At 40.4% G+C, this 72,089-nt stretch overlaps 1 protein-coding gene and 1 pseudogene across 1 annotated transcript; one reads left to right on the top strand and one right to left on the bottom strand.

Annotated features, from left to right (window-relative positions):
- Window positions 1–19,813: 19,813 nt before the first annotated feature.
- LOC103994838 (E3 ubiquitin-protein ligase IPI1) lies at window positions 19,814–52,185 on the bottom strand. Its single transcript, XM_009415278.3, has 6 exons — window positions 51,801–52,185; window positions 39,388–39,554; window positions 27,880–27,938; window positions 21,238–21,263; window positions 20,764–21,154; window positions 19,814–20,662 (listed from the first exon to the last, which is right to left on the bottom strand). The coding sequence occupies exons 1-6, from the start codon at window positions 51,958–51,960 to the stop codon at window positions 20,155–20,157; spliced, it is 1,311 nt and encodes a 436-aa protein (XP_009413553.2). The 5' UTR covers window positions 51,961–52,185; the 3' UTR covers window positions 19,814–20,154.
- Window positions 52,186–53,344: 1,159 nt separating this feature from the next.
- Window positions 53,345–54,480, top strand: LOC135620375 (annexin-like protein RJ4; annotated as a pseudogene).
- The last annotated feature ends 17,609 nt before the right edge of the window (window positions 54,481–72,089 follow it).

Here is a 72,089-nt window from a genome sequence, read left to right as displayed (position 1 = left end):
TGATAAGGGGAGTTAAGGTTAACTCCATCATCAATTGGTAGTCATCATCAAAAAGAGGGAGATTATTGAATCTCATATTTTGATGATGAAACCAATTGATACTATTTATGATTTAATCTGTGTTTTGAGTGACATAGAAAATTTCAATCAGGAAGAGACAATTAAAGCAGGAAGAATCACATTGGGCCGGAGTGAACATGTCAGAAGATTGGACGTCGAGCCGAAGGATCGATCAACGTGTCGGTAGAAGGCTTCATGTTGTGAATTCGGGCATTGGGCTGAAGGATCGGACATTGTGCTAAGGAGATTGAAAGTTACGGGAGTCAACATGCCGATTAGGCAATACGCCGAAGGAGAAGATGATGTGCCGAAGGATTGGACAAGCGTCGGATGAACTAATGACATGCCGGACAAAAGATTTATACTTTGTCTAAGATCAAAGTAGTTTAAGGGAGTAATTGAGTTATCTTTTGGTGTAATAATGCTAACTCAATTAGGAACCACTTGGGCCTTAGTTGGGACTAATTTGGATTTATTGGGAGACTCATTCAGTGACCCAAAAGTTGGGTCAGGCGGTGGCACCGCCAGAACAAGCGGTAGAACTACTTGTGAGTTGGAAAACTCAAAAAACTCGATCTTTGAGGCTGTCAAGCATTGGTACCGCCGAGTGTTAGGCTGTAGGCGGTGGTACTGCTTGTACCCTGAAATCTCGGGGATTTGAATTTTGGCTCCAAGTTTCGAAGCTATTTGGGGTCTATAAATACTCCAGCTATTCCTGCATAGAGTAACAAGAAAGGTGAACAAAAACTATATGTTTCTAAAGTTGAAAACCCTTGTAAAGTGTAGAGTCCCTCCTTCTAAAGTTTAGATATCATTCTAAGGGAGACTGTAAGGGAAGCTTTGTAAAAAGGGGTTGTAAAGGTTCTCTCCTGAACCTATCAAAAGGAGAATCGAGTTGTAAGGATAGTTAATCTTTGCCCATTGAAGGAAGATCATTAGTGGATACTGGTAGCCTTGACGGAGAAGGAATCGGTGGAGTGGATATAGGTTACGACGACCGAACCACTATAAAACGGTTTGCATTTCTATTTGTACAATTTACCCTTACTGCAAATTGAATCTTTACTTGCCTACTGCTTTCACTACATATACAAACAAGATTTCAAGTTATCTTTCCGATCCGATTTTCAACGAATGAAGAGATTTTTCGAAACCGATGATTTTATCCATGGCACTTATTCACCCCCCCCCCCCCCCCCCCCCTCTTAGTGCCGACTCATTCCTAATAGTGGTACCACCAGTACTTTGGAAACCTAGGATGAGACCTTTTTTAGCTCTATTTTTTAAGCTATTTAAAACCTATAAATACCCCCCCCCCTCTTTTTTGCTTGAGAAACCATAAAAAGTTGTTGAATCTCGGATTTTGATGATGAAGTCAATTGTCATTTGTTATCTAATCCATATATTGAGATAAGTGTGCAGGATTAACTATGATGAAAGTAAGACATGCAGTAGGAGTTGAGCCGGAGTCAAGACTATGATCACGTTGGGAGTTCGAGAGTTCGACGGAAGTCCGGACGGTCGTCGGAGGTTTTGCGGGAACAAATCTGAGAAGTCTAGGAGCTTGCCAAAAGAAGCTCGTCGGAACTCGCCAAGTAGATCGTTGCAAGTCCAGGAGTTTGCCGGAAGTCCATCGGAGCATCGCTGAAGGTTCATCGGATGTTTGTTGGAAGTTCACCGAAAGCTCGCCGGAAGAAGCGATTGACGCATTGGAGCAAGTTGTAGTAAATGTCTTAAGAAATGTCATAGTTAGCATATAGATTAAGTTAGGAATGGGAGGTGATCCCATTAACTTAATCTGGGGGCAATTGGGCCCTTGACAGACCCAAATTGGGTTGAATGGATCAACCCATTCGGACCAGAATTCTTGCTAGGCGATGGCATCGCTAGGGTCGGCAGTGGCACTGCCCAAGAGAGGGTCTCCCAGGAAAGCTAGGTGGTGCAACCGCCCTAGGTAGGTGATGGCACCGCCTGGGCTCAATCTCCGAGCGAGACTAGGCGGTGCAACCGTCCCTGACAAGCGATGGAACCGCCTGAGCTCGGTCTCCGAGCTCTGCCAAGCGGTGGCACTGCCAGAGCTCAATCTCCGAGCGAGACTGGGTGGTGCAACCGCCCCTGTCAGGCTGTGGCACCACCCAGAGGCTCAGTCTCCGAGCTGCCAGGCGGTTGTACCGCCCCAATCAGGAGGTGGTACCGCCAGGACCCTAGAAATCCGGGAAAAGATATTTGTGAGCTCCAAATTCAAACTAGTTTGGCGCCCATATATACCCCACCCTTTCCTGCATGAAAGGGCACCGAAAATCCAATCTTACTCTATGAATTTTAGAGCTCAAAAGTGTTGTAAAGGCTAGAAGTTCTTCTCCCTCTTTTTCCAAGTTTTGATCTTTCAAGAGAAGAGAGAAAAGTTTGTAAGGATTGTCTCCTAAGCCCGTCAAAAGGAGTAAAATTGTAAAAGAGTGGTTGGCCTTCGCCTATTGAAGGAAGGCCTTTAGTGGACGTCGGTGACATCGTTGGTGGAGGAAGCCAAAAGTGGATGTAGGTCAAGATTGACCGAACCACCCTAAATCTTGGTTTGCATTTACTTTGAGCATCTTATCTTTACTGCAAACCTCCTCAATAGCTGACTACCTTATGCTCATTTACGAATATCTTTCATAGTTAAGTATTTTCCGAATTGGCGTTAAGACGGAAATCGGTTTTATCGTACGAACATCATATTTCAGTTTACGCTTACATTCTGATTTCTATCTTAACTGCAAACTGTCTTCCTTACTTTACTTCATATACATTTCCATAAGCTTTCAAAGTTATTATATGCATGAAACGACTTTTACGTCGAAATCAGATTTCAACGTACGAACGCAGTTTTAATCGTCGAAAGTTTTTCGCTGCACTAATTCACCCGCCCCCACCCCCCCCCCCCCCCTCTTAGTGCTCTTGATCCTAACAATTAGTATCAGAGCAGGGTTAACTCTCAAACGGATTAAAACCTAAGAGAGATGGCATATGCCAGAAACCAAGAGGGCCACTCTATTATACGTCCACCCATGTTCAATGCGATGAACTACACCTATTGGAAGACCCGAATGAGGATCTTCCTTGTTTCAATGGATTTTGAACTTTGGAATCCTGTCGAAAATGGATTTTCAAAGTCTTCTCTTCTAATGATCGTTTGGAATGAATTGGAGAAGAAGACTTTTGCTCTTAATGCAAAGGCTATGAATGCCTTATTTTGTGCGCTTGATAAAAATGAGTTTAATCGTGTTTCGGTTTGTGAAACCGCGTTTGATATTTGGCATATACTCGAAGTGTCTCACGAAGGCAAAGTAGAGTGAAAGAGTCAAAAACCAATCTTTTGATACATTCTTTTGAACTTTTTCGAAGGAATCAAGCGAGACTATTGGCGACATGTACACCCATTTCATGGATTTCGTCAATGGTCTAAAAGGACTCGGCAAAAGTTTTTCGAACTTTGAGCTTGTAAATAAGATTCTAAGATTTCTTCCTAAGAGTTGGGACCCTAAAGTCACTGCTACTCAAGAGGCTAAAGATTTAAATAACTTCCCTCTTGAAGAACTAATCGGGTCATTAATGACCTATGAAATAACTTGCAAGGCTCATGAAGATCAAGAAGACATCCTTCCAAAGAACAGGAAGGATATGACACTTAGAACTTTAGATGACCACTTGAGAGAAAACTCAAGTGATGAGGACTATGACGATGACTTGGCACTTCTAACAAGAAAATTCAAAAAATTCATTAAGAGAAACAAGTTTAAAAGTGACAAAAAATAAACTTGAACCCAAAAAGGACCAAGTTATTTGCTACGAGTGCAAAAAGTCAGGACACTACAAAAGTGATTGTCTCCAAGCCAAGAAGAGAAGATCAAAGAAGAAGACGCTCAAAGCAACGTGGGATGACTCAAGCACGTTTGAAGAAGAGGAGTCCAACACCGAGTAAGTTGCTCATTATGCCTTAATGGTCATCGGAGAAGAGGTAACAAATTTAATTGATGTAGATTTATCATTTGATGAATTATTAAATGCCTTCCATGACTTATTTGATGAATGTAAAATAATTAGTAGAAAATATAAATTATTGAAAAATAAGCATGATAATCTTGTTAGCAATTTTGATAAATTAAAAACTGAATATCATGATAGTTTAGCTCAATGTGAAAAATGCCATGATCTAGAAACCCTCCAAAAGGAAAACTTACTATTTAAGGATACCTTGAAGAAATTCAAGATTGGTAGCAAGTCTTTGAACATGAACCTTGCATACAAGGGTCACGTTCCCAAAAGAAGTGGAATCGGATTTGTGAGAAGTCCTCACCAAAATCTAACCACTTCATAAAATTCCCCATCTTACATGTTCGACACCAAAGCAAATGCAACTTTTGTTATAAATATGGACACAAAAGGCATCAGTATCCATTCAAGAAAATAAGTCCGAACAAATTAATTTGGGTTCCTAAAGGAACCATGATAAACTCTATACAACATGATAAACAATATAGATCAGTTTTTGAGGCACCCAAAAGTAAATGGGTACCTAAAAATCACCCCTTCTTGTAGAAACATACACCATCAAAAGCTAGGAGCAAGAGATAATATCTTGCTTTTTGGGTACTCGATATTCATGACTCGAGATCCAAAAGAACACGTAATGCTCTCTAGCCTAAATAGTAAAAAGAGGATTAGAAAATTAATATTGCAGAGTGATACTAATACAATCCTATTTAATCCCTCAGATTTTGAAACTCATATTTCTCCCTTCACATACCCTCCGGATTTCTAAACTCATCGAATTGATTTCTTCTTTACCTTCGGATCCAACTATATCATGAACTTACGTCTTGTAAGCAAAGTTTGTCATAAACTTGCGAAGCTTACGAACTTGGATAATAAGTCATGAACATGTCTAAAATTGTGTACGACATTTAAAGTAGAATATGTGCGTCACAAGATCTATCTTGAACATACGAAATTTCTCATCTTGAAATGGAAACTCTTACGTAATTACGAAAGTAAAGTTGATTGCTCCACAAATGAAAACTCTCCTCAAGTTGGAAAACATCCAAATCAGCCCATACAGCCCCCAAACAAGTGCTCACCACCTGTAGGTGGTGGCACTGCCCAACTAGCGATAGCACAACCGGCTGTCACGGGTTGCAAGCGGTTGCACCGCCCCAGCCAGCGGTGCAACCACCCGCAATCTTGCCCCCTTTTAAACCGAGCTAGGGCCAACAGTGGAACTGACCCCAACTCACTCCCTTCCTCTCTTTACACCACCAAAGCTTCTCCACCTCCTTTTCTACCATCTTAGCATCCCAAATACTCCTCGTTTCAAAGTAAAAGATCAGCAATCTCTCCTTCTCTTAAGGATCTCACTTAAGGTATTTTCTAAGAAGCCTTTTGAGTTATGGGCTCTAAGAAGCCTCTTAAGGATCCTCTAGGGACAAAGGGAAGAGGAGATTAGAAGAAGACTTTGATCTTACCCTTTTCGATTCAAAATATCATGCTGAAAATTTTTCTTCCTTCGAATTTAGAAGTGTCAATAAGGGAAAACATGTAGATCTAGATGAACTAAGAGACTTAGAGACAATCCAATGGTTTACAAACTTAGATCTACTCTCAATTTTACAAATTAGTGAACTCATCTATCCAAGACTTGTTAGATTATTTTACAACAATCTACAAGTAGATGAAGAAGAATGAGTGTCTACCTATCTCTTAGGACAACACATCTCCATTATGGATAGATTCATTTGCGACATGATAGGCATTCCCGTAAAAAATAGAGGTCTTTATTTTAGAGGATCGTGGGATAATGAAACAGTTGGGACAACATATGTTGAAGCCTTAGGAATAATTTTTGGTAATCCCAACTTAGTGATAGTTCCTAAAAGCTATGAACATCTACTACCACTAAACACTAAAGTACTTCATCATATCATAACTAGCATCATTCTCCCTAAACAATACCATCATGATGAAGTAAGTCAAATGGAATTAGGAACCATGTATTGGATCATGAAAGGACATAACATCTGTTTTGGTTATCTTATCCAACTAAACATGATAGAACTATCTAAGAAAGACATGATGCTTCCATATGGTGGTATAATCACTAGAATACTTAAAGCCTATGATATTCCAATATCACCCGACGAAGAAGTGATGAAAGTAGACAGGTTTAGCATAATAAATAAAAATCTACTTCACCGATTGAGATGTTTTTATAGAAATGGTAATTGGGTTAAAATGCCTAGAAGAACCGATCCTCCTCAACCTGAACCAGAACCTGAAACGCCAGTCTTTAGGGGTACTCAATCTCCTCTGATCTGTTCCTTTGAGGAAACACATCCATTTGAGCAAGCTCCTGCATTATCTATCGAAGACATTGGGATTCGGATGGACCGATTTGAACAAAGATAAGATTGGCTTGAACATCGACAAGATCAAATCCTATCTATGCTATAGAAAATTTATCAACAATTTGACTCTTTATTTAGGCATTTTAATTTTTCACCTCCTGAATAAGCTTGTATATGTGGACACAATCACCTCTTGTTGTAACCATTACGTTGTTGTAAACTCTTTATGTTACTCACCTTGATCACAATGCCTTGATGACTACTAATCTTTAATATGGTTACTTGATGTATTAATTGGTGAGAATATGTAGGGTTACGTTGCTTAATCTCGTTACTCATTGTCGGATTTCACGTTGAAATTAAATGTTTCTATAATGCCTACTATGAAAACCTGGTGTCTTGGTTTCCATGATAAATATGATTTGAGAAAGTAATATAGCCATGAAATTGATGTGTCATTTCCATGATGTTAATGTGTCATGATATTACCATGATGTCGATGTATTGCCATGATGTTAATGTGTTATTATATTGCCATAATACTAAACATCAACTAGCTGATATTTTTATAAAACCTCTAAGTGAAAAACAATTTGATTTCATAAGAAGAGAATTAGGAATGTTGATGTGTCCGAATACATAAACTTGTTAAAATCATTTTTCAGACTTTACGATTGAATTATCAAATCACTTGATTGTCATTACATGCCTAAAATTACATGTTGGAAATTATGTGTTTTGGATACAAAAATTTCCACAACAATAAGCATGTTTTGTCTTCATGATTATATTTGAAAATCTATAGTATAGTCTTGTCCGAATGCATGAAAGTATTAATTTCATTTTCGGATTCTCTTAACTAGTGGTATCCTAACAATCAGATTTTCTCGGTACATTATCCTCTTCCGAACTTAATAAGCATATGTTATATCGAGTTTGATTCTCATCATTGATTTTTGACATATGGAATCAACTAGCAAATACATCTCTCATAAACTTATCATGTGAAAAATATTTTTTTTTGAGAAATGGATTTGATGAAATGATTCCTGCATGTAAATTCCTTCTTGAAATATGGATGATAGTGTTTTTACTTGCAAGGATTTGTTTCACATACATATCTTGATCCTTATAAAAATGGAGTATAATTTAATCTCTCATCGATTGTAACTTCATTCAAAGTAAACTCACAAATAGCTGGTATCACAAATAGTTTTCCTCCTTCATGCAAAAAGATAATAACAAATAAAAAGGAAGAAGTATTCAAAGCTATCTCCATGTCATGTTTTCCTTGAGATGTTTGCACAATTGGTATCCTATCACTCACTGTTGGAAAATGACATGAACCTAGTTATGGTATGAATAAATACCGCACTAATGCTTAAAATTTGCTTATATCGTTCTCCTTTTTGTTGATGACAAAGGGGGAGAGATATATGAATTGATGCTATGAGTATTGATGCGATGATTATGCCATCGAAAATATATGAATTGATGATAACTATGATTGCCATATTTGCTTTATGTCATGTTTGCATCATGTTAAGATATCAAGAACGTTGCATCGTAATTTTACGTGTTGAGATCTTAACATATGATGAAATGCTACGATTGCTAAACACTTGAAATGTTTGCTTTACGTTAAGATATCAAAAGCTTAAATTGTAAATTTACATGTTGATATCTTATGTTGAACTGCTACCATCATTCATATTTGAAATGTAAAACTTGAGAATGGATGTCAAGTCTTGACATCATTTTTAGTAAAATACATCATGATAGGAATCATGATGGGAGTAATTGATAAGGTTAAGAGTTCTTAACTTATCAATAAGTCTATTGAATTCAAAGGCCTTGAATTCAAGAATGACTTATCTCAAGTATGGCATATAGATAGGGGGAGTAAAGGTTAACTCCGTTATCAATTGATTGTCATCATCAAAAAGGGAGAGATTGATGAATCTCAGATTTTAATAATGAAGTCAATTATCATTTGTTAACTAATCCATATATTGAGATAAGTGTGCGGAATTAACTACGTTGAAAGTAAGAGATGCAACAGGAGTTGCGCCGGAGTCAAGACTATAATCACGTTGGGAGTTCGAGAGTTCGACGGAAGTCCGAACGGTCGCTGGAGGTTCTACGAGAACAAATCCAAGAAGTCCAAGAGCATGCCAAAAAAAGCTTGTCGGAACTCACCAAGTGGATCATTGCAAGTCCAGGAGTTTGCCGGAAGTCCGTCGGAGCATCGCCAAAGGTTCATCGGATGTTCACCGGAAGTTCGCCGAAAGCTCACCGGAAGAAGCGATTGATGCACCGGAGCAAGTTGTAGTAAATGTCTTAAGAAATGTCATATTTAGCATATAGATTAAGTTAGGAATGGGAGGTAATCCCATTAACTTAATCTGGGGGCAATTGGGCCCTTGACAGACCCAAATTGGGCCGAATGGATCAACCCATTCGGACCAGAATTCCTACTAGGCGATGGCACCGCCGGGGTCGGCGGTGGCACCGCCCAAGAGAGGGTCTCCCAGGAAAGCTGGGCGGTGCAACCGCCCTTGACAAGTAGTGGAACCACTTGAGCTCAGTCTCCGAGCTCTGCCAAGCGGTGCAACCGCCCCAGTCAGGTGGTGGCACCGCCAGGGCTCAGTCTATTGAATCTCGGATTTTGATGATAAAATCAATTGATGAGTTATTTGATCTAATCCATATTATTGAGTTAAGTATGCAGGATTAACTACGATAACCAGAAAACACAAAGCAAGAATACCGGAGTCAAGTTCGATGAACGTTTAAGAGTCCGAAGAATCGTCGGAGATGCTGATGGAACCAACCGAGAAGAAATCGGGAACCTATTGGAAGTTCGCCGAAGAGATCGTCGGAGGTTCGCAGAGATCACCGAGAAGTCTCGGCTACTCATTAAAGTCATCACAAGTTCAGGAGCGTGCTTGGACCCCGTCGGAAGAAGTTCGTCGGAAAGCTCGCCGGAACAAGACTTGACGTTTGCGGTTGATAAAATTGCTTAGGATGTGTTTTGTTATGTAGTTCACTTGTAATTAGGATTAGGATTAAGAAGATAATCCTATATCCTGGTTAGGGGCCAATTGGGCCCGAGTTCGGACTAGTTTAGGCCAAGATTGAAGCCCAACTAGTGGCTGAAAACACTGTAGTCGGGCTGAAAACACTGTAGGCGGTGGCACCGCCTGGCTTGGCGGTGGCACCGCCCAGCACCCGAGAGCTGGGCGGTGACACCTCCTGGGCTGGGCGGTTGCACCGCCCAGCACCCGAGCGCTGGGCGGTGGCACCGCCAGCATCGGGAAACCAAAGAGAATTTAAATTTGGAGCCCAAATTTGAATCCTCTTGAGGCCTATAAATACCCCTCAAAACTCAGCTGAGAAAACAACTTTTTGTGTAGCAAAAGTTTGAGAGAAAGGTCTTAGAAAAGTGTTAGCTTGTCTTCTTTTCAATTTGCTAGTGTTCACCTCATCTCTTCTCGAAAATCTGTAAGAGAGTGAACCGCTTGTAAAGAGTTGTAAGAGGGGTATTTACCCTTCCATTTCAAGAGACTTGCTAGTGGAAGGTGGGAGCCTCATCGAAGAGGGGCCTCGCAAGTGGAGTAGGTCATTTGACCGATCCACTCTAAAATTGGCGTGATTCTTGGTTTGCATTTCATTATTGCTATTTACATTATTGCAAACCTTCTTATATGCTTTAAGTTCCTTATTACTTTTGCTGCACATATTTAAGAATACGCTTTCAAGATTAAGCTTCTCAAGTTCCGTTCTTATCGTACGAAAGATTTTCTAAAACCGAAGTTTTAATCCGCTGCACTAATTCACCCCCCCCTCTTAGTGCCGCTCCGATCCTAACACAGTCTTCGAGCGAGACTGGGCGGTGCAACCGCCCCTGTCAGGTGGTGGCACCACCCAGAGGCTCAGTCTCCAAGCTACCATGTGGTTATACCACCCCAATCAGGAGGTGGTACCGTCAGGACCCCGGAAATCCGAAAAAAGATATTTTTGAGCTCCAAATTCAAACTAGTTTGGGGCCCATATATACCCCACCCTTTCCTGCATGAAAGGGCACCGAAAATCCAATCTTACTTTGTAAATTTTAGAGTTCAAAAGTGTTGTAAAGGCTAGAAGTTCTCCTCCCTCTTTTTCCAAGTTTTGATCTTTCAAGAGAGGAGAGAAAAGTTTGTAAGGGTTGTCTCCTAAGCCCATCAAAAGGAGTAAAACTATAAAAGGGTAGTTGGCCTTCACCTATTGAAGGAAGGCCTCTAGTGAACGTCGGTGACCTCGTTGGTGGAGGAAGCCAAAAGTGGATGTATGTCAAGATTGATTGAACTACTCTAAATCTCGGTTTGCATTTACTTTAAGCATCTTATCTTTACTGCAAACCTCCTCAATAGCTTACTACCTTCTGCTCATTTACAAACGTGTTTCATAGTTAAGTATTTTTCGAATCGGCATTAAGACGGAAATCGGTTTTATCGTACGAACATCATATTTCAGTTTGCGCTTACATTCTGATTTCTATCTTAACTACAAACTGCCTTCCTTACTTTACTTCAAATACATTTCCGTAAGCTTTCAAAGTTATTTTCTACATAAAACGACTTTTACGTCGGAATCGGATTTTAACGTACGAATGCAGTTTTAATCGTCGAAAGTTTTTCGCTGCACTAATTCACCCCCACTAATTCACAACCCCCCCCCCCCCCCCCCCCCCCTCTTAGTGCTCTTGATCCTAACAAAAGCATGTATTGTAAAGTTTTGAAAAGTACTAAGTGTCTCCCTCCTTCTCTTAAAGTTTTAGGCTTATTCTAAGAGATGTGTGAGACTTATAAAGGTTATCTCCTAAACTTGTGAAAAGGAGAAAGAGTTGTAAGAGGGTAGTTGGTCTTTGCTCATTGAAAGAAGATCATTATTGAATACCGGTGGATTTGACGAAAGAGCAATCGAGAGTGGACATAGGTCACGACGATCGAATCATTATAAAATTGGTTTATATTTACTTTCTACTCCTCATTATTATTACTTGGTGATTTAATTGTCTACTACTCTTACTTGCCCACTATGCTTACCAACGCTTTTAAATTAAACATATTTTCGATACGGTTACAAAGTTTTAAACCAACATTTTTTCAAATGCACTAACCCAAAAATCTTTATTTATTTTTAACTTATCAAACTTCTTAATTTATGATAGTTTAAACCAATATTTTTACAAATGCACTAACCCAAAAATCAATGTGTTATTCTAATCATTTCATTATTTTTTTATTAATAGTGATTAAAATAGTTTATCTTACTTCAAGAACGATCCATCTTATTTCAATTGGTTAGAGGGTGATAATTTATATTTTATATGTACCATAGCCCTTTAGGTATTGAAGTGTATGGTTGCTAAGTTAATGATTTTCATCACTCACAAAATTCATCAATAACAAATAAATATGAATAACATGAAGAGACTAACTTAATTAGTCTTTAATTGATAGCTAAATTGATTCAATTAATTTAAACTAAACTCAATTGAACTAAAACATAGATGAATCAACACAAAATTCTTATACAACTAGTCTAAAATTAACCTAAACTTATATAATTTTATATTAGTTGAGCTAGTTAAAATTAGTTCAGAATCACACTTAGCCATCCTAAATCACTTAAACCAGTTTGGTTTTAAAATCAATTTGGCGATGGCAACCTCTGCACAGTGTTGGGTTAGGCCACAGTGGATCTTATGTTAAGATCACGTGCATTACATGTGTCTAGTAATGGGAAGAGGGCAATGGTAGGGTCTCGATTACACTCAGCACATGTGTCAGCATCGGGCCAAGCTATAATCCGACCGACATAACTAATCACATATTGGACACATGACAGAAAAGACTATAGGTTGAGCTTTAGCATAGTTCTAGGTTAGCTCTAGACTTAGGCACTACCGAGTCACATGCACCACGTGTTCACTACAAGGGAGAGGGCCGCGAGTTAGGCCTCAATGTCGAGTCACGCATGGGCGACAAGCATTGGGTTGCATCGGCCTACGGGACAAAGGCATCAGCCAAGCTTAGCCACGAGCTAGTCTAGATGGACCTAGAGGCTCAAATGCATGGGCTAGTGGCTCTCCTCTCGTTCCATTCCCAAGTTGAGCCTTGGTCTTATGCAAGATGTTCCTGATTCGACCGATTAGATTAATTCAAACCCAAACCCATCCGATTCCTAAATGAAATCAGTTTTTTTTTTTATATATATAATTTTAAAATTATAAAAATAATAATTATATTTATTCAAAAATATCATAATGAAATTGTAAAATTATGCAATCAAAACAGATTTTCTAAGAAATTAAATTCAAAAACTGTTTCTCATGAAATAAAATATCAGTAAACTGGTATTTTTTTAATTTAAAATTTTAAGAAATCATGAATTAGATAAAATTGTATTAAGTAATTGAAATTCAAAGAACATATAGTATGTTAAAAATCTTAATCTAAAATTGGGTTTTGAAATAATCATTAACCCATAGATTGCATAAATTTCAATCAAAATTTAAAATAATTTATCAAAATTACATAAAATTCACAATTAATTCTAAACAAAATTTTCTAACTTTTAAATACTAAAGAAGTTGAATTACGATAATAATGGAACCGAAAAGAGTCAAAAAACCTAACTTTCTTATGGACCAAAACCCTATTCCTCTGTTAACAAACAAGGAGGGGTCTCCATCTTTCTTAAATAGAAGAGGAAAGAGGATAGGATTTGGAGTCCTTCTTGAATTTAATATTTAAAAATTAATCTTATTTGTTTTCTACTTTATATAGTTAGATTAATATTCAATCTCCTATTCAAAAACTTTTTAACATCAAAATCTACTCAAAAAGAAATAAAATACCCTAATCGAAATCAAAATATATCCTTTTCTATTCATAATCAAATTTGTTTTGAATTTAATTATTAAGAAATTATAACTATCGTTCAATGTCATTCAATAGACACGACTCAAGAACTTCGTTCGATGCAATTTGATGCTATCTGATTTTTCTCGATGCCACTCTATCATTCAATGTCACTTCGATGACTCTCGGATGATAGGAAGAATAATAATAACGAAAAAAAGTGTATTTATATCCATTTGTAAAATAGTATCTTAGGGATGCTAACGAGAAGTTTAATATTCATAATTTCTTTTTTACTATTGACAATCCCTTGTTATTGATAATCCTTTAAAAATTAATAATATATTATTTTATTATTTACAACCCTTGTATTATTAATTTATTTTTTTCTTTTTTTCTTCCTCAACATCCCTTATTTCATTCTTGTTGTTGACCCTCACGGTAGCCATAAGCATCGTCTAACCTCACCTGTCGCTCTCCTATTACTTTCCTTTAAGGAAGAAGAAAAATAAGATGTTGAAGAAAAAGAATAATAAGAAGAGAAGAAAGAAGGAAAAAAAAATAAAAAGAGGTACGTGGAGGACAAAGTAAAAGATAAAGAGAATGGTAAAAGGAAAGAAGAAGATGGTATTTATATTCATTTATAAGGAGATAATATAAAAATTTTAAAATTTTTAAAATAAATTATAAATAATAAATATAGGGATTGCAATTAGTAATTTCTTATTAATAATTCTTAACATCAAATAGTAAATAGAAAAAGAGATTATCTCCTATCATTTAACTTGTCATACAGAACCTACAGAACCGCGTGCCAGCTTTTCGATAGATCGATTGGAATTGAGATGATGACATGCCGACAGAGGCGGCAGGAAAAGAAAGATATGTTCATTCTTCTTTTCTTTTTTTTTCTTTTTTTTTTTTTTTTTTTACTTTTTTTCATATTCTTGCTGGTGATCCAATCTGCTTAGAGTCTTCCTGGATTAAAGTTTATTGTGATGAAAATAATAGAAGATAAGAATAATTATTGAAGAAATTTTATTGAAGAAGTTTGAATTTAAATATATTAACATGTTTCTCTCCTATTTAGATAAAAGATTTTTCTCAACAGACTAGAGAGATTTCCTATCACATTGATTTTACGGTACACGCTCTCGGTATAAAAAAATATAGTATTTTTAAAGTAATTAAATCTTTAACTTTAAGAAGCGATGCAGGAAAAAAAAAGTTTTCCTTCCTTTGTTTCTACTGTGATTTGTGATCTTGGTGGTAAAGTTCATGATGGGTATTCCATCTCTATACTTCGTTGTCATGGTGGAAAAGGAGTAACGTGAAAGTGTTTTCAGTCCTGAGATTTGAGATTCACTTGTACAAACGTGTGTGCATGTGTTCTGTGTTCCCCTTCTTCGAAATATATTTGTTTCATTCAGTTTCATATATGGATGCTCGCACTAACTAAGAGAGGACTGAAGCAGAAAGATTATTTGCGTCCGAAGAAGCAGCAGAAGAGGTAAGTAGCAGCAAATCCAGATGCTTCAAAAGTTGCCCCCACTTCGAAGCAGATTACTGCCATTGGGTAATTCTTTGCCTAAAAAGTGTTGCCTACTATAAGAAAATAAATATAAAAAGAACTCAAGGAAACGAATGTTCTTTTCTTGTTGTTGATTCATCATACATAGAATCTGCTAAAGTTTATACCTTTATTATTCTACTTAGCAATATATTGGTAATGTGATTTGGTTTTAACCATTCATTGTTGGTTGTAAAAAGAGCAGTGTGCGAATGACAATCTATTTGATAATATTTCCAGTTGTTGATTTAATAATCTGTCATGTGCTCAAGCTGCGATTGTGAATTCTCGAACTCTTGCGAAGTGGAAAGGTGCTTTCATCAGCATAAGGAGGCTTTTATTTTGCTATCATGCATTCTTGGAACCTTTTCCTTTCTTTAAGTAGGCCAAATTCCCGAGGAGTTTCTCGAGGAGTTTATGAATTTGACTAATGAGATAGTAGTACACTCATCAGACCCTTATAAGTCAATCTTAATCCTGCCCACTTTCGATGTGGGACTAATCAGGGGTGTTACAATCACCCCCACTCAAAGGCTTGACGTCCTCGTCAAGCCCCAATATAACCCAGATCAAACCCTAGCATAGTGCATGTGAGGCGTAGCCATTGGTGGCTCCAACGAGTCCTCTGACTCCGTCTACGGGTAGCCCTTTTCTAATCGAGCCCCATCACCCTGCTCAAATGCTAGGTCGGCTCTGATACCAAATATTATGACCCGAGCCTGATGGGTTAACTGGCCTATCGACTTCGTTTAGTCTAAACCACTGATCAAAATGCTTAAGTTGAAGTTGATAGTAATACACTCATCAGACCCTTATAAGTCAATCGTAATCCTGCCCACTTTCGATGTGGGACTAATCAGGGGTGTTACAGTTAAATTATCCTCTCCTGCGGTCTTTATTGCCATCAAGGACTTCCGTTTCTTGTGGAAGAATCAGTTGTGATACTTTTCCTTTTTTTTTCTCTCTTTCGGGACTAGCAGCTGATGCTATCTATCATTAAGTGATTAGATGGTTCATCCAGCAATCTTCTGCGTTTTATGGATCCATGCATGTTTGGAGCTTCCTGTGGTTTCTTTTTTATTCTGTCAGCAAATCAATGTACCGCAACTTATGCCTTCGCAATAGAATTAGGAGACAACATCCAGATGATAAACGGATGCAACTTTATCAGGGCAATGCAAGGAGGAGTTAGGATTGAAGATAACATGGTTACTTTTTATAAAAACCTAACAACTATCAACACCCTACCTTACATCCCAACAGCCACAGCAATAGAAGAATTGGACCTAGAGGAAGACGATTATATCCATATCCAAGAGGCAATATTTTATTCAGCAGAAGCTCAGCAAAGTGACAAATATATAACGACCAAGTTCGGAGGCCTATTGGACCAGCTGAAAGCCCAAGGATACATAGGGGAGGATCCCCTAAAACATTGGGGAAAGAATAAAATAACTTACAAACTGGAGATCAAAAACCAAGATTTTGTGGTAGAAGACAAACCACTGAAACACCTAACACCACAGGCAAAAGAGGCTTTCTCCAGGCATGTGAAAGCATTATTGGACATCGGGGTCATCAGGCCAAGCAAAAGTAAGCACCGAACTACTGCCATAATTGTCAATTCTGGAACTACTATTGACCCCATAACAGGAATTGAAAAGAAAGGAAAAGAGAGGATGGTTTTCAACTACAGGAGGCTTAATGACATCACAGAAAAAGATCAATACAGCCTTCCCGGCATCAACACCATCCTTAAGAAGGTCAGCAATAGTAAAATTTACTCAAAATTTGATTTAAAATCTGGCTTTCACCAGGTTGCTATGCACCCGGATTCTATAGAATGGACCGCATTCTGGGTCCCCGAAGGACTATATGAATGGCTGGCAATGCCCTTTGGTCTCAAAAACGCCCCAGCCATATTCCAAAGGAAAATGGACACCTGCTTCAAGGGCACAAGACATTTCATTGCAATATATATTGACGATATTCTGGTCTTCTCAGAGAATGAAAAAGACCATGCACAGCACCTAGCTCGAATGTTGGAGATATGCTAGGAGAACGGCTTAGTCTTAAGCCCTTCAAAAATGAAAATTGCGGTAAGAGAAATTGAATTTCTCGGGGCAGTTTTGGGAAATTCTAGAATCAAGCTACAACCCCATATTATCAAAAGGATCATTGGCTATCAAGAAGAAGATCTCACTACAAAGAAAGGCCTCAGATCGTGGTTAGGAATCCTAAACTATGCAAGAAACTATATACCCAACCTGGGCAGGCTTTTAGGCCCGTTATATTCAAAAACAAGCCCAACCGGAGAGAAAAGGCTAAACGAACAGGATTGGAAATTAATTAGAGACATCAAAAACCTGGTACAAAATCTCCTAGATCTAGAGGTACCCCCAGAAGACTGTTTCATAATACTTGAAACAGACGGATGCATGGAAGGATGGGGAGGAATCTGTAAATGGAAAAAACAGAAATATGACCCCAGAAATACGAAAAAAATATGTGCCTACGCTAGTGGAAAATATAGTCCAATCAAGTCCACCATAGACGCTGAAATGCAAGCAGTCATGAAAACTCTAGAGGCATTAAAAATTTATTTTCTTGATAAAAAGGAGATCATCATCAGAACGGACTATCAAACAATAATAAGCTTCTTCAACAAGTCTGCCCAAAACAAACCCTCAAGGGTCAGGTGGATGGCCTTTGTGGACTACATTACCGGAAGCGACGTGGAAGTCAAATTTGAGCACATCGAAGGGACCAGTAATATTCTAGCCGACTCTTTATCCCGACTAATAAATATTTTGATTTCAGGATGGCCGAACGAACAGATACTCCTACTAACATAAGCCACCCAAGAGGTTCAAGCCCAGCCGAATCCAAGGGCAGCAATGCACCTGAGTCAACTAATAAACCAGGTGACCTCCTCACACAATACCAACAAGAACTGGATAAGCTCAAATCCAGAATGCAAAGGCCAGGAGGACTCCCACTCAATGAGATGGGACTCGCGGAAAGAAGACTTGGAGCAATTCAAAAAGAAGCCGCTCGACAAGCATGTGAGGCACTTCAGCAATTCAGGGACATCCACTCAATGAAGACAAGAGAGTATCAAAAAAGGAGTGGAGGAAAAGACAACCGGTACAAAGACTGGCTACCAGTTGTCCTCCAACAACAACAACAGCCGGAAAGAGCTTTGGCGTTAACAAAAGATGTTTCACAAAGGACAACCGGCTTCAGCCTTTAGGAGCATGGCGGACCCCTACAATAGCTGGAGCGCATCTACTTTTCTTCGCCGCTAAGAAAAGATGAGTTGAGCCTCGGGGAGCCACTCGTAGTGTCACTAATAATGGTATGAAGGAATCTGCTTTCCTTCGCCACCAAGTAAAGACGAGTTGAGCCTGGGGGAGCCACTCGTAGTAATGGTACAAAGGAATCTGCTTTCCTTTGCCACTAAGAAGAGTTAGAAATATATCAGGTGAAAGGATAAGAATGTGATGGGGCCCAATAAGTACTCAGTTCTCACCTCTCCCTCTATATATTTTCTAGTTCAGTCTCTTGCATAACACGGTCGAGAAACTAAGAGTCTCTATCCGGTCTTTTGTTACTGGGATTTATTTTCACCGAAACATCAACCCTTTGTGCTATGATTGTGAACAAATTCATGTACCTGTTTAGGTAGTTTTTCTTTCTATTTCTAGCTATGATCGTAAAGGTGGAAGTGACTTTCATTGTGTACAATCTGGGCATGCTAATATTAGTGGATGACGATGCTTCATCACCTGACATCCACATCCTCGACGGTCTCCAAGTTTGAACTGTTCAAACCATGTCGTCGCTGGGACTTCAATCTCAGTAGGAAATCGTACCCGCTTGATTGAAACCATATATAAAAAATCTCATCTCAATTATGGGGTTGGTCATTGTCCTTGAGCACACTAGGAAAATTAAAAGGCCATTATGTTCGCTTTTATGCACTGACTTTGGCATAATGAGTTTTTCTAGTGTCAGTAGGTGAATTAGAACCATTTTCTAATGTCATTCTGCAGACAATGAAGTTTTCATTATCCTCCTGAGGTTATTTCTAATAATCCTTTCTAATGCACCAATATGACTTGGAACCTTTTCTAATGTCATTCTGCAGACAATGAAGTTTTCATTATCATCCTAAGGCTATTTCTAATGTCATAATCCTTTCTATTGCACGAATCTCCCACCAATACGAGGCCTAAGGTGTGAGAACATAAAAAAAAAAAAAAAAGTTATTTTCATGACTCCATCCTAAAATCAAGATCAATCTGACCGTTGATCGAAAGCTAACTGCTGCATGAAAATTTTGGACACTTGGTCAGATAAACTGTTACAGCAATGTAATTTTGGGTATTTATTCATCTCCACTACATGCATGGTTTTTCACTTCTTGTCTAGACCAAAAACAGGACCGCAACTCAGACAAGGAACCAAAAGTGACAGCCTTTTTATTATACCGTTCTAGCATCCGTAAATCTAATACTCAGTGATAATTGTAACCAACGAATTCAATGGAACAAAAAGCAATACAGTTACCTCTTAACTATTGCCTTGGAGATACTTGTGTCTATGCTAGACAACACAAACTAAAGAAAGCTGGCAGGCAGTAACAATAGCAGATGTACCGCCGTTACTTGTGTCGTCTACATTAGACACCACAAACTAAAGAAAGAAGACAGGCGGTAACGCATACTTGTGTCTTTATTTCCACCTTTCAGTTGAAAGGATGAAACACAGGTCACGTCTGGTTTAGCTTGAGGTTCTTCATTATCGAAAAAAGACCTACCTGAACTGCTACTGCTCTCTCATAAGTTCATCAAATATGTTCGATGGCAGAGAACAAAAAGAGAACCAGATCCTTGCCAATACCATTTTCATAATCGCAGAATACTTAATTACATTATGGAACAAGTATTTCAGATGAATACCAGCACCAGGCTTAAGGGTAGGGATTTATGTTTAACAAAAGTGAAGCAACACCCTAAGATCTTGTTTTCAGCATTGTTTTGGCAACTTATATATATCATTCAAGAGCAAAACCAACAGAACGAACAGCCCAACACCAGGTAAAAGGGCCATGCAGGAGGAAACCTCAGAAGCACCAGTGTCTCCTTTGTTCAAAACAGAGTTTTGTGCAATATGGGGAATGTACAAAACCACGGCACAGCTTGTCTTCAAGTATGTTATGCAGTGATGCCTCTCACATGTACGGCGGCAACCTTGGAGGAGGCCTGTGCTGGTATCCATTTTCTGGACAGTTTGGTGTAGACCTCTCCGCTGTAGCTCTTTGAGTATAGTTTCCTGACTGAGGGTTCTGGTTTGGGTTGAAAGGGTTCCACCAATGTGATTCACCCTCAATAGGAATCCATGGGAGTGGGCTGATGCCCTCTCTACCCCATCCATAAAATCGATCGACATGTCTGCCTATGCTCTCACCTTCTTGGTGGTTTCTGTTTACAGATCCCGAGACTGAGAAGCCATAGAAACCCCCTACTTCAGCTGAGGAAGGAGCTGCAATGGAGGAAACAAGAGTTAATCCCCTTGGTCTCATCCTCCTGATGGGAGCAAAAGGGGAGCTCCGGAGTGATGAGGAATACAAGGATGGATGATACATGTGACTGCCAAGACCACCATTGTGACCCCTAATCTCTCCTGTAACTGGTGGGCCTAGTGACCCGACTAAATTGCTTCCATTGCGTGCAACAGACCTGAAATTTATAGGACAATGATGACCACCATCAAGACATTCACAATAAAGACCCTGCATCATTTTTTTTCTAATAAAATTAAAAAAAAAAGTGGCACTTACCCATGGATGAGATGATGGGGATGCACAAAGGAGCCTAATCTATGCTGGCTGCTGGTATCATTTCTGGCCATCCTTACACCATATTGAGATGCAGACTGATCCACATTTCCTGACAAAGGAAAGGAAGGAGAGTGCTGCTGCTGCCAATTGTGGCTTTGTGGTTCAGTTGAAGGAAAACTGTGGGAGTTCATCATATCAGAAGATGACTGTCCTCCTAAGCTACTCGGATGTTGATGAAATAGGCCGTTTTCAGGAATGGAATCAGCAGAACTCAATGGTGCAGCACGCATAGCATTAGGAAAGCCATGTAGGGCCAAGTATGGGCAGATATGTGAGCTACTTGAAGAATTCGAATGGTCTCGGAACATTGAATTACTCATGAACTCATGATCTTTAATGAAAAGGGGAAAGAGTTAGAAGGAATAACAATTACAAAAATCTGATTAAACAAGCTGATGAAGGTAAACCGCTTACACGAACTCGGCATTGATTCAGCCTCCCTGCAGGATGAACACATTTTTAATTGATACACTGAATTGTAACCAAAATCAGGTGAAAACATAAAAAAATAAAAAGGATGCAACATTCTTCTCTATATAACCAATCAGGCAACCAGGAGCTACACCTTTGTGAAACTACTTAAATTAGATATTTGTGGGCCCAAAAACATCTCAATAAGCTTGATGTAACGATGATCGAGAGACAACTCCTATGGGGTCAAAAAAGAAAATTAATCTTGTTTTACACTTTTAGTTATCTGTTCATGCAACTTAAGGGCTATCTGCTGTTTTGTGCTGGAATAATCTTTAAAAGGAAAAAGAAAAGAGCATGGATATTGGTATTATGTTGAAATTTCTTGATAAAATTAAACAACCAGTAGAATACATCACATGCGGTATAGCTCAAGAGTTCAGATCTGAACTGAAACAAGTATTTTCTAATCTTTGAATTCGAGAATTATTTTCCGATGCACATCTTTTAGATAAGTATTTGAGGATTTTTAAGCTTAATACCGTCAGACAGAGGCTGGTCATTATCAGCTCAAATGGCAGTAGACTGCAGACAATCAGATTGAGATGCAAATGTTAGATATTTAGTCTGAGAAAAAGCTACAACTAACACAATCAACAATCAAGGAGTTGCATCACTGGTTTGAGCATCCATATCAGAGAAGCTCTAAAAGTTTGGCATGATCATGAGGTCAACCAATATAAACTACTTGATCTAATCAGATCTGAGCCCAATGACAACAAGATCCTAGGTGTGATAGATCATCAATTTGTCCAGCAAAGAAGAGGGTGTGATGAGATTTTATACCCGTAAAATGATGTAATATGCATAACAAAGTGAATCAGATACCTCATAGTCTAATTTGAGTGGTTTAAATTTAGCTTGTGAATGTTCAACGTGATAGAAGCATGTTCTGGTAGATACTTCTCAATATACATTTTATAATAGTTTGAAATGTTCTCAAATTTTGTTTTTGATAAAAGATGGTTGGTAATCACCACCCTTGAATCATCAATTCACCCTATACAAAATGCACGTAACAAAAGAAATACAATTTTAAGAGCTAATATAGCAGTAAGTTTTTTAACAATATACATTCTACACATCAAGACCTTATTCGCTACCAATTTCAAATCCTAAATAAACCTACATTTCCAGCCATCTAACTTATTCAAATTTAAAGTTACCATTCCTGAATTATTTATGTTTAATCATGTGAGATAATATGTAAAAGAATGAAACAGATTTTTTGATTTCAAAATGAAGCATTCCTGTTTTACAGAATGAAACATTTTCTGTATCTAAAAATCTGAAAAAAAATTTCTTATTTATGTTTCATGGAGAAAAGAAATAGCATGGGACATGAAAAATGAAAGAAAAATCCTTTTGTGGGCCATGGGATCAAGAGGTTATTAAACTGAGAAGATGACTCGATGCTTATTAGCCATGGATCTTCAAATTTGTTCGCATAACTTTACATGAAAGAAACTCCTTCCCTTCAAAAGTCTCCACCAAACAGCAGTTAGAAACAGTAGATAAGCTCATACATGGTTGGACAAATCCTTAATGGAAAAATTAAGCTCATGCAATTGAGTAGGTACTTATGAAAGTTCCAATAGATTAGGAAAAATCCAAAGAGAAAAAAATGGAAAACCTTAACTTCTATGTGGGGACTTGTTCCAATCCTTAAAGGCATAACCAAGCCAAAAGTCATGTACCAGGCCATGTGCAGCAAAAGTATCTGAATTTGTAGAATAGGAGCACGGGCTAAGAAAATGCTGCACTACAATTAACTGGACTTTCAGGTTGCTGCTTCAAATATTTTCTGAACCAAACTGGATTATGGAAAGAATGGTGTAAAATAGTAGCAAAAATTAGGGTAATTGCTAAAGATGCAAATAATGTAAAATTGATGTTTAATTTTAATAAAAATTGCTGGTTCTGGAGGTGAAACATGAACTGAAAGAACATAAGAATTAAATCAGTAGCAGATTAATTATGGTAAGTGAAATACAAATGAAAATCTTAGCACATGTGTGCAGGTAAAGTAGTGTTTTATGAAGTTTAGGAAGATTAGTATACAACAAAAAGAAAATAATACAAGATGTAGAAAAAATATTGATAAGAACAATTATACAAACTAATCGATGTATATAAATAAAATATATCTCAACATAAGAAATTATTAGAAAGAAACAAAATAAATAAATTATTAGCTAATATGCCAATGTCGTGTCCCACATTCCTGAGAGGCTGAGATTGGTCATAGAAAGCATGTATCATTGCATGTTAATGTTCATTCTTCATAACCAAATATAATCTATAGCTCGGTGATTTAAAAAGCGCTAGGCGCCAAAAGGCGCCAAGGTCCAAAAACGCCCGAGGTGCTAGACGCTCACCCGAGTGAAGCGAGATATTAAAATATAAAAATATATAATATAATTAATAAATATAATTATTTAAATAAAAATATGATATTAAATTAAGAAAATACTGTTGCTAGTATACAATTAGTAGTATATTGTTAATATACTGTTAACAGTATAGAAAGTGAGAAGAGCATGAGTAAGAGGAAGATCAAGGCTGCCGACTGAGTGCAGCGGCAACGATAGCAGCGAGCAACGACAGCGGGAGCGACAGTAGTGAGCAATGATAGTAATAGCAATGAGCAGCGGGAGCGGCGAGCGACGACAGTGGCAGCGACAGTGGTAGCAGCAGCGAATGCGAGAGCGGCTAGTGACGATAGTGGCAGCAGTAATAGGAGTGGGAGTGGCGAGCGAAGACAGTGGCAGCGGCAGCGGTAGCAGTGAGCAGCGGCAGCGGGAGCGGCGACAGTGGTAGTGGCAGCGGTAGAAGCGAGCAGGGGAAGTGGCAATGGTAGCAGTGAGCAACGACAACGGGAGCAGGAGTGAGAGCAGTGAGCGACGATAGTGGCAGCGGTAGCAACGAGCAGCGAGAGCAGGAGCGGTGAGTAGGGTTAGGGTTGGGAAGTCGCGAGAGGAAGGCTGATATCAATGCTTTAGTTGGTTCGATTAAACCAACTAAAAGCACCGGAGACCGAACCAAACCTAAACGCTGGTTCGGTCACCTGATTTAACCCGGGCGCTCCCCGAAGCGCCCGACGCCTGGGCTCGAGCGAGCGCCCAAGCGACGCCTCTTTGAAGCGCGCTGCCTGGAAATGAAGCGACGCGCTCGGGCCTCGCCTCGCCTCGCCCGAGCGCCTAGACGAGGGCCCAAGCGCCTATTGAAATCACTGCTACTATAGCTTACCATGAAAACAATCATATTGTGTTATATTTAGACTTACTAAAAGGTATTGAAGCCTCTTTTCTGATCACTTTAAATATTTAAAATCCTCATCAATATTATATTTTTGCAAGTTCAACCAATTTTCCCTTCTTTGAAGAACAACATTGCATCTTGTTATTGTTTAGCTGGATTAGTAACGAAGTTCTAGTAATATAAATTCCATATTTCTTTCAAGTTTCATATCCTTCCCTTTTCCAATCTATTAAAAATTTAAATCATATTCACCATTTAAATTCCACCATCTAGTTCTAGGATATCTAATTGTCTTTCCTTTTCTCTTCTATTTTTTATAGATGTCTCCAACATCATTAAATTAAGGTGGCTAAAAATTAAATCAGGACTCACGTTTAATCCTTCACACCGGCTAAAAATTATTTTTTTTATTCCAATACAACGAAGTCCTACATGCAATATAAACAAAATTTATGTGTATGAAATCTTACACCGATAACTCGAGTAAAGTTTAAACTCAGATCAGGCCATATGGAATTTAGAATCAACTTAGGAATTGTCAATAGAGACATCATATATTAGGGGTAATTATATATTACCCCCTATAGTTACCTAGGATTAGCATTCCGATCCTTACACTTTAAAAAGTAGCATTGAGATCCATACATTTACAAAAGTGAAACATTTAACCCCAATTATCCTCACGTCATCAAATTCGACGGGAACAAAAAGGATAAAAAAGTTAATTTCATAGACGGTAGACCATCGGCTTGCAAGGCCGACGATGTCGGTGGCGAGCGAGGCCGGTACCTGAATCCCCTTTGGAACACCACCCTCGCGCACCGGCCTCGCGTCGTCTTCTTCCCATACCACGTCCCGCATCGCAACAAGCAAAGGCCCCAACTTGGTGTGCCTCTTGCTAATTCCGTCGCTAGCCCCATTGGTAAAATCCACACCGCAGTGCAGAGCGCGGCCACCTCCTCCACCTCCACCTCTCCTTCCGCCAATGTTGGGGTCTGTTAGGATCCCTTAAAATTTTGAGTTTCTGAGTCCTAAACTGATGTAATGTTCTCTTGAGTTTTCTAGTTCCAGTAGGAGTTGGCTAGGCCTTCTAATCAGCTAGGGGTCTTATTTGAGATTTATTATTTTGATTAGGAGTCCAAGTCTTAATGGACTCAAGAGTAGAACTCTATAAAAAGATATGTATCTACTTCTTTTCTTCATCAAGAAAATAACATTTCAGCCTTTGGCAAACCCTAGGAGGCTGATCCCCTCGAAGTGATCTTATCCCGTTCTTTCTCTTCTTCTATGATAAAACCCTAGGGGTCTTATCAGGGTCCAGGTTGACAGCAACAAGCATGAGGCGGGTGCCGGAGGTGGTGGAATTCTACCACTCCCTTTTATGGTAGGACTCCAGGAGGGAGACTTGTGGCGGAGTGCAACAGGCATCTACCACCGCCGCATTCGTCTCCAACGCGCGCGACATGATCGACGAGATCAAGAACCGCTCCGTGCACCTCCTCGCCGTAAGTCTTGTTCCCCTTTCCCCTCGCACGCTGCCAGCCTCGCGTGCCACCGGCGTCGCCTGCCTTGTGTGCCACTAACCTGCGACGGAGTGCAGGAGGTGCCTCCCGCTGTCGCATTCGTCTCCAACACGCGCGACATAATCGGCGATATCAAGAACTGCTCTATGCACCTCCTCGCCTTAAGCGTTGTTCCACTTTCCCCTCGCACATCGTCGGCCTCGCGTGCCACTGGCGGCGCCGGCCTTGTGCGCCACTAACATCGCCGATGGTCTACCATCCACAAGGGAGGAAAACATAAGTTTCTATAATATTACTTTTTTATCCTTTTTATTCACGACAAAATTGACGACGTTAGAAGAATTAGGATTAAATGTTTCACTTTCATAAGTGTAGGGATCCCAATGCTACTTTTTAAAGTATGGGGACCGAGATACTAATCCTAAGTAACTACAGGGGGTAATCTGTAATTACCCTCATATATTAATTAGAATTGTGACATGGAAAGCAATAAAAGGTTATTGATCATCTTCATAGGCAACCAGATTGTCACAACTCAAGCCCAAAAAACCATATATGCTAAGTCCACATCCAATGTAGGGCTAATCAGGTCAAAGTATTAACACAAATATAACCATCATGTTAGCTCATAAAGTACAAAGGCAACATCTGGAAGTGTATATATTAGGCCCCTATATAGCTGAAAGATTGCAAGTTCAACCACAAAAGCAAGCTTCTTTGGTGTATGCATCAGATCAAACAATACTTTGGGTGAGCCAACCTTCACACTCAGTCACTCACACAATCTTCAACTTGACCATTGTTCAATGATTTCACAGTAGCAACTCAGGATTATAGGACCTTCATCATGGTCAACATGAGATACAAGTATGACCAGTCATGTGATAGAAGTAAAGGACAAAGATATGCAACTTGATGATTAACCAATTGAAAATTTCATCATCAAACTATTCCATGTCAGATCAGACTAGGGATCTACTATATCTACTCTGACCTCGAAACACCATGGGCGGTGAATTGGGAGTTCCTGACTGATTTATTCAAAATATGGTTGAAAGAGACAAATATGTAATGGAACATATAGCAGAAAGAATGTATCTCTAGCTACCATGGGAATATAAACTGTTTGATTTCAACTTTAAGAAAAACCACGGAAACAAAAGGGTGTGCTCCTAAAGTCATCATATCAATTGATTTATAATCCAAATTAAAGAATATAATGATTGTCCTGTGTTCTGACTCACAGATATATAATCCATGGGGAGAATTAGGAGTCTGTTTAACAATACAGGACAAGATTTTAATATTTACATAAATTGGTAAAGTATTTGAATAAGGTACCCAACAGGCAGGATTGCACCACCATGGCAATATGTAAAGATTTACTACCTATTGGCCACAGACCAGTTGGCATCAATCAACATGACTGACAAAAGACTCAATAAACAATAGCCAATGATCAACAAGGCACACCAAATTGCAAATATTAGCTACTATCTCCACCTAAGACTAATACATGTTTCCAAAGAATCAATGATTATTATGAGTGCATCATAGCACATCAATGAGCAAAATAAATTACAGACGTCAGCAGCACTTAGGACATCATGAAATGTACTATGATCAAGGCTATATGCCACAGTTGCAGTATAACATACAAAGATAAGTACTGAAACTCAATTAAAAATGCAAATTGAAGCAAACGTGCCATATAAGAACACAATCAAATAGCCGTTAACCTTCCTCTAAAATGTATGAGATACAAAATGGTATTATAGTTGAATATGAAAGACAAGCTTACTCAAATAGTGATGCCAGTTGAGTAAATCCACGGAAAGGCAACAACTGAAATCCAAATGGCTGCAAGAAAACATGAGTCAACATTTACCAACAGAAAAATGCAAGAAAACACAAGTAATAGACAGAACTTCCATATCCTTTTCAACAATCTCAAAGGGTTCTCTCCATGCTGATCTACTGGAATGGTTAAAAACCAAAACATGCGAACTTCGGCAGTAATTGTGAGCCCTAAGAGAATGAAAATCGTCCAACACTTATATGGGGCCAGTCATTAAGGACAAGTCAACAGTTGAAGGATCCATGCTGCCCACATTAAAACAATTCTCTATAGCAAGTTATAAATTCCTCGCCAAGTACAACGCCCTGTCCAACATAGCTAGGTGCAAAATAAATTCAGGAGCTAATAAACTAGTACAGACAACTTTGGAGTTTGGAATCTTCGATAGAGATTCAGGGTTTATCAATAACCAAGTCGATCATTACAATATCAAATGCTCAAACCACACACTACTATTCATTATGAAAAAGAAAACAAGAATCAATATCACAGTCTTGATAAACTTAATTGATGCTCATTCCACCTCATTTCTTGAGTGGAGGAACTCCATAAATGGATAAATTGATTTGCAGCTCTACACGAGAACAGACTAATATATGCAAATGTTCATAGTTAGTAATTATGAGTTATGACTGGAAAAGACAGTTGATGAATTGGTTATTCTTCAGTCTCCAGTTGGTAGTTTTGTGCAGTGAAGAGTCCATTAGACTTCGGCAGTGTTTGCTGTACTGCCTGATACGGTACTGTATGGGTGGTACGAACCAGTCTGACAAGAGATCAACACGCGAACCACCTTGTACCAGGCAGTTTATAGTTGGGTATCCCATATCGGGCGATATGGGGTCAGTACCAAGCAGCACGGTCGAAACTCGACCAATACTGACATGTACCAGTCGGTAACGGTCAGATTTTGACTGTTACTGATGGATGGTTGAGATTTGATCCATTCCAACAGTTAATTTTGAACGTTGGAACCATTTAAAAGGGTTTTTAAACCCTTTCCTCCCTCCTTTTTCAGCTCGTTTTACTCTCTTTCCCTCTTCAACTCTCTCAAACTCATTCTCACTCACATCTCTCTCATTCTCACATTGTACCCTCTTCAACTCGAGCAAAGCTGCGATCTAAGGATTGGATCAAATTTGAGAGGTTTAACACTTAAGTTAGAGAAGGATCACTCTAATCAATAGATATGTATTCCCTTTCTAGATTTTTGTTGATTTACGAGATGATTACCCTATTCTATATGGTTAATGTCTATTAGGTTGTTTGACATGTTTATAATGGCAGAATAGGATTTATTAGGGAGTAATTAAGGTTTTTAATACTATGATTAGTGGGCTTAATGCTGATTTAATCAAAATTAGACACATTGTGTGAAATGAAATCTATGTATTTAATAAGTATTAGGGTGATTTGCATGTTTACGATGCTAGAAGAGGTTTAATTAGGGATTAATTAAAGTTTTTAATGTTGCAATTAGTGGATTTAATGATGATTTCATCGAAATTTGGCCCATATTAGGTCAATTCAATGTATTTAATCCGTATTCGGGCGCTTGGCATGTTTATAGTGATAAACAAGGGCTAATTAGGGTGTAATTAAATTTATTAATGCTATGATTAGTGGATTTAATGATGATTTCATCATAATTTGACTAATATTGAGTCATTCTTTTCTAAGGCTGATCAGTCTTATGATACGGAGTAGCAGGTCAATGGCGAAAGTAGAAGTTCCAACATACTCCAACTTCCACACTAATACATACCACAATCATACTTGCCTTAGGAACCGCCTCAGACACGTATGGTTCATGATGATCAGGCTACAACAGCTACGAAATTGATGAACTAATAGCATATGGTGTATCAATATACCATGTCGTGAGAGTAATTTTAGGATTTAGTCTGACAAACATACCATATTGATATACAAATACATAGGATCGAGGATCCCAAACCATTGCCTGTGGAGTCCAGTCATTCATTTTGGTGGTAGAACTAGGTATATCCATTAATCAATCCATTTATCACTTGATTCATTTGAATTTTAAAGTTTAACTCGTAATGTAACAATTCAAGTCAAATTTTTGTAGATAATTCAATATTAACAGAAGGTTGGTTCAGAACATGTCACAAAACTGCTCCTCAAAGCCCAAAAAAGTCATTATCCCTTCTTAATTTAGATAATTTAATGAAATTATACTAAACTTACATTTAGTTCCAAATAAAAAACCCTAATCTAAGTTTTTTTCCTATTTTTCAGGTACTTTTTGAGGTTTTTTGGGCCCTTTTTTTGTGTCGTCAGCATGCCCCACCACACTAACACTCACCATACCAACACTCAGCATGCCGGTATAAGGCAACATGTGTCATGCTGCCGGCCGACACACCCAGTAGGAATGGTAAGTCGAACCCAAGACATAGGTTCTAGTTTAATTATAATAATTCTGATTCAACTGTGAGTCAGAGTTCTAAATTAGGTCTAATTCTGATTTAACTTTGTGACCGTGAGTAAATTCAAGTTTGGAGCATCCATATATAGCTTTTTATTAGTTTAAAGTATTTGGGAAAAAATCACAACCTAATTAACTTGGCTACCATACAGATCCTAAAAGTTTTAGACCTCCTATCAATAATGTGATCCACAAGCCAAATCAACAGGGTGGTTGGGTCAATCCTACTTCTGACTAAGTCACATATAGTGTCCTAAAGTGAGTTGAATTATAGGCTAGTCATACCTAGTCGACATGGTACTACATTTTAAGAAACAATATTTGAGTGAGATCTATGAGAGTAATATGATACTGTTGCCCTATTGATGCTATCTTATATGCATTTCCCTTATAGTCCACCTCTTTTATCGGGGTAACTGTGGCTTGTTTCTGTCAGTCATGGACAGCAAAACTAATTTTGACCAAACTTTTCCTTGCAGGAGAATTTAATGACTCAAGTTGTTTCAATAGAAACTAAGAAATTACATTGACTTCTTACCCGAAGAAAAAAAAATCATTGAAATCCAGTAATCTCTAAATTTAAAGTGCTCTTGTCATATGTTATCATTTTTTAGGCCTCTTCCCAACCATTACTCTCCTATGTTCACTCATTTTTTCTCGTCCTGGTCTTCCATTTGCTAAATTAAAGGACTTAGCTAAGGTTTTTTAAGCTTCCAAAGTTGATTCATAAACTGAATTATTTAATTGTTTATAATTCATGATTCTGAGCATGTATCCATCCAAATCTCATGCAAAAAAGCTGAATATTAAGTGATTTGGTTAAATTTTATGTATATATAAGTTCATTTCGCATTGGCTCATTACATTAAAATTGGGTATATAATGAACCCAATAATTCTTTTGCCATCAACATTTCTATGATCTTGTTTTGGTATCATTACACTGGAAACAGGTATATAATTGACCTAATAATGTTTTCATCAATATTTCTGTGATTCTGTATTGGTCTTAGTACACTGAAATTTGGTATACAATTAACACAATAATTTCTTTCTGCCACCCTAATGATAAAGCTGAACTCTGGCAGTCTGTATCTTATATTGTTGGATATAGGGAGCAAGGTTACAAATATGGATCAGAGTCATCAGACTCCCCAAGTCCACCATCATTTCCCAGTATGACGAAGCAGTGGCAAGGGACATACAGGTATCTTGCACTTTCCTTTTTTAACTACTTCCAATGATATCAGAGAGTGTAGGTACATAGCTCGGTATCCCGAGTATGGTCCAATAGTTTGTCCAAACTACTACTTTACTAGTATTTAAAACAAGCAATGTTTAAAAAGGTATTACATATATCTAGCTTGTTTAGATGTATTTCTGTTGGTACATTTTTCACTAATAAGTATCTTGTGCTAGTACATTTCTGGAGACTACTATATTTCCAGCTTTACTCAGCAGTTATTAATTATCGAAATACCTATTCCATTATACAATGATATTAAACAAGAAAAATACAGTCTACACATTATGCTTTCAGTCAATTTTCTTTCTGTTGAATTTCACTTCTTATATTTCCAAAGCACCAAAAGTGCAAGAACTGAAATAGCCAAAACTAAGTCCAAGAATTAAAAACCTTGAACTAGTTGTCTAGAAGCAAAATATATTTCAATTTCCATTGTCACCAATCCATTAGTCTTAAATGATTTGGATCGAATCCCACTTTGTGGGTGTCAATGTCAAGGACCCACACTTGTTCATGGACTTTAAAATTTTATGAGCTTGTTATATATATATATATATACAGATCAGTTTTAAAGGAGAGAACAAAGAATAGAATATGATACTCTACACCAAGGTTCGCAATACCGTACCGTACCGGTATTTCGACCTGGGCTCGGTACCGGTACGGTACGGTATACCGAGCTGTCACGAACGGTCGTCGCGCACCCGCAACAACTTCGTTCAACGATCCGTTCGTCGCTCACACCCACTTGTACAGCTGCTTGACAGCAGGTTTTCTTTTGGTTTTGGGTCATTTTGCTTGTAAATATGTAAGTTCGAACAAGCTGCAGCGCTGCAATGCGACCGCTCACCGAACCGAGCAAAACAGCCCCAAAACAGCCCAAATCAGCCCCGTTTTCGCGTGCCACGGGCTCGCGCGGCGAACTGTCTCGTCAAAGCAAAATGTCAGCCATTTCAGACCCCTGGAACCCCCCAGGTGGCACCGGGCTGGATGGGGCTTCGGTTATATACCGGGCGTTGAACACTCTTTCGCAAGTTCGCACGTGACCTTTACGAGAACTTGGTGTTGCGCCTGGGACCAGGTGAGCGGCTGTTTGTGGGCTTGCAGCTGTTCGTTCATCCTTGAAAGCCTTGTTTTCCTCCCTCTCCCTCTTTTCTCTTGTGCACACAAGGTGTTCGACGATTTGCTTGTAAAGCTTCCCTTTTCGCGAGACTTCGAGACTTGTCCGTTGCTCGTTCTTTCGATCTAACTTTCTTTCTCTTTTACAGGTCCTTCGGGACCTGCGAGAGGTTACAAAGTGGCTGATCCTTGCGGAGCAAGATCGCAAGGGCGAAGCGCGACTTAGGCAACGCAAGCTAAGTTCGCGTCTTTGCCGCACGGGTGACCCGCGATTTTGGCAACGCACGCTAGCTTCGAGTCTTTGGCCGCAAGGGTGCCTCACGCCTTAGGCAATTCCAGCTAAGGTCGTGACATTGTGGTATCAGAGCGGGCAAGCTCTTCGATCGAACAGCGAACGAACTTCGCAACTTCGCCATGGCAAAGCATCGTGGCGAATCAAGCAAGACGGGGCAAGCCGGAACCTTGCCCCAAGCAGCCGCAGGTGGGCTGCATGTGCACACTCGCCCTCATGCTGTTGGAGCCGCTCACGAGGATCGCGGCAGCGAACAGGATGAGCGAGAAGTTGGCAACTCTCCGCGAGCGGAGGAAGCGCAATCGGGTGCGCTAACGGGGAAAAAGAGTCACAAGGAGAGACTCACGACGGCGGAAACCCGCCTGGATGTTCTGGAAGCGAGCATGGAGGAACTCTACCATGGCCAACAAAGGCTTGTTGGGGTAGAGAGCTCGCAAGAGGAAGCGGAGTCCAGGATCGACAAGGTCGAGGCCCTAGTCGATCGACTGTCTGATGACACCAAGGACTCCGTGCTACACTTACAGGATGTTGTGGCGGAACTCACGGCAAAGGTGGCTATGCTCACAAGAACGCTAAATGCGGGAGGAGGCAACACCCGCGTTGCACCGCCACAAAACTTGAGGGCACCGGAGCCCCATGGATACGGAGGGGCTAGAGATGCCAAAGAGCTCGAGAACTTTTTGTTCGACATGGAGCAATACTTCCGAGCTACGAGGCCCGATTCTGAAGATACCAAAGTTTCTATAGCAACAATGTATCTGAACGGAGATGCGAAACTTTGGTGGCGAACTCGTTGGGAGGAGATCCAACAAGGTCGGTGTCGAGTCGACACATGGGAAGACTTGAAGCGGGAGTTGAGAACTCAGTTCCTACCGGAGAACACAGAGTTCGTCGCAAGAAGGAAGTTGAGACAACTCCGCCAAAGTACCACCATCCGAGACTACGTGAAGCAATTTTCTGCACTAATGCTGGACATACAGGACATGTCCGAGAAGGACAAGTTGTTCAGCTTCCTTGATGGTTTGAAACCATGGGCCCAACAAGAGCTGAATCGAAGGAATGTTACCGATGTGGTCGGGGCAATTGCAGCTGCAGAAAGGCTCACCGACTTTGTTTCCTCTGAAGACCCGGCGAGAAGGAAACAATCTTCAAGCAATCGCCCTCCAAAACATTCTCGAGGGAAGGAGCTCGGGGGCGAACAAAAGAAGAAGAGCTCCCACAAAGGGTCGAACCCAAAAGGCAAGGCCTCAAAACCTGGAGGATGCTTCTTGTGCGGAGGACCGCACATGGTAAGGGAGTGCCCACAGAAGCAGGCACTCAATGCTTTGACGGCTTCCATCCACCCTCCCCGATCGGACAAGGGCAAAGCTGTTGCTCTTAGCTCGAGCAGTTCAGAATCCAGCAGCGATGACGAAGAGTCGCAAGGACCCCGAATGGGAGCAATGCGTTTGTTGAACGCTATGCGGGGTCAAGTGGGGGAGAACAACAAGACAAAGCAACAGAAAGCAGGAAGTGGTGAGTTGATGTACGTAGACATCAAGCTGAATGGCCAAATGACCCGTGCAATGGTGGACACGGGCGCTACCCACAACTTCATAGCCGATCGTGAAGCACAACGACTTGGGTTGATCTTGGAGAAGAGCCCAAGCCGAATGAAAGCGGTGAACTCGGAGGCCAGGCGAATCTCCGGGTTGGCGAAGGGTGTTCCTATAAAAATCGGGACTTGGAGCGGAAACACCAACATGATGGCCGTGCCACTGGACGACTTCCAAGTGATTCTTGGAATGGAATTTATGCACGCGACGAAGTTGGTGCCGATGCCGTTCTTGAACTCCCTATGTATGATGGGAGGCGATGACCCCTGCGTGGTTCCCGTCTCTCGGAGAGGAACCAAGGAGCCCCAACATATTTCGGCGTTACAATTGAAGAAAGGGGTGCGAAAGGGCGAACTGACATTCGTGGCTGCTATGAAGCTAGAGCCACTCAACGAAGAAGCCATTCAAGAACCTGCTGTGGTGGCGAACGTCCTGAAGGAGTTCAAAGACGTTATGCCACCCGAGTTGCCGAAGACTCTTCCACCACGCAGAGGCGTGGATCACAGTATCGAGCTGGAGCCAGGAGTGAAGCCTCCAGCGAGACCACCCTACCGCATGCCCCCACCAGAGTTGGCAGAACTCAGAAAGCAGTTAGGTGAACTGCTAAGCGGTGGTCTCATCCGCAGCTCAAAAGCACCTTTCGGAGCTCCAGTTCTCTTCCAAAAGAAACAAGATGGGAGTCTCCGATTATGCGTCGACTACAGAGCCTCAACAAAGTAACAGTGAAGAACAAGTATCCCATCCCGCTCATTGCGGACTTGTTCGATCAATTGGGCAAGGCGAAGTATTTCTCGAAACTCGACCTTCGGTCGGGATATTGGCAGGTGCGCATTGCTGAAGGCGACGAAGCAAAGACAACTTGCGTGACCAGATATGGAGCGTTTGAGTTCTTGGTGATGCCTTTCGGCTTAACCAACGCTCCGGCCACATTCTGTACTCTCATGAACCAGCTATTCAAGGAGTATTTGGATAAGTTTGTGGTTGTCTACTTGGACGATATCGTCGTCTACAGCCAAACGCTCGAGGAGCATGTCAAGCACCTTCGGACAATTTTCAAGGTTCTCAGGGAGAACACGTTGTTCGTAAAAAGGGAGAAATGCTACTTTGCTCAAACTGAGATCCTATTCTTGGGGCATCGAATCGGTGATGGCTCCATTCGGATGGACAAGTCGAAGGTGCAAGCAGTTGCGGAATGGCGAACTCCAAAGAAGGTGCCAGAGTTGAGATCCTTCCTTGGTTTCGTCAACTACTATCGACGCTTCATTGCCGAGTATTCGAAGCGGGCAACCCCACTGACGGAGTTGCTGAAGAAGGAGCAGCCTTGGAAGTGGTCGGACAAATGTGAGATAGCATTCCAAGACCTGAAAGCTGCTGTCCTAGAAGAACCAGTGCTCAAATTGCCAAACTATGGAGAGCCCTTTGAAGTCCACACAGATGCTTCGGACTTCGCTATTGGAGGAGTACTCATGCAGGAAGGTCATCCGGTGGCCTACGAGAGCCGCAAACTCAACGAGACCGAGAGGCGGTATCCAGTGCATGAGAAGGAGATGACAGCAGTGATTCACTGTCTACGAGTTTGGCGACACTACCTTCTCGGGTCGCGATTTGTGCTGAGGACAGACAACATCGCCCTGAGTTATTTCCAAACTCAGAAGAAGCTCTCCCCAAAGCAAGCACGGTGGCAGGACTTCCTGGCTGAATTTGATATGGCAATGGAATACAAGCCCGGGAAGGCGAATGTCGTGGCCGATGCGCTGAGTCGGAAAGTGGAATGCGTGAATGCTGCCCAACTGGAGGGCAGAGGCCAAGCAAGTCAGTTACACTCCAACTTCCTTTCCCGAATCAGAGATGGACTGTATAGTGATCCCCAGGCAGTTATCCTGATGCAGCTCATCAAAGAAGGCAAGGCACGACGATTTTGGGTCCAGGAGGGACTTGTTTACACAAAAGGGAATAGGGTTTATGTTCCCCGAGTGGACAATTTGAGGCGTGAACTCTTAAAAGAGTGTCACGATTCCCTTTGGGCTGGACACCCCGGCATTCACAGAACGTTGGCTCTCGTGGAGAGGGCCTTCTACTGGCCAAAGATGGGGATTGATGTGGAGGAGTATGTTCGAACATGCCTTACTTGCCAACAAGACAAGGCGGAGCAGCGGAAGCCGGTGGGACTTTTGGAGCCGTTGCCCGTACCAGAAAGGCCATGGGAGAGCATTTCCTTAGACTTCATATCAAGTTTGCCACCTGTAGGGGGACTTGGATCGATACTCGTGGTGGTCGATCGGTTTTCAAAGTATGCAACTTTCATTGCTGCCCCCCTACATTGTTCAGCTGAAGAGGCGACTAGACTGATAATGAAGGGTGTAGTGAAGTATTGGGGAGTCCCACACAATATTATTAGTGATCGGGATGCTCGGTTCCTGGGACGATTCTGGACCGAGCTATTCAAATTGTTGGGGTCAAAGTTATACTTCTCTACAAGCCTCCACCCCCAGACGGATGGTCAAACTGAAAGAATAAATTCGCTCTTGGAGCAGTATCTCCGGCACTACGTGAGTGCCAATCAACGAGATTGGGTGAAGCTGTTGGACATCGCCCAATTCTCCTACAACTTGCAGCGGAGCTCTGCATCCAACAAGAGCCCCTTCGAAATTATCACAGGACAACAACCGTCGACTCCGCACACCATGGCAATTGGGTATACTGGAAGTAGTCCTTCAGCCTATCATTTCGCAAAGGAGTGGCATCGAAATGCAGATATTGCGCGGGCTTACTTGGAGAAGGCGGCAAAGAAGATGAAGAAGTGGGCTGACTTGGGAAGGCGACCGCAAGAGTTCAAAGTTGGCGATTTGGTGTTGGTAAAGCTCCAACCGGCATCCCTCCAATTCTTCAGGAACAGAGTTCACAAAGGATTGGTGCGTAAGTATGAAGGGCCCTTCCCAATTATCAGCAGGGTAGGCAATGTTTCTTACAGGCTACAGCTGCCGGCGTGGTTCAAAATTCACAACGTTCTTCACGCCAGCAACCTGAAGGCCTACCATTCGGATCCGCAAGATGCTTCTCGAAGTGTTCCAACTCGGCTACCTCCCATCACAGCCTCCTACGAGAAGCGAGTGGAAACCATTCTGGCGGATCGCAAGATAAAGCTACCCAACGGAACGGAGCAGACAGAGTACTTGGTGAAGTGGCGAAAGCTTCCCCGAACTGAAGCCAGTTGGGAGCCTGAAGACGCCCTGCGACATGAAGAAGAAGTCATCAACAACTACCAACAAGCGTCGACGAGGGCGTCGACAGTTTAAGTGGGGGAGAATGTCACGAACGGTCATCGCGCACCCGCAACAACTTCGTTCAACGATCTGTTCGTCGCTCACACCCACTTGTACAGCTGCTTGACAGCAGGTTTTCTTTTGGTTTTGGGTCATTTTGCTTGTAAATATGTAAGTTCGAACAAGCTGCAGCGCTGCAATGCGACCGCTCACCGAACCGAGCAAAACAGCCCCAAAACAGCCCAAATCAGCCCCGTTTTCGCGTGCCACGGGCTCGCGCGACGAACTGTCTCGTCAAAGCAAAATGTCAGCCATTTCAGACCCCTGGAACCCCCCAGGTGGCACCGGGCTGGATGGGGCTTCGGTTATATACCGGGCGTTGAACACTCTTTCGCAAGTTCGCACGTGACCTTTACGGGAACTTGGTGTTGCGCCTGGGACCAGGTGAGCGGCTGTTTGTGGGCTTGCAGCTGTTCGTTCATCCTTGAAAGCCTTGTTTTCCTCCCTCTCCCTCTTTTCTCTTGTGCACACAAGGTGTTCGACGATTTGCTTGTAAAGCTTCCCTTTTCGCGAGACTTCGGGACTTGTCCGTTGCTCGTTCTTTCGATCTAACTTTCTTTCTCTTTTACAGGTCCTTCGGGACCTGCGAGAGGTTACAAAGTGGCTGATCCTTGCGGAGCAAGATCGCAAGGGCGAAGCGCGACTTAGGCAACGCAAGCTAAGTTCGCGTCTTTGCCGCACGGGTGACCCGCGATTTTGGCAACGCACGCTAGCTTCGAGTCTTTGGGCGCAAGGGTGCCTCACGCCTTAGGCAATTCCAGCTAAGGTCGTGACAGAGCGGTACACCCAGGTGTGTCGAGTACTGTAGCACTGCTACAGTACTACAGTGCTCTCAGACCGGTAACAGGTGGTCCGCGTACCGACAACCTAACAGACCGGTATATACCGCCCGTACTGGGCGGTACTGTTCGGTACGACAGACCCTGCTCTACACTTTAACAGAATAAGGGTATTGTAAAATCTTTTATATCCCTGATGATAAACAATACCATTTAAGAACACATGATATTTAAGAAAAAAGTTAAAACATAAAAGGTTGCAACAGCTAAAAATGATTTCTACAAAGGAAAATATTATTTTGCCTGGATACAAAGGAGCAATCTTAATAAAAAAGGACCATTTAAGTAGCTTATCTATCAGCTTTTCCACCACAGAAAAACATGGATATGCAAACCAAATGAAAAGGTATACATAAAAAAATTTCTGGGATGCTACATTGATATGCAGCTTAAACATGTCATTACCATCAGGTCATGTATGTAAGAGCTGCAGAGTTATTCTTCAATTTAAGGATTCATACAAATATCCAAATTTTCAACATCAATTCATGACAATAGAGTTGATCTTCCTCCATGTCATGAAATAGTCCAAGAAAGAGTTACGATCAACCTTCCCAAGAAGATTACTAGTCCAAATAAAACATACCAGTTCGGAGTAACCAAGATCGTATATGTCCTCAGTCACCCATCCATCAATATCAAAATCAGCAGACGAACGGTTGCCATTTGCATAAAGCCACCGGCCTTTCTCAACTTTGCGACAATTTGGACATTGCATTGCTCCTTTTGCATTAAATGCAGATCCAATACAATCTGAATAAGAAATAAATATTCAATAACATTTAAATAATGAACTGACAGTCTGAAAAATAATACGAGTTAGTTCCAATGACATCATCATAAGAAGTAAAAAGTGGTAAAGATTAAATGGTTTAAAATGACAGTCGGACCGGTACATACTACCCAGTATTTATTGGTCCAATCAAGAACCAGTAACAGTTGTATATTTGGGTACTATCCGGTATTCAGTTTTTTATTTTTTTTAGTGATAATGAGTGGTATACATGGTATACCAGCATGATACAGGTTCAATAGCCTATCGAAACCAGTACTAAACTGGTATTTAAATCCTTGAGCTTAACTATTGTTTTCTTTTCTTTTTTAAATTTCTAACAAGTTATGTTACAACTCATATCAACCAAACCCAACTTAGATTAAACTAGATCTCACAAGAACCACTCAATAATTTTCTTGAAATCTAGAGATTTAATTATGATGACATTGGATCAACAAAGTTTATCAATGAGCTGGCACAAGTAGCTGACAGACAAAGAAGCAAAGTTCCATGATCTATCATGCCATTCTTGTACTAATCTCAGAACAAGTTCTGATACACTACTTATCACATTAAATGATTAGTATCCAAACTTATGAGTAAAATTATCAAACATTAACATCACATTTCTCAACTCAACTCTTTTAGTCTTTCTGTTCTTTTACTTTATTCAGAAGACAGATTATATTCTCTCTTTAAAATAAAAAGTTTCAAGAGTACTAGAATTACATTGAGAAGAGGTTACAACTAGTCCAATTCTCCATTAGTAATAGATAGCAAAAAAAAACTAAAAATGGTCTTACGTGACATCAGTCTTCTTGTGAATGGAGAGGGTAGGAGTGTGCAACATGTTACAAATTTATTCACTCTCAAAAAAGCTAATTTCAGTTGATGTACAGAAGAACATCGTATGTCATAGCGACGGATTTACTAAAGATCCAAAATTTTCTTGCTCATCTCTCATATTCATAAACCTTGTCAATAATGATGACCAGAGCATAGAAATCCAACAAAATAGAATTCATATGAATGTAGTCTCATGACTATGAGCAAATAAGCCTGACTCATCCTTGACAACTAAGTGATGTTACACTACCATCAAGCTCACACTCATTCATAAACCTGGTCGATATAACTAAAAAACATGACATTAGTCCCATGCTTTTGTGTGTGACTCCAATTTCCAAACATTTGTGTGTGAGTCATGGGTCACAATGCTTCCTAGATGCAATTACATGAATGAACATAATTTTGGATAATATGTTCTAACCAAACTGATACAAGCTTTTATCATAAACGAAAGAGACACAAGCCACCCAATATGTAAAAGAGAGTGGCACAGGTGTATTTTATCTCTGGCCCTCTTTATATACATATGTTATCACCCTACCTTTGTCCCCCTCTCTCTTAGTCACCCTCCCTTCCAGTCTCTTCCTCCATCTACAGGTGACACCATCCTCACTTTACCTCTCTGTCTCTGTCCTTGCGCTCTCTCTCTCTCTCTCTCTCTCTCTCTCTCTCACACACACACACACCTAGACCATTCAACTGTTTCCAATGTTGAGCAAGGCATAACAAGGTAGGGCCGATGTACTCTGTCCCATGTGGCAATGGTCAAGTATAGGTACCTTGTACTGTCAATATATGGGGATGGGGATGAGTTAATTTCTACATGATTGGGACATGATAATGGCTGTCGGAATGGAACTTTGATCCATCATTCCACCCATTGTAAACCCTAAATTAGGAATGCATGATACAAACCAAACAAAACTAAATGTTGTACTATTACAACTCCAATCTTATAATTTATCATAGTCACATAGATAGGAGTCCTCCCTTCTTGTTCTAAGATACTCTTGCCAATTGAGTGGTTGACCTCTGAGGAAAATAAAGAAGCACTGAAATCATCTAAGGAGCAGTGAAATCATCTATAAACTATCCTAGAGAAAGAACAAGCAAAATAATTATTTTCCAGATAAAAGCAATTTTCAGAAAATTGAAGCATGCAAATGCCAATGTCAAATCCTGAAAAAAATAAACAAGATGTGAAATGGATATAAAATTAAAAGGACAAATATATAAAAGTTTGTAATCACAAAACTTGACATTTATTTGGATTGTCAGCATATGAAATAATAGATCATTGTACACAACCAGTAACTAATAAATATTCATAATTTATTCACAAGTTTGTTATGACAAAACTTGACATTTATTTGGATTGCCAGCATATTTAGATAGTTATAGATCATTGTACATAACCAGTAACTAATAAATATCCATAATTTATTCACCATGAAAGGCACTCCTGATAGTAATGCTCTAACAATTAAATGGGAACAAGAACGTATTTAGAAAGAAGTAACATGAGATCATTATTCTAATTTTGTTAAACATAATTTGATTTTATCACAAACATCATTCAAAAAACATATAGACCCATCTTATCTACTATCATATGATAAACAATTAAGAAAAACAATGGTTTTCAAAAGCAACGATCGTCATTTTCCCCAGACAGGCATGAAACGGGCGGAACGTATCGGTCCAAGCACTGACCAATACACGGACTGTTATGACTCTAGCTAGGAGAGTCCTAATTGAGAGGGACATTCTGTTAGGACTCTGTTAGGACTCTAACTAGGAGAGTCCTAATTGAGAGGAACATTCTGTTATGAGGTTTTTTCTTAGAGAAAAATTAGGAGTTGTAAGGGAATAGGAGTCTTGAGTAGGAGTCATATTAGGTGTTGGTTAGAAGTAAGAGTCTTAAGTAGGAGTCCTATTAGGAGTTAGGGTTTAGAAGCCCTATAAATAGCCATGTATTCCTTCTCTTTTGATAAGCAATAGATGAATATTTTCTGCATCCTTTGAGCAGCAACTTGGAGGGAGGAACCCCTATAGAGTTCCAAGGAGGCCGATCCCCTAAAGAGATCAACCCCAAGTTTAGAATCTGCAAGGGTTCTATCACCTGGTATCAGAGCAGCGTTCTTGGCATCTCGCTGCCCTTCCACTGCCATCCATCAACCCTCTACAACCACCCAAAGCAATTCCCACAATTGCTTAAAAGATCATCGTCAAATTCCACCGTCATCTCCACCACCGCAGATCATCCTTTGATCTCTCTGTGAATTGCAACAGGTTCTGGTTTCCTACCTTACTGCTGCTGCAATTTAGTTATCCCTATTCGAAAATTCATAAAAAAAAAAAAAAAATCGTTCCTATATTGCTGCAAATTTCATCGTAAGTTGCTGAAATTTTTCGACGAGAATTCTGCTATCGCAACTTACACCAATTTTCTTGTTGTTACTGCTGAAATTTTCTTGATTAAATTGGACATTCTTGTTGTCATATAAACTGAGATATTGCTGTCAATTCCCTTCTCAAATCTCTCAAATTTTTTGTGGAGATTTTGTCGAGAAACCGCTGTTTCTTCGACGATAATTCTGCTCTTACAAGACGACACAATTCTGCAGCAAACTTTCACTGATTTCTATCAAACATATACATGCCTTTAACCCGTCAACAAAAGAGAGATCTTAACATCACAGATTTGGAGTCATATACTATGACATCTGAGGAGGCAATCAATGCTAAATTTGAAATCTTTGAGGCACGAATGGAGGATAAGATTCGGACTCTCCTTACCGAATTCAGTTTGGGCCGACCACCAAGCCCGAAGAAATCACATCAAGGAGAGAGCTCTAACCAATCACATCATGCCCAAAGAGATGACTTCCAAGAGAAGGGAAGTTCTATGACCGACCCCAACTATTCGCGCATGAGAGTGGACTTCCCTAGATAGGAAGAAGGAGACCCAATTGGTTGGATCTCGCGCGCGGAGCGATATTTTCGGTGCCATAAAACTGCGGAGGCATCCATGGTGGAAATTGCAGCTATACATCTTGAAGGGGATGTCATACAATGGTTTGACTGGTTTGAACACACTTATGGAGTCCTTTCATGGCGACAATTCAAAGAAGGACTATTGATCCGCTTCGGACCAACTTATTACGAGAACATTGACGGACAACTAGCAAAGATCCGACAAACCTCCACCATTCAGGAGTACCAAACCAGGTTTGAAGGTTATCTAATCAAACTCGTGATTGGTCTGAAAAACAGTTATTGGGGACTTTTATTGAGAGCTTAAAGCCGGCGATCCGGGGAGAAGTTAAGGCGCGACAACCATACACGCTTATGGCAGCCATCTCTTTCGCACGACTTCAAGAGGAGCGATTGAACCATGAAGCCCGGAGGACTAGGATCACTCCACGACCTACAATACTAAAGCCCTCAGCCCCCCCTACTATCAACCGAGTCCCTGCACCGAAAAGGTTAACAAGAGAAGAACTTCGGGAGCGATCTGCGAAGGGGTTATGTTGGCATTGCGACGAGCCGTGGAGCCGCGAGCATCGTTGTAAAAAAGGTAGACTTCTTATGATTGAACCAGTAGAAGAAGAGGTCATTGAACATCTAGAAGAGAGCCTTGAACATGAAGAAGAAGATATGGAAGAAGAGCCACAGCCGACCGACATTACGGTACACGCACTAGCCGGCTACTCAAATCCACAAACGATGAAAGTTGGAGGCCTTCTCAAACAACAGCCGATCACTGTTCTTATCGACACGGGTAGCACAAATAACTTCCTGAATAGTAAGGTTGCTGCTCGGATGGCACTGCATATTGAAGGTTGCAGTAAGTTCGATGTCAAGGTTGCCGACGGCAGAATCCTAAAGTGCGACCAAAGATGCCTGCAGGTGAAACTATTACTGCAAGACCAAGAAATTATCACCGATTTCTTCCTCCTACCAATCGATGACTATGAGGCAGTGCTTGGTATAGAATGGCTGACTACACTATGTGATGTCTCTTGGAACTTTTCTAAATTAATAATGAAATTCTACTGTAAGGGCAAACAGATCATCCTACGTGGGAAGCGCGGAAGCAACGTTACCACTGTTTCGACCCAACGAATGGAGAAAGTTTTGCACAAGGTAAATGGTGGCTTTTTTATGCATCTCCAGCCACAACCAGAAGAGAAGAAAATGGAAATTGAAGATCAAAATCTTGCCCAATTGCTTACTGAATTTGCCGACATATTTGCTGAACCGCGCGGTCTTCCTCCTTCTCGGCAACATGACCATCGAATTCCAATCCTTCCGGGCAAGCCACCAGCGAACACTCGACCGTATCGATATCCTCACCTCCAGAAAGATGAAATTGAAAAGATCGTAAAGGAGATACTTGAAACAATGGTGATTCGGCCAAGTTGCAGCCCCTATTCCTCACCGGTGCTACTTGTACGCAAGAAGGACGAAACTTGGCGGATGTGCATCGCCGTCAAGGACAAATACCCAATACCAGTGGTGGATGAACTTCTTGATGAATTGAAAGGAGCTCGAGTCTTCACGAAGTTGGACCTCCGATCCGGTTACCACCAAATTCGGGTATGTGACGATGACATTCCAAAAACTGCATTTCGCACACATGATGACCATTATGAATTCTTGGTAATGCCTTTTGGACTCACTAATGCTCCTTCAACCTTTCAAAGTCTCATGAATGATATATTTCGAAGCTTTCTACGTAAATTTGTGCTGGTATTTTTCGATGATATTCTCGTTTATAGCCCTTCTTTTGAGACTCACTTTCAGCATTTACGGATTGTTTTGACGATCCTTCGGGAGAATACTCTTTTTGTTAAGCAACCAAAGTGCAGCTTTCTCCAGCAAAAAGTAGAGTACCTTGGGCATATAATATCAGAAGGAGTGGCGGTAGACCCAACAAAAATTGAGGCAATGCAAGGCTGGCCGAAACCTACAAATGTGAAATTACTACGGGGGTTCCTTGGACTAACGGGCTACTACCGAAAATTTGTTAAGGACTATGGGAAGATCAGTGCACCACTCACTTCTTTACTGAAAAAAGATGCTTTCCAATGGTCGGACAAAGCCTCTGCTGCCTTCGACAAACTTAAAGCAGCCATGACAACGACGTCGGTGCTTGCGCTACCAGATTTTAATAGACCCTTCATCATTGAGGCCGACGTATCTGGAGTCGGAATTGGAGTTGTTCTCATGCAAAATGGTCGACCACTCGCATACACTAGCAAGGCATTATCTCCCTCCCATCAAAACATGTCAGTATATGATAAGGAGATGCTTGCCATTGTATACGTAATAACGAGGTGGAGACCCTACCTGATCGGCCGGCGATTTCAAATTAAAACTAACCATAAAAGCCTCGAGTACTTTTTGGAGCAAAAGATATCATCCCCTGACCAGCAAAAACGGGTAACCAAACTTCTTGGATTTGATTATGAAATTATTTACAAAAAGGGGAAAGAAAACGTTGTTGCAGATGCACTCTCACGGCTACCTGAACAAGCTAAGGTTTCAACCATCTCCCTTCCTACCACCGGTCTCCTCGAGGACATTAGGGAAGAATGGAAGAAGGATCCAGAGATCAGCAACATAATAAAAAAATTGGAGGAGGATCCAAGTGCAATAGCCCACTACACTTGGGATTCGAGGGATCTACGCTACAAAGGTCGCATTGTGCTTATACCTGACTCCCCTTGCAATCATCTTGCACGAAATGCACTCCATACCTTCAGCAGGGCACTCTGGATTCCTAAGAACCTACAAAAGAGTGAAGCAAAATTTTTATTGGAGAGGGATGAAAAAAATTATTGTTGAATATGTGGCACAATGTGATGTATGTCAACAGCACAAGGGTGAAACTGTGGCAAATCCAAGGAAGCTACAACCACTACCCATACCAGACTCAGTGTGGACTGACATCTCCATGGACTCCATTGAAGGGCTGCCATCTTCCAAAGGTAAAAGCACGATTCTCGTGGTGGTTGATCGACTTACGAAATATGCTCATTTTTGTGCTGTGAGAAATCCCTACACTACTGCTGGTATTGCCCAGATTTTCATAGAAAATATTGTTAAACTGCATAGGATGCCAAGGTTCATCGTAAGTGATCGTGACAGGATCTTCACTAGTAAATTTTGGACCGAGTTATTTCAGTTACAAGGCACCAAACTCAAGATGAGCACAGCGTATTATCCACAAACTGACGGCCAAACAGAGGTGGTAAATAGGTGCTTAGAGACGTACCTCCGGTGTTTCGCTAGCGACCGACCAAACGAGTGGGCGAAATGGCTTCCCTGGGCCGAATGGTGGTATAATACTACATATCATTCATCTACAAAATGTGCCCCTTATGAAGCATTGTATGGTCGACCAGCCCCTGTGATTCCAAAGTATGTAATTGGCTCGGCCAAGGTAGATCAAGTTGACCAAGAATTGATTGATAGGGACAAACTCTTACAACTGTTAAAAGATAATCTCTCTACCGCTCAAGCCAGAATGAAGCAGCAAGCCGACACACGTCGAAGTGAAAGAGAATTTTCAATGGGAGATTAGGTTTATCTTCGCCTACAACCATACAAGCAACTCTCTATCAACACTCGAGCCTCCATGAAGCTATCCCCACGTTTTTATGGGCCCTATCAGATCACAGAGCGTAATGGAGCCGTGGCGTACAGACTTCAATTACCTGAGGATGCCAAAATTCACCCTGTATTCCACGTATCATGCCTAAAGCCCAAGTTGGGAGAACACGAGTCACCCCAGATCCAACTGCCCAACACAACTGAGGATGGAGTTATTCAAGCCCAACCACAAGCCATCCTCGATCGCAGGATTGTGATGCGTCGCCGACGTCCCTCTACTGATGTACTAGTGCATTGGAATAATCTACCACTTGAAGACACCACATGGGAACCATATGAGGAGCTGAAGACCCGGTTCCCTGAGTTCATGGAATCTCAGCCTTGAGGACAAGGCTGATTTGAAGAGGGCGGGTCTGTTAGGACTCTAGCTATGAGAGTCCTAATTGAGAGGGGCATTCTGTTAGGACTCTGTTAGGACTCTAACTAGGAGAGTCCTAATTGAGAGGAACATTCTGTTATGAGGTTTTTTCTTAGAGAAGAATTAGGAGTTGTAAGGGAATAGGAGTCTTGAGTAGGAGTCATATTAGGTGTTGGTTAGAAGTAAAAGTCTTAAGTAGGAGTCCTATTAGGAGTTAGGGTTTAGAAGCCCTATAAATAGCCATGTATTCCTTCTCTTTTGATAAGCAATAGATGAATCTTTTCTGCAGCCTTTGAGCAGCAACTTGGAGGGAGGAACCCCTATAGAGTTCCAAGGAGGCCGATCCCCGAAAGAGATCAACCCCAAGTTTAGAATCTGCAAGGGTTCTATCACGGACCCACCCTGGTCCGGTCCAACATATAAAAGGGAAGTGGGAAACCCTAACTCCCACTTCTCACGCGAGCATCACCACTGCTTCTCACATGAGAAGCAGTGGTGATGCAAGCTGCAAGCTTGTGATTTCTCACCACCATGACCCCCACTTGCCCTGATCGATGCTGCACACCGCCACACGACCGAAGCTGTGATCGATGGTTTTCACGCAAGCGCAAGCGGCTACAGCAACCTCCGCTTGCTGCGACCTTGTTGCACACCACCACATCCTAGGTGAGTCTCTTCTCCTCTTTCTCTTCCTCTCCCTCTTCCTTCTTCCTTCTTCCTCCAACGTCGCTTCCTCTTCTTCCCTCTTTCTTCCTCCTTCCTCCACTATCCCTTCCTCTTCTCCCTTTTTTCTTCCTCTCCGAAACACCAATACTTACCGATGTACCACATGTCAATACACCGGTACAAACCAATACATACCGGCCCGACAAATCTCCGAGTTGGGTCTGGTACCCGATTTGGCAAACCTTGTTCAAATGCAACCATGAAATATTCTGAAGTATCCCAAACACATATGGGAAGTAACCAATGGCTATCACATACAATTTGTGCTCATACGGAAAGCATTTGTCTTATCTATATTGTCATATATGACGTCTATGACTAATATAGTAATACCATTAATATTAATTTATATTTACCTCATTTTATACGGTTGATAATGTACAGGATATGACCCTCTTATAAATGTATTCTCCGATTTGAGGAGGAAACTTGGTCTGCCAAAGATAAAAGAGAGAATAGATACAGAGAGAGAGAGAGATACAAATTATGATAAACCTATTAAATGAAAAAGCCAATACTAAGTCTAGGTCTCTATGTTCAAGACACATCAAATATATGGTAAAACAGAATTACTTATGGGATAGTTCTAAATTTTGGATATATCGGAATCCCACAATATCCTATTTATTACATGTTTGGAACTCTCTAAACATCAACCTCTGTGGCTTAAGAGCTCTCTTAGCCCTATCTAAAACAAAAATAGAATGCTGGATGAAAATAAAATCCAAAATCTGACTAAACTTATTAAGCATAACAACTTAAATTATAGATAATAAATATCTTAAGAAAGCGGAAAAGTAGAAAATTAATCTGATATAGAAGGTGCACCCAATCAGGAGTAGTTCAGGTCCAGCCACTCACTCCTTAACACAAAGATGTATAATTTCAACTCCAAACTTGAGTCCATCTATGTCAATCCTTGTTCATTCAACTCTCGATTGGTCAGTCTCCATTCATCTAAGAACATATGTACACCATATTTATGCAAAACCTATAACACATCTATATTTGCTTTGTCCTTTAAAAAAGATATTATTAAATTTCCAAAAGCACTCTATCCCATAAAATTTCCTTTTACTATTTATTTATTTTTCTTATAAATAAAATGGACCTTTTTCATAGGCATCGGGTTCCTTTATCAAGTTTCAATGCACAACATATTCACAGAGCAAAATTTACTACCCAAATAAACTCAATCGATGGGTTGCCGAAGTCATAAAATTTATTTCTTAAATGATAATACATTTTGCTACTACATATGTTATGCAAATATACAATATTAAGGTCACTAGTGCATTGCTTCTTTTGCTAGAAACTAAACTATACTCCCAACTATGCCCACTCACCTTTATTTTTTCTCATATCTACCTGAGAAAGGCCCTCACTCTATTTCATTGTCCTTCTAATTTCAAAAGTAATATTACACAAAATAGCACATTTTAGTATTTTCACATGTGCATCACGAAGAAAGAGACATTCCCTTGAGAATAACAGGCAAACGAGGCATCAGTTACCCAATTTCGGTGAAATAAGAGCATAAAATCACACTCAAGTTCTGCAATCAGAAAATATACTATCTTCTCCATAAAGGAGAAAATATAATACAATGTCCTAGCAATATTAGTAAACTATCATGTTATTTTTTAGTTTCTCCAGGATCAGAGATAAGAAAACAATCAATTATTTCTCTCAGCAATTATATACTGCCATTTTCAGGTCTCTAATTAGTTATATTCATTCCCAATCTCAGTCTTTCTAACCAAGGACTGAAATTCCGTACCGTACCAAAATTTCGAGACTTATTCAGTACGGTACGATACTATATACCGAGCGGTATATTTCGGTAACCGCTCGGTATATATATATATATATAATTATAAATTATATATATATATATATATATATATAGGTAAACGGCTCAGTTTACCTCTATGCGGGGCAACGTCACCTCTCTTCTCGGGCGACGTCACCGAGGCGACGTCATGGATAAAAAAAAAAGTTATGTCTCGGGCAACATCGCAGATTAAAAAAAAATTGCAATTTCGCCCGAGAAGAGAAGAAAATAAAAACATCTTCGCCTCTCTCCGCCCCGCGACGCGGATGCCTCCTCTCCCGTGCGTAGATGAGAAGTCGCCAACAAACGAGGAGGAGAGCAACAATCTCCGGGTTCTCCCTTTTTTGTCCTGTTTCTTTCTTCCCCTTCTCCCTCTTCTTTCTTCTTCCTCGATCACCGTCGACGATAACGCCTCAATCGACGGTACTGCTCGATAGTGGGCTGTTTGTGTACCGGTCTGCTGACGGACCGGTACGGGCGGTATCATTCGGTATTGCAAACCTTGTTTCTAACTCAATGATGCAAATAGCTATTGAACACTCAAGAATCAATGATAGAAGAAAAATTGTTGCCACACCTTGTACATTAACCCTACATTGATAAATCACATAAAATAAGTTTAAGAATGAAGATTTAATTCTGTATAGGAAATTTTGTTCTTTTATCAGTTAAAAGAAAACTTTTCTAAGGAAACAACTTATTCATGAAGTGTCAGTGACAATATTTAGTCATATATACAACAATAAGAAGAAGCCATAAAGTCCCTGCCAAATATTTAGTCTTCCATCAATACTACTACAGGTCCATGATGTAGCAAGCTGCAAATCTAATGGACCAAATTATCATTGAGAAAGAATTAGCATCACATTCAACTATAAATAACAGAACATTTCTTAAGATCAAAATTTACCTTCATATATGTTAATACCTAAATTTTATAGCCGAATAACAAAATGGAATTGGAGCCACCCTTCTGCTTATAACAGTTCTTTAGTTACATAGGTTAAATCAATTACCCGGCACAACTGCATGTAAAAGAATGTCCTTAGCAACAGAATACATGGACCAAAGTTAGCCTAAAACCACCTTGTAGCACTAATATCAAGTTCAACTTCTTCAAGGAAAAGAAATTCCACCTTTATACACATCATTCTACATGATAGAAAACAATTAATGTCAAATTTCTATTTCAGTAGAAAAATAAGTAAAAATTGAAAGAACTTATTTTAACTGATTAAGTTCGGATCTCTCTTTCCCACACTAGGGACTAAAACCAGAATGAAAGGTTCGTCATGACTGCTATCTGTATCTCGAAGCACAATCATTTGACAAGATTTCAAATTCCTGTCAGAAAATCGGTCACCTAAAACATAGATCAAATGGCTGACCAGATGAACATAAACAACTCGAGCTTCAAGGCTTATCTATTCCAGATCAGCTAATTGATCCTTTAGTCCAGATAACGGAATTTTAATACCATGTCAAATTATCATAAATGTCGAATCTTTTGCTCAAGGACAGAGTCCTTAACATCGATCCAACTGTAACATCGACCATTCATGAGAGCAACAAATTACGAGTTCCAGAAAGAACATACAGCAGCAACAGATCCAGGTAGAGAAAGATGAATCGGGACCAAAAACCCGATTTTGACAGCAGGAAGTGCAAGCATGCAGCTTAAAATTAAAATTCAAACCAGAAAGGAGAAAGGCTAGAACGGGTACAGGATCAGCTAAGAAAGGTCATCACGTAGGAAAGGGTAAAGAAATTCGTCACCTAGATGGAACTCATGCCCGCATTGGAGCTTAGCGGTGGATCTCCTCCCCTGATCCAGTACCAGCTCGAGGCAAATCGAGCAGGCGGGGGCCGCCGCTGCTCCCTTTCCGTCCGACGAGAACTCCGTCTTCTCCAGATCCATCGCCTTGGAATCGTTCATCAAGACGCCCCGTCCTCCAATTGCAGATCCTAGATCCTGAATGAAAGCCCTGGGAAGCCTCGATCGACTACCTCTATTGCTTCCACCATGAAGAAAAAAGCCGAGCCACAGAAAAGAGAAGGCAGGGAGAGAGAGAGGAGAGAGACCGAGAGCGGAAGCGGAGGTATTCGGACAAATGGAAGAACGAGAAATCGTAACCTGTTTTAAGGATTTGTCGCCGGAGCTGATAAATCCATGCTTTTCCATATATATAAAATAAAATAAAAAAACCCTTGTGACTTTACTTAAATATCCTCCGAAAACGTGCCGTATTTACATATACCTCTCGTGTACGCAATAAATTTATCTGAACTCGAGTTGAAATTTGATCTATTTAATTTGAGTTAGCAGCAGAAATGACATTACGGTTTGAGCTAAAATTGATGGCTAGAATGTGACCGGGTTCGTTTTATCGGGTCCAAACCCATTAAGCATAATGTTTGGCAAATCTTGGTAAAAGATGATGTGATGGGATACATAAATATTCGAGTCGAATGAATTTTAAAATGACCTGTGGTCAATTTGTAATGTCTGGCCAAGTCTTTTTAAATCAGCTAACTTGGGCAAAAGCGATTTCATGTGATCCACAATGTTTGACTGGGTCACTGTGACTCGGAACCCAAAAGATACATGGAGTCGTGATGCTTGGTGAATAACTTTAGATTCGCGAACAGAAGCTGATTTGATGGAACGCATGCTATGCGGTTACTTGGGACTTGTAATCAATCTAAATAATTCAAGTACTTATTAACTTGGTCAAGTGTAAACAAGTTTGTTTTAGTCTTATATCACAATCAATTTGCTATTAATTGATCTGGGATCAGCCTTAGAATAAATCTACGTTTAAGCGATCGAACAGACCTAAATCAAGCTTAAGCTTAATACACTTTTTCCTTTTTTTTCTTTTTTATTTGATATTTGCACAATGCTCCTGAAATGGAAATATTTATGTATTTATCTCGTAATTTCAATGTAGGGTAACATTTTGGGCAACAAGTAGGAAAATATCAATTTTTAAAAAAAAAAATACCTAACACTACAAATTTTTAAACTTCTAACAAATTTTTTTTTTTTAAATCAGATTTAATTAGATGAGTAGGAAAAGCTTAGGTGATAAAGGAATTTTGGAGAAAACATTAGATGGGTAGGACATTGGGTTGTATCATATGTTAGATATCAGAAGGCTAACATTAGATGGGTAGGACATTGGGTTGTATCATCACTCATCCAAGAGGCTAAGCACTCATCTTAAATTTTTGTTTTGAGTCTTTGATACATGCTTTCTTCTTCTTCTTTTTTTTTCTTGTTATTTTTAACAAAGAATCAAATGGCTTCACTCATGATAATGGCAATTTTTTTGACAGATTCTATATCTGTAGCACTTCTTGCCCCCTTGTCCTTTCGCCATGCCACCTTGAAACAAGTAGGGTTCTTAAACTTTTGAAACAAAATTGTCAATATTTTTCTTCTCTGTTGTTGTTGTTACTCGTTAAGAATTGGCTTCATCTTATTGACGACACAGCAAAACCCAAGATTCATAATGAACCCGAAAGCACCGAACAACACTTGTGTTAGGATGGAGAAGTAATCATCAATATACTACTAGTACACAGAGATGCTATTCAAACGGAAGCAAATAAGATTGGGTTTTGAGGAACAATACAAGGAGAATCTTAGAAAGTGGCTTTTGAGGTCCATAATTTTATCTACTGCATCCTCGTCGATATGGTGCAGCCATTTGTTGCAGCTTGCTTGCATGTATTCCTTCCTCTTGTAGAGAGTCGTCTACCGCTGGATATTGGACTCGATTCAAAGAGAGACTATCATCACTAACATCGCCGTGAAAAAGAATATCGACTACCAAGCGATCATAGAAATTGCATGCGTCAGTTCCCCGAAAGAGCTGCTGGCGGTGAAGGAGGAATACCATGCTCGTTATAGACGTTCCCTGGAAGGAAGGAGACGTTGCAGCCCTCACAGTTGGAAATTTAGACAGGTATGACACTTCAGAATTATGGCATTTATACATAGTGGTGATATGTCATCTATATAATGGCTTGCATTGCAGCTTTTGGTTTCACTGGTGAGCACGTACAGATAAGATGGTGATGAGATCTGACATAGGTGTTGCTCGTTTGGAAGCCAAAATGCTATGCAAGCCATTAAATAGATGTCATCTATATAATGGCTATCAAGTCACAGAACTTCAGCCACGGTGAGCTCATTCGAATGCTGAGTACCAGAAGCAAGGCCCAACTTTGCGCTATCTTGGACTGTTACAAAGACGAATACGACATTCCCATAACAAAGGCGACGACATTTTGACTACTGAGTCTCCAAATGAATTTGCATCGCCACTACGAATGGCAGTCCGATGCATTGTGTCACCCCAAAACTGTTGTCACTCTCGAATATGCTGTGGGTAAAGAGACTTCTGGGGATTACAAGAGCTTCCTCCTTCCTTATTTAGTAGGGAACTAAATATGCTTATTTCATATAATGAAGTATAATGAACTCTGTCATCCTTGTTTAATTCCTGGTGGTGTAGAAGCATTTCATAGTTGCACTTTCCTTTAAGGTTTGATATTTGTTTCAAGACAATGGCGTGCAAGACATTGATTCTCTACTCTTATGGTTAAACATTGTTTTGGGCTCATCAACAACATCATCAAAGCAGGAGACACGAGGCTGGGGAAACGAAATGAGATAGTAAGATTAGGGAAAGTTAAGGATATATTCGGCTGTATAACTTATAACTGATGTAGGTACCTATGTCTGAATACAAATTTTGTATATTTTGAATCTATTATTTAAATGAATGACAAGACTACGAGAGAGATGCATGATAATCACACCTAAGTAAGTCAGAGTTTTTCAAAAGGAACAATCTTCTAGCGACTAAATCAACCCAGAATATTATCTTCGATGGTAATATGATTAAATTGGCCCGAAGCACTATCTTCCGTGCTAACACTATCAGACCAACTCAAAGTGTTATCTTTAATGCTAATACAATTGAATTAATCCAAAGTTCTATCTTTTAGACACCAATAACTCAATCAACTTGATGTGCTACCTTCAATGCCATCATGATCGAATTGGTCCAAAGATTAATCTTTAATACCAACAAAGTCAAATTGGCCTATACTATTATCTTTGATGCCAACACGGTCAAATTGGTCTAAAATACTATCTTCTAGACCAATATAATCAAATAAATCCAAAGTGCTATCTTTAATGTTAAGGTGACCGTTGGACTCAAAATGGTATCTTCAACACTAGTGTGGCTAAATCGATCTAAAGTATTTTCAATGCCAATATATTTGAATTGACCTAAAGCACCATCTTTGACCCCATTGCGATCAAATTAATCAAAAGTGCTACTTAAGTAATCAAGAAAAATTTTCATTAACTATAAACCCTTTTTCTTTATATAGTATTGATAGCCCTGAAGATCACATCTTACTCCAACACTACTTCATGCATCGAAGTATGATATGTGACAAATGATATAGTATAATAAATTATCAATATCTCAACAACAAATGATAGAGTATATGTGACAATGCGTTAAAAGAGAATATTTAAAATAAAAAAAATATTTGAATCGATGAAAGAATTATTAGTGATCTCGAGATATCTATATTCAAACACATAATTAAACAAGCATTCATGAATAGATAACTTGAGTAACTATCTCAAATCTCCAATCTTCATTCTCATGAGTGTGCCTCCAATTCTTATGGCCACTAGCCACTCACTATAAAAGCATCTAGGTACATCATTGTTTGACATCTAATCTATTTTAATTAATTTTTTTTAAGATTCAATATTAGACCGAATCATCTAGTCCATTTGTTAACTTAAGTATTAGAGAGGCTTTATCGAACTTGTTTCAAATATAGTTATACAGGATTTTAATACTTAGATTTTGCGCTCTCATCCATGTCAGACTGTGATGTACTCCGGAAAGGATCACGGTTGGTCCGAATCACCGAGGGAACAGCTGAATTGCTAACCGTTTATGGAGTATTGATCTCGACTAAAATCTTCAATCCTGTATGTGGGTAAACATGATATGCTTTTCTACCGTTGAAACTTACAAAGGTCATGGGACTATAAAAACCGGGAAGCTTGGGCGGAGGAGGAGGATGAGAACTATACAGAGGCTTCATAGTATGCCGACATTGCTGGTCCTGGAGGGAGCAGGCGATCTCATCGGCGACAATAACACAACGAGATCCATCCATCCATCCATCAAGCGCATCCCACACCATGTTCATTATGTACATCGGGCATGGCCATTGGCAGCAGCCCGAACTTGTTCCTTGTAACCTTTCTCTCCAGTTCTTGAGAACAACGATACCTTCCTCAAAGAGCTCATTCTTCTCAACGGCAGCATCAACAAAAAATCCTAAAAGTCAATACATACAAAGGAACAAAGTAACACTACCCAAGAGATTTGTTTTTTTGCATGGCACTAAAACAGATTCTTCTGAAAGAATCTGTCCTGCCAATAGAGCAAGGCAAGCAAGGAATAACTGATGTAGTAAACTTCTTAGTGTATTTGGAGAAGAAATTGGAGGCTCGTCGAAGGCAAAAGGAAACCCCAAGTAGACATTTATTACACGACGACGTTAGTTTAGGGGGAGCGTTGTCGATATACTTCAGACAGCAAAACGGCGGAGAAAAAGGAGATTAGGATTAAGTCTCGTCTACTATATTCTGCTCTTCAAGTAGACACTGTTTCTGTCGTCTTTGACACGACACAAATGGAGAGAGAGGCACAATCAAACAGATATCCATGAACACCGCCGTTAGATCCAGATCCAATGGTACGGAGCAGATATCTATTGGCTGTCCATATTTATGCACTACAAACTATGTTCATTGTATAAGACTGGCAGCTTTCAAATCCTTGGTGTCGATAAGTTGGACACTGCCATCAGAGAAATGAAGGACTGATTGGGAATTTTCAAAGAGGAGGATTGTATTTATCTTCACATCATAAATAATGAACTCAGTGTCCTTAATTGGCTGACCCATATTAATTGGTGCACCAAGTCTAAATCTAAATTGCCTGAAGAAATAATAGATAAATTACCAAGATTTTCATACGTCAGTCATTTATAGAAGAAGGAAAAATGTTTTTTGGTGCCAATTATGTGAATGATATTCTATCATAATTATTTTTTGGCTCTTGATTCCTCCTCTAATCAGCAGGACTACTATTTTCGTCCCCGATCTTTAGAAAGTTTTTTTATGGGGATAAGTCTGATCTAGTTGTGGAGTCCTTAACTATATCTCCTGATTGGTCTTAACAAAAGTTCTGAGCTAAATATATCTACTGTAGAATTTAACAAAAAAAGTAATGACATTATTTTAATAATTCTATTTCGGCTGCTGTCTCCACATTTCAGGTTAATAATTCTTGAGAAACATAACATTTCCAAGTTGTTGACTTCAGAGATAAAGAGCTCTATGGAATAAAATTTGTCAATTTTATTATCTTATAAAATTAATATATATTTAGTGTTGGGGAGAACATTCGAGACAATATTATTATTATGGCAGATAACCTAACATATTTTTTGTTTTGTCAAATTCTTCGCAAGAGACTTCTCCTATCTTTATCAAGCTTGATATTGAAAAAAATATATAAGATTATTGGTTTTAGGATGATTTCTCGGAAAAACCCTTCTCTTTCCTCTTTTCCAAAGAAGTACTCCCCTTTTTCATATTTTCCCATCAGTGTCTTATTTTTCCAATCGACCCTTAACAAGACACAACAACAACTCTTTTTTTTTTTTTTTTTCAGTGGATACGTCCATAGAATAAATCGGTACAATTCCTCGTATTTTCTAATCGGTTTAAAATATTATAAATCTATTTAAAAATAATATAACTAAAATAGAAGTCTGTATGTTTGATTGTTAATCTTCCTAAACCAATAAAAATACTTATTTGAAATCATATTTTTATACATGAGCTATTTTTTTTAGTTTTGAGACAATTTACCTTAGTTACAATTTTTTTGAATATATTTATAGTATTTTTGATGGAGGTGCCAAAAACACTGTAAGCCTATTTAAACATTGTAATCGATACTATAAATCTTATACATGAGGAATTGGCCCATTCATCCGATGAAAAGAGTAGTTATTGGAAAAAATGTTGAATATCATATTTTGACGATGAAATCAATCGATATGTGTTTATGTTTTAATCTGCGTTTTGAGTGATGCAGGATGCTTCAATCAAGATAAGACAATTATAGCAGGAAAATCATGTTATGCCGGAGGAACATATTAGAAGATTGTGTTAGGATCGAGAGCACTAAGAGGGGGGGGGTGAATTAGTGCAGCGGAAATCTTATAATAATTTAAAAACCAAAAGCTGCGTTCGTTCAAAAACTATTATGATGCAAAAGCAAATTCTCAGTTTGTATCTAAGTGCAGTTTGCGTCTAAGCGCAGATTGCGTTTAAGCGCAGTTTTGCGTCTAAGCGCAGTTTTGCGTCTAAACTCAGATTTACGTCTAAATGCAGATTTACGTCTAAACGCAGATTTACGTCTAAACGCAGATTTACGTCTAAATGCAGTTTTACGTCTAAACGCAGATTTACGTCTAAACGCAGTTTTACGTCTAAACGCAGTTTTACGTCTAAACACAGATTTACGTCTAAACGCAGTTTTACGTCTAGACGCAGATTTACGTCTAAACTTTGAAACTCGTTTGTATACTCGCAGAAGGCAGTATGCAGTTGAAATCAAGACGTAAACGTGAACTGAAATATGATGATTGAGCGAGGAAAGCCGATTTACGTCTGAATGCAGTTTTACGTCTAAATGTTGAAACTCGTTCGTAAAATCGTAGAGGACAGATTGCAGTTATTAATAGGATTAAAATGTAAGCGTAAACTGCAAAGAAGCTCGTTCGTAAAAGCACGGAAAACAGTTCTGCAGAATCAAACGTAAACGTAAACTGTAATGTATGAAAATACGAATTTACGTCTGAATGCAGATTTGGAAGAACAGCACTTAGAACTTGTTCGTGAAAGCGCAGAGAGCAGTAGTGATGAGGGAGGTTTGCAGTAATGATAAAGTGCTCGAAAATAAACGCAAACCAGAGATTTAGAGTGGTTCGGTCAGCCTTGACCTACTCCACTTTTGGCTTCCTCCACCGATGAGGTTGCCGACGTCAACTAGGTGCCTTCCTTCAATGGGCGAAGGCCAAACTTCCCTCTTACAATTTCTCTCCTTTTGACAGGCTTAGGAGACAACCTTTACAGACCTTTCTCTCCTCACTTTACAATTGAAAACTTGAAGAACAGAAGGAGGAGACTTAAAGGCTTTACAACACTTTTGAGCTCTTAGAATCACAGAAAAGATCAAGATTTCGGTGTAGGTCTGTATCTTTTCAGTGCTGAATGGGTGGGGTATTTATAGGCCCCAACCCAATTCAAAATTCGAGCTCAAAACGATCAAATCGATCAAATCCCAGAATTCTGGGATCAGGCGGTTGCACCTCTCGACTGGAGAGGTGGCACCGCCTGGCAGAGCTCGAAGACTGAGCTCTGCCGATTGCTTCTCTCTGCCAGAGCTCGAAGACTGAGCTCGATGGTTGCATCACCTGGCAGAGCTCGAAGACTGAGCTTGGTGATTGCATCACCTGGCAGAGCTCGAAACTGAGCTCGGTGGTTGCATCACCTGGCAGAGCTCCAAGCTGAGCTCAGGCTGATCCACCTCTCTGCCAGAGCTCGAAGACTGAGCTCGGTGATTGCATCACCTGGCAGAGCTCGAGACTGAGCTCAGGCTGATGCACCTCTCTGCCAGAGCTCGAAGACTGAGCTCGGTGGTTGCATCGCCTGGCAGAGCTCGAAACTTGAGCTCTGGCGGTGCTACCTCTTGGCAGAGGAGGTTGCACCGCCCAGTCTAGCTCGAAGACTGAGCTCTGGGCGGTTGCACCTCTCGGCTGGGGCGGTTGCACCTCCCAGCCTCGCAGCCCTGGCGGTTGCACCTCCTGGCTGGGGCGGTTGCACCTCCCAACCCCACAGCCCAGGCGGTTGCACCTCCTGGTGCAATCAGGGTCCGAATGGTTCACTCCATTCGGCCCATTTTGAATCTTTTCAGGGGCCCAATTGCCCCAAGATTAAGCTAATGGGATCACCTCCCATTTTCATGCTTAATCATCATGCTAACTACGATTAACTCTAAGACAACTTCTGCAGCTTTGCTCCGATGCGTCAATCGCTTCTTCCGGCGAGTTTCCTGCCAACTTCCGTCGATCAACCGATAACCCTCGGTGATCCTTCTGCGGACATCCGGCATACTCCTGGACTTTGCGACGATCCACTTGGCGAGTTCCGACGAGCTTCGCTTGGCAAGCTTCTGGACTTCTCGGATCTGTTCTCTCTGAACCTCCGACGACCGTCCGAACTTCCGTCGAACTCTCGAACTCCCAACGTGATCATGATCTTGACTCCGGCGCAACACCTGCTGCTTGTCTTACTCTCATCGTAGTTAATCCTGCACACTTATCTCAACACATAGATTAGATAACAAATGACAATTGACTTCATCATCAAAATCCGAGATTCAACAATCTCCCCCTTTTTGATGATGACAATCAATTGATAAAGGAGTTGTCCTTAACTCCCCCTATCTATATGCCATAGTTGAGATAAGTCAACCTTGAATTCAAGACCTAAGAATTCAAGTGACGTATTGATAAGTTAGATCAGTTAAACTTATCAATGCTCCCATCATGATGCCCATCATGATGTATCTCTTCAAGAATGATGTCAAGGCATGACATACATCATCAAGTTTGTATGATAGTGTTTGTAACCATTCATCATGTAATCATATAAAGCTACGAAGGACTTTTTACATGATGCACACATTTGAGATTTTCTAGCAAGTTTGCATTTTCTTCACAATATCAAATCAAGATATGATGCAAACTATAGCACATGTTCACATATCTCTTGGTGATGCAAGGATGGCATGACATTGTTTATAGCATCACTCAAGTATTTGCAACTATGACATAGATATGATTATGGCAGTTCAGCTATGACATAGTGTTTATCAATTCATATGTTTCTCCCCCTTTGTCATCAACAAAAAGCATGATAGCATTATCAAGCATATAAAGGAAGTCATGACACATATATCTCTTTATTGTTTTTGCTTGACGGAGGAAAGTCATTTTCCAAAGAGTTTTCATAAGAGTGTACGGGAACATCCCATTTTTAGCATACAACTCGAAAAATGAACTTCTTACATGCATTTGATTAAAAATATTTGTCACATAATTTGCAACATGTTTTTTGATCAAGCGTTGTCAAGGCATGTAATAGTAATAACATCCGAAAGATAATTTTAAGTATTCGGACAATTCAACATTCCTAATTCTCTTCTTATGTAATCAAATTGTTCTTCACATAGGGGTTTTGTGAAGATATCAGCTAGTTGATGTTTGGTATCAATAAACTCTATGGTTACAACATGATTAGAGACATGATCTCGTATAAAGTGATGTCTAATATCAATGTGTTTTGTTCTTGAGTGTTGTATAGGATTTTTAGTTAAGCATATTGCACTCGTGTTATCACATTTAATGGGAATATCTTTAAGATTCACTTTGTAATCTTCTAAAGTGTTTTTCATCCATACAACTTGTGCACAGCATGCACTTGCTGCAATGTATTCAGCTTCGGTTGTTGATAGGGCAACCGAGTTTTGTTTCTTAGATGACCAGGATACAAGGGCATGTCCTAAAAATTGACATGTTCCTGATGTGCTTTTTCTGTCTAGTTTACAGCCAGCGAAGTCCGCATCAGCATAGGCTGTTAATTCAAAATTTTCTGATTTTGGGTACCATAATCCTAGATTGGTGGTTCCATTAAGATATCTGAGTATTCTTTTGACTGCTTTGAGATGAGATATCTTAGGGTCTGATTGAAATCTAGCACAAAGTCCTACACTGAACATGATGTCTGGTCTGGTGGCAGTGAGGTAAAGTAAACTTCCTATCATACCCTTATAGGTTTTTTGATCGAAGCTTTCTCCATTCTCATCAATTTCTAACTTAGTGGAGGTGCTCATAGGAGTGTCAATGGCTTTTGAATTATTCATTTTGAACTTCTTTAGCAAACTCACAGCATATTTGGTTTGACTAATAAATATGCCATTGCTTAGTTGTTTGATTTGTAGGCCTAAGAAGAATGTTAACTCTCCCATTAGACTCATTTCAAATTCATGACTCATAGTTTTCGCAAAGGATTCACAAAGAGATTCATTTGTAGAACCAAAGATAATATCATCAACATAAATCTGAACAATGAGAAAATCATTTTCAAAATTCTTGATAAACAATGTAGTATCAACCTTGCCTTTTATGAAATTATTTTCAATGAGAAAAGAGCTAAGTCTCTCATACCAAGCCCTTGGGGCTTGTTTTAAACCATAGAGAGCTTTAGTTAATCTAAACACATGATTAGGGTAGCCATTATTTTCAAATCCAGGAGGTTGTTCAACATAAATTTCTTCGGAAATGAAACCATTTAGAAAAGCGCTTTTAACATCCATTTGAAATAACTTAAAATTATTGCAACTAGCGTAGGCAAGGAGCATCCTTATGGCTTCCAATCGAGCCACAGGTGCGAAGGTTTCTTCGTAATCGATACCTTCTTCTTGGTTGAAACCTTTGGCCACTAATCTAGCCTTGTTTCTAACCACGATACCATTTTCATCTTGCTTGTTTCTAAAGACCCATTTAGTACCAATTACTAAATGGTCATTTGGCCTAGGAACAAGCGTCCACACCTCATTTCTCTCAAATTGATTTAATTCATCTTGCATTGCGATAATCCATGAATCATCTTTCATGGCTTCATCAACACATTTGGGTTCAATTTGGGAGAGAAAAGCGGCGTTGGCACAAAAGTTTTTAAAAGAAGATCGTGTTTGAACCCCCTTTGATGTGTCTCCTAGGATTAGCTCCTTAGGATGAGCATCTATATACTTCCAATCCTTGGGTAAGGATGTTTTGGAAGTGGATGCAACCAAGTTGCTGGTTGGAGACGGGGTTTCGTTTAAATTCAAGGAATCAAAATTAACATCATCATCAAGATCATTTTTCTTAATTTCTGAAATCTCATTGAAAACAACATGGATGGATTCTTCAATAATTAAAGTTCTTTTATTGAAGATGCGAAAAGCTTTAGAAACCGAAGAATAACCAAGAAAGATTCCTTCATCAGATTTAGCATCGAATTTTCCTAAGTTATCCTTTTCATTCAAGATAAAACACTTACACCCAAAGACTTTAAAATATGAGACATTGGGTTTCTTGTTATTCCATAACTCATAAGGAGTTTTGGTGAGTAAGGGTCTTACCAGGACTCTATTTAAAATATAGCATGCAGTGTTTACAGCTTCGGCCCAAAAATATTTGGGTAGGCTATGTTCATTCAACATGGTTCTTGCCATTTCTTGTAAATTTCGATTTTTTCTTTCTACTACCCCATTTTGTTGAGGATTTCTTGGAGTAGAGAAGTTATGGTTGTATCCGTTGAGTTCACAGAATTCTTGGAAGTCATGGTTTTGAAATTCTCCACCGTGATCACTTCTAATTGACGAAATCATAGATTCCTTCTCATTTTGAACAAGTTTACAAAACTTGGTAAAATGTCTAAAGCATTCATTTTTTTGTTTTAAGAAGTAGGTCCATGTATATCTGCTGTAGTCATCAATAATGACAAAGGCGTATTTGCTACCTCCTAGACTCGATGTAGAGATTGGTCCGAACAAGTCCATATGGATCAATTGTAAGGGCCTAGAGGTGCTTATTTGATTCTTAGCTTTGAAGCTACCCCTAATTTGCTTACCTAATTGGCAAGCATCACATACATTATCTTTGATGAACTTGATATGAGGAATTCCTCTTACAAGTTCTCTAGATGATACTTGATTGATTAGTTTCATGCTAGCATGACCTAATCTTCTATGCCATAGCCAAGCATCCTCATTCATAACGGCAAAGCACATTTCATCACATAAGTCATTGATGTCAATAGTGTATACGTTGTTTTGTTTTAATGCAATCATAGATATATTTTTGTGTGGTTTTTCAATGATGCAGGCATTAGATTCAAATCTTATAATATATCCTTTATCACATAATTGACTAATGCTCAAGAGGTTATGTTTTAAACCATCAACTAGTAAAACATCTTCAATAGAGAGGTTGGATTTGTTACCTATGGTTCCTTTGCCAATGATTTTACCCTTGTTGTTGTCTCCGAAAGTAACATATCCTTCGTCTATGCTAGAGAACTTAGAGAATTAAGATGGATCTCCGGTCATATGCCTTGAGCATCCACTATCAAGGTACCATTTCTTGCTCCTAGCTTGCGATTGTTTAGTTTTCTACAAGAAAGGATGATGTTTAGGTACCCATTTGCTTTTGGGTGCCTCATAAATAGATCTACATTTTCTATCATGTTGCATAGAGTTTATCATGGTTCCTTTAGGAACCCAAATTAATTTGTTTGGACTTATTTTCTTGAATGGACAACAATGTGTCTTGTGTCCAGATTTGCAACAAAAGTTGCACTTGGTTTGGTGTTGAACATGTAAGATGGGGCCTTTTACAAAGGTAGTTGGATTTCGGTGAGGACTCCTCACAAATCTAATCCCACTTCTTTTGGGAGCATGACCCTTGTTTGTAAGGATCATGTTTAATGACTTGCTACCAACCTCGAATTTCTTCAAGGTGTCCTTAAGTAGCAAGTTTTCTTTTTGTATAGTTTCTAAATCATGACATTTGATACATGAATTTAAACTATCATGATGTTCGACTTTTAACTTATCAAACTCACAAGTAAGATTATCATGTACCTTTTTTAGCAACTTGTATTTTCTATTTATAACTTTGCATTCATCAAATAAATCATGGAAGGCATTTAATAATTCATCGAAAGATAAATCAGCATCTAATAAATCCGTTACCTCCTCTTCGATGGCCATAAAGGCGTAATGAGCAACTTGCTCGGTGTTGGACTCTTCTTCTTTAGATGCGCTCGAATCATCCCATGTTGCTTAGAGTGTTGGGAAATCATAGGGGGCGACATCATATGCGCAGCGGAAGAACAAGAAAACAAAAATCCCCGATTCCCAAAAAGATGTTCGTCGTCGTGCGAAGATTGGTGCGCAAAAATCCGCAAAACACAAAACTGCGTATAAAGATTGTGTTACCTAGGGAGATCGTATATCCCTGTTTCCTTGCAGATCCTTAGGAGAGGGTGAAGGAGGTCAAGCGTCCTCCTCTCTAGCGGTGATCCACACAGCAGGGTTGCGACGACGCTCCTCAAAACTCCAGGCCTACTCTGAGGCTCCAGGCCTACTCTGAGGGGGAGAGGGAGAGGAGAATAGGAAGGGCAAGCAAAGACTCTAGCCTATGAGGCTGTGAATCCCTCCTATTTATAGAGATCCCGTGTCAAAACCCTAATGGGTCCTTTCCCTAGTGGGTATTGGATCTGCATCCAATAAGACAAGGGCTCCGTCGGATATCTCATATCCGAACCTCTACTCATCGCAATGCCTACCATATGTGTGTGACCCTCTAGGCCCAATATCGAGCTGGCCGTGAGTCATACCTGTCAGAACTCCTTCTAACTCAGTGAATTATTATCTCTGTAATAATTCACTCGACTCATCGACTACGGAAGTACTAGGCCACTACGCCGTAGTCCCCAGACGATACAGGGGAATCCAATCCATTGGACCTGTCTGTCCTCAGTTACCATGTACCTATAGTCCCTCATCCATCTAATATCCCAGAGACCGTATATCGAGCATGGTGCTGTCAGACCCATACGGTTTCTACTCGAGTCTCGCTCTAATCGGATTCTCCCGGAGAACTCTTTCTCTCTCAACCCGAATGACCCTGGCCAGGGATTTGTCTGAGCAAGAACACATGAGATATTCCTCTCATGATACCGAGAGTGGATGATCCTCTATCGACACTCAATAGCCCTCGTAAGGTCGACTACCACTCCCAATGACCAGCTGTACTAGATCTGGGAACAGCCAAACCTATAAGTCTGGTATCAAAGAGTGGAGCACTCATACAGGACATCCTTGGTGTCTCAAGTCTAAGAACCAGATACACCACTAGGACTACGGAATCGTTGTCTGACAATAAGGTATCATCAACCATCCAGCATTCCGTAAGCGGATCAATCAGTGAACTCATTCTCCAATGAGCACCTGTACTGTATCCCTATTGTCCCTACACGAGCAGCTATGAGACCAGCTGCATCCATCATATGGACGGGTATACAGCACACCAGTCTATCCGGTTATCACGATGTCCCTCTCGAGTAACCTATGACCGGGATTATTTAGGATATGTGTTTAAAGGTGAATCGATCTCATTATCGTGATCTCATCACGATCCGATTCTCATTGCACAAATCCAAGGACATCACAATATATATGCATTTATGTAATAGTTATAAAGTGATATACGCCAAAATATAATAAGCAAAAAGATTCTGTATCAAGTCACACGTGCCATCACTCACGTGATTGGCTTGCTGGGCACTTATGACTAGCAATCTCCCACTTGACCTAAAGCCAATCACCTATGTGTCTGATCCCCATCAGACCCCTGTGACGCTCAAAGACAATCTGAGACAATGGCTTTGTTAGTGGATCTGCAATGTTATCTTCGGATGGAACTCTTTCCACTGCTACATCTCCTCGGGTTACGATCTCTCTTATAAGCTGGAACCTCCTCAGAACACTTCTGATAAGACCCGGGTTCCCTTATTTGAGTAATCACCCCATAGTGGTCGCAATATAAGGAAGTCGACTTGTCGCTATCCGTATCGACTCCCAAACTCCCTCCTTTGCTGCATCTAATGCGGCAATGTACTCCGCCTCTGTGGTCGAGTCAGTAGTGGTATCTTGCTTGGAACTCTTCCAGCACACTGCTCCTCCATTCAAGGTGTACACATACCCTGAATTCGACTTGCTATCATCGACATCAGACTGAAAACTTGAGTCAGTGTAGCCTTCAACCTTAAGGCTATTACCTCCATATACTAGTAAAAGATCCTTAGTCCTTCTCAAGTACTTAAGGATACACTTTACTGCTTTCCAGTGCTCCAAGCCTGGATCCGCCTGATACCTGCTCGTGACACTCAGAGCATGCGCTATATCAGGCCTAGTACATAGCATGGCATACATGATAGACCCTATTGCTGAGGCATAAGGTATCATATCCATGTTCGCCCTTTCTTCTGGAGTCTTTGGGGACATACTCGTAGAAAGCGATATCCCATGTCTCATCGGTATGAGACCTCTTTTGGAATTTTCCATGCCAAACCTTTTGACAATGGTTTCTATGTACCTGGACTGGGACAAGCCAAGCATCCTTTTGGATCTATCTCTATAGATTCTAATCCCCAAGATATAGGATGCTTCCCCTAAGTCCTTTATGGAGAAGTGTCTAAATAACCAAGTCTTTACTGTGGATAGCATTCCTATGTCATTCCCAATGATGAGGATGTCATCCACATATAACACCAAAAAGCTAATAGCGCTCCCACTTACCTTTCTGTATACACAAGGCTCATCTTCGTTCTTAACGAAGTCATAAGATCTGATTGCCTCATCAAATCTTATGTTCCAACTTCGGGAAGCTTGCTTTAGTCCATAAATGGATCTAAGCAACCTACACACCTTATTTGGGCAGTTCTTGGACACGAATCCCTCAGGTTGCATCATATACACCTCCTCCTCCAGGTTCCCGTTGAGGAATGCGGTTTTCACATCCATCTGCCAGATCTCATAATCATAGTGTGCTGCAATAGCCAATAGAATTCTGATGGATTTTAGCATTGCTACGGGTGAGAAAGTTTCGTCGTAGTCAACACCTTGCCTTTGACGATACCCCTTAGCCACTAGCCTTGCTTTATAGGTCTCTACCTTTCCATCTACTCCGATCTTTTTCTTAAAGATCCACTTGCAACCGATGGGTACAATACCTTCGGGTGCATCAACTAGGTTCCAAACTTTATTGGAGTACATAGAATCCATCTCAGAATTCATGGCTTCTTTTCACTTCCCGGAGTCTATACTCATAATAGCCTCCTCGTAGGTCTGAGGATCAATATCCTCTACATCCTCTGCTCTAATATGTCCCACATATCTCTCAGGAGGATGGGATACCCTATCAGACCTGCGTAAAGTTGATACTTGTGTATTAGGTACCTGAACAGACTCGAGCTGTAGAGTGGTGCTTGAGCTTGGTTCTCCAACCTCGCTCAATTCTATCATTCTCCCACTGTCTCCGTCAAGAATGTGTTCCTTCTCAAGGAACACTGCTCTCTTAGCTACAAAGACCTTTTGGTCCTCGAGATGATAGAAGTAATACCCACAAGTTTCCTTGGGGTATCCCACAAATTTACATCGCCCTGTCCTTGATTCTAACTTATCGGGGTTGTGTCTTTTAACGTGGGCAGGGCAGCCCCAAATCTTAACAACCTTAAGATCAGGCTTGTTCCCTTTCCATATCTCATATGGTGTAGACACTACCGACTTAGTTGGAACTCTGTTCAGAAGGTAAGCTGCGGTTTCTAGGGCATATCCCCAGAATGAGATGGGTAGGTCAGCGAAACTCATCATGGACCGTACCATATCTAATAATGTACGATTTCTCCTTTCAGAGACACCATTGAGCTGAGGTGTATAAGGAGGTGTCCATTGGGATAATATCTCATGGTCCTTGAGGAAGTGAGTAAACTCTGTACTTAAGTACTCACCTCCTCGATTTGATCGAAGAGTTTTGATACTCTTTCCAGTCTGGTTCTCCACCTCATTCTTATACTCTCTGAATTTCTCAAATGCCTCGGACTTGTACTTCATTAAGTACACATATCCATACCTTGAGAAATCATCAGTAAATGTAATGAAGTAGGAGTAACCTCCAATGGCATGAGTTGACATGGGTCCACATACATCACTATGTATGAGTTCCAACAACTCAGTGGCTCTCTCTCCAGTTTCACTAAATGGAGAGTTGGTCAGTTTTCCACGAATGCAAGGCTCACAAGTTGCATATGACACATAGTCGAATGGATCTAGATATCCATCATTTAGCAACTTTTGAATCCTTCTTTCATGGATGTGACCTAGCCTACAATGCCACAGGTATGCACTGTTCAACTCATCTCGTTTCCTTTTGGACACATTTACATTCATGATATGTGGAGTGGTGTCTAACATAAATATACCATTATGCAATGTTCCTTTCGTGATGATCTTATCATCTAATAATATCGAACAACCATTGTTCTCAAAAACAAATTTATATCCACTAACTGTTAAACATGAAATGGAGATAATGTTTTTGATAATAGAAGGAACAAAATAACATGCATCTAATGCAATAAAAGCTCCACTAGGCAGATGTAGGGCGACATCGCCAACAGCTAATACAGCAACTTTTGCTCCATTACCCATCTTGAGGTCCATCTCGCCTCTCTCTAGTCTCCTAGGCCTTGCCAGAACCTGCAACGAATTGCATATATGATAAGCACTACCGGTATCTAATACCCATGTGTTATCATAAGAGTCTGACAAATGGAGACTGATCATGAATGTACCTGAAACTTCATCAAGCTTTTGTTTCGCCCTTTCTGCAAGGTACTCTTTGCAGTTTCTCTTCCAGTGCCCATCTTTACCACAGTGGAAGCACTGGCCTTTGTCCTTTGTTGGGTCTTTCTTAGCAACCTTTGCTTTACCTTGTTTGCCCTTGCCCTTTCCCTTCTTAAGGGACCTTTCTGCTTTCCTTTTCTTTCTGGTCTCACCAGTGTAGAGAACTGGCTTCTCTTTCTTAATAGTACTCTCTGCCTCCCTCAACATATTGAGGAGCTCTGGGAGAGTCACCTCAAGCTTGTTCATATTAAAGTTCATTATGAACTGTGAAAAGGAATCTGGTAGGGACTGAAGCACAATGTCCACACACAAGTTATCCTCTAGGACCATTCCTAGACCTGTGAGTTTCTCTATCCACTCAATCATCTTTAGGACATGGTTCTGAACCGGTGTCCCCTCAGTCATCCTAGCGCGGAAAAGGCTCTTGGATATCTCATATCGTTGAGTCCTTCCCTGTTCCTCAAACAATTTACGGACATGTAGGAGAATGGATCTGGCATCCATCTTTTCATGTTGTCTCTGTAACTCTGGAGTCATAGAGCCCAACATATAGCACTGAGCAAAAGTGGAGTCATCAATGTACTTCACGTAGCGAGCGATCTCATCCTCGCTTGCCCCTTCTTCGGGCGTAGGCATCACTGTATCAAGGACGTACACGATTTTCTCCGCTGTGAGAACAATTCTCAAGTTACGGAGCCAATCCGTATAATTTGGACCAGTGAGGCGGTTGACATCAAGTATGCCACGTAAGGGATTTGAAAACGACATTTTCTGAAAATAAAGATGTAGCAAAAATGAATAACATGCAGATTTTGCAAGAAATAAACTATCAAGATATGGACTTCTATCTTAATATGCTCCCACTATTTTACTAACGAGTCACACGACACCCTCAGCACGTGAAACGGAAGTCTCCGGCAGACTTCTAGTGGGGATCAGGATCCAATCAGCGTCTTAGTGTAACCTCGAGGGACTCGACCAATCACACTAAGCCTAAAAGGTAGACAACTCTTGCCGATCACAACTCCTTGTGATTCCCGTCCTGTTCGGCCTCCGAATCACCATGGCCTCGAGGGACTCGACCAACCATGATGCTCGGTTAAGTCAACACCTTCGTTACAAGATGAGTCTGATTTGATGATATACCCTCGAGGGACTCGACCAAGCATATCATGCCCTCAGGTCACCGGTGACATCTCTATGTCGTAAGCAAGATAGCGAATCGCGATATAGGTGAGTCTCGAGGGACTCGACCAACTCAACCTACACCGGGATTCGGTTCCTACTCATAACGATGGAAGGCCACGTGGGTCAATCTAATTGCCTCACGTTTACCGACTTAATATTATCGAGAGATGTTTCTATGATTAGGTCTCATAATATGACATGTCACACATATGCATATTTAATATATATCTACATCGCATGCAAATATATATACATATCTAGTAGGTGTATAAGCAATCACACCAGATGATCATGGACCACAACCTAATATGATTAGGCCCGAGCCAGTAGGCCTAATCACTCACATCAAGATCTATGTGTGCAACGGTGCATCTCCATGCCTTGTGATCGTCCATCTCGTCCTCGTCGGTTCCGTCGACATCTTGATGCATCTCCATGCATCACGATCGTCCGTCTCGTGGGTCCCGCTATGGCATCCACGCTCCCGCTGCGCCTCCTCATGTGATTACAACTTAATCATAGGCACGCAGGCCCGACAATAAACGAGAAATATAATGGAGGTTCGCAGACCTCAATAATAATAATCACAAGTACACACATCACACGGTCCATGATCATCCGTCCACTCATCATACATCACATGTATAAATAATCATCATCATGTAGGACTACTAGATAATAATAAAAATAATAATCAACTAAACCTTTTAATTAATTAATATTTTCTGAAATCAGGGATATATAGGGAATTTCTCAATTCCTAAGGGTATTTTCGTAATTTGGACAAAAGACAGAAACTGGAATTTCTCAAATTCCGAGGGGCAAAACTGTCTTTTTCCCAGAAAACCCTAATGCCCTTTCCCCTTTTCGCTGCTGCCCCCGCCGCCACCCTGCCGGCGGCGGCCTGTGCGGCGAGGGGCGGGGCGCTGCCCTCGCCTGCGGGCGGCACGCCCGCTGGGGTCGCTGCCGCTGCAGGTGGGCGCCCCCGCGGGCGCCGCCGCCTTCGCGGGCGGTTCTGCCCGCGAGTCAGCGCCCGCAGGTGGTGCTGTCTCGCTGGCGGCCGCCCCTGCGGGGTTTTTGCCCGTGGGAGCAGCGGCCACAGGCGCCGCTGCCCTGCGGTGCCTCAGCCCGCGCTGCTGCCCCGCGGCGCCTCTACCCGCGGGCTCAG

Source organism: Musa acuminata, chromosome BXJ2-8, assembly GCF_036884655.1.
Source record: "Musa acuminata AAA Group cultivar baxijiao chromosome BXJ2-8, Cavendish_Baxijiao_AAA, whole genome shotgun sequence".
NCBI classification, from domain to species: domain Eukaryota; kingdom Viridiplantae; phylum Streptophyta; class Magnoliopsida; order Zingiberales; family Musaceae; genus Musa; species Musa acuminata.
The sequence above is the reverse complement of the archived record's forward strand: the minus strand, read 5'-3'. Positions and strand labels throughout refer to the sequence as shown.

Bases quoted from the DNA above. Each gene is read 5' to 3' on its own strand.
- LOC103994838 (XM_009415278.3), bottom strand. From the start codon at position 51,960: ATGAACGATTCCAAGGCGATGGATCTGGAGAAGACGGAGTTCTCGTCG. The intron at 39,555-51,800 runs GTGACGAATTTC...TTTCTTATTCAG, and splicing joins CGGGCATGAGTTCCATCTAG to ATTGTATTGGATCTGCATTT. The intron at 20,663-20,763 runs GTAAGTGCCACT...TATAAATTTCAG, and splicing joins CCCCATCATCTCATCCATGG to GTCTGTTGCACGCAATGGAA.